General features: G+C 38.2%; 3 protein-coding genes and 2 pseudogenes across 3 annotated transcripts; 2 read left to right on the forward strand and 3 right to left on the reverse strand.

Moving 5' to 3' along the window:
- Positions 1 to 10,324: 10,324 nt before the first annotated feature.
- On the reverse strand, positions 10,325 to 12,728 carry LOC130463133 (plant UBX domain-containing protein 4-like). The gene is made up of 3 exons (XM_056832181.1): positions 12,650 to 12,728; positions 12,559 to 12,563; positions 10,325 to 10,699 (listed from the first exon to the last, which is right to left on the reverse strand). The coding sequence occupies exons 1-3, from the start codon at positions 12,726 to 12,728 to the stop codon at positions 10,325 to 10,327; spliced, it is 459 nt and encodes a 152-aa protein (XP_056688159.1).
- Positions 12,729 to 17,320: 4,592 nt separating this feature from the next.
- LOC110787050 (7-deoxyloganetic acid glucosyltransferase-like) lies at positions 17,321 to 45,019 on the forward strand (annotated as a pseudogene).
- A 341-nt stretch (positions 45,020 to 45,360) lies between these two features.
- LOC130463134 (probable polygalacturonase At3g15720) lies at positions 45,361 to 48,123 on the reverse strand (annotated as a pseudogene).
- Positions 48,124 to 48,978: 855 nt separating this feature from the next.
- LOC130463135 (uncharacterized) lies at positions 48,979 to 50,625 on the forward strand. Its single transcript, XM_056832182.1, has one exon. It carries the CDS (start codon positions 48,979 to 48,981, stop codon positions 50,623 to 50,625), a length of 1,647 nt encoding a protein of 548 aa, XP_056688160.1.
- Positions 50,626 to 53,298: 2,673 nt separating this feature from the next.
- Positions 53,299 to 54,926, reverse strand: LOC130463136 (uncharacterized). Its single transcript, XM_056832183.1, has 2 exons — positions 54,121 to 54,926; positions 53,299 to 53,460 (listed from the first exon to the last, which is right to left on the reverse strand). The coding sequence occupies exons 1-2, from the start codon at positions 54,424 to 54,426 to the stop codon at positions 53,299 to 53,301; spliced, it is 468 nt and encodes a 155-aa protein (XP_056688161.1). The 5' UTR covers positions 54,427 to 54,926.
- Positions 54,927 to 72,089: the final 17,163 nt, after the last annotated feature.

A 72,089-nucleotide genomic window follows, 5' to 3' on the forward strand; every position in this document is an offset into this window, starting at 1 on the left:
GGATAAATCGCATGTGTTGCAACCGGAGACAATAGAATTAGACCAAAGTCTAACATTTGAGGAAAGACCTGTCAAAATCCTTGATATCAAAGTGCGTAGTACGCGTACTAAAGATGTGAAAATTGTCAAAGTGTTTTGGTCTAATCAAGAATCTGAGGAAGCCACTTGGGAAGCGGAGGATGAAATGAGAAAGAAATATCCCGAGCTTTTTCCCGAGGTTAGTTGAGTTACGGGGTCGTAACTCGTGTCTTTTAAGGGGGGTAGAGTGCGGTAGAATTTCGCGCTTTTTACCTTGTTTTCCCCTATTTTATGCTCAATTTAGTGCTTTCTATTGAATTTTCACTTATTATTGTCCTGTTTAATCATGTAAAGAGTACAACAACTTAAAATTTTTGTAAATGAACGTATTGAAAGTCTCAGAAAGTCTCAAGTTTGAGTTGAATTTTGATTCCCGAACCCAAGTTTCGGGACGAAACTTCTTTTAAGGAGGGTAGACTGTAATACCTCGTATTTTTATAATATTTATAAGTATATTTCATTATATTTATAAGGAAAAATTGACAAAAATAATCCCACCTTTCACTCATCTTCTCAAAATAATCCCAACTTTGGATTATTTTAGAATAATCCAAACTTTAGGGGTTACCTTCTCAAAATAATCCAAATTATCAATTTGCATATGTACAATAGACCCAAAATGGATTAGTAATGACAAGAAAAAAAGACTTTGGATTATTTTGAGAAGGTAACCTCTAAAGTTTGGATTATTCTAAAATAATCCAAACTTGGGATTATTTTTAGAAGATGTGTGAAAGTTGGGATTATTTATGTCAATTTTTCCTATTTATAAAGCATTTTACGATTTATTAACATATAAATAATATTTAAATGCATTTTATTTAATGTATTTTAATTAATTTGAATATTTATTATTTTAATTAATTACGAAACGAATTTAATTCTTGAGTCGGGAAATTAAATGAGTTGCAAATGATTTTTAAAGCTTCGGGTTTTAAATAAAAAGTCCAATTCGTTTTATTAAACGAGCCCAATCAAAAGAGTTTAATTTAAATCCTAAGCTAGCCCAAATCATTTATTTCCTAAGCCCAACTCAAATCTCCTAAGCCTAGCCCATCAAGGGATTAGGGAGCTTATAAATAGGACTCCCCCATATTTAAATGAGCCCCTAAAATTCATAAACCCTATTTTTGCTTTGCTTTCCCAACACTCCTCTTTCCCTCTCCTCTTTCTGCTCGACTCGTCCGCACGCACGCAACCCGGTGCTCGCGCTGCTGTGCTCTCGTGCTGCTCGGCCTCACGCCCAGCGCTGCACTCCCTCGCCCTCTTGCTCGTGCCCTCGCGCACAGCGCCCACACCTCCCTCGCTCTCTCGCTCGTGCCCTCGCGCACAGCGCTGCACTCCCTCTCGCCCTCGCTCGCCTTCCCTCGCGCACCAGCGCCCAGACCCTCTCTCTCTCTCTCTCTCTCTCGCGCAACAGCGCCCAGCCCTCGCTCGCCCCTCGCGCACAGCGCCCAGCCGCGGCCTTCGCCCCTGCTGCTGCTCTTCGTGCCGCGCTGCACACGCACACACGAGTGGTGTGTCGTGTGTTGTGTTGCTTCGTTGTTGTTCGTTTTCCAATCTCTTTTCGCCCAATCACATTAATTCGTGGTTGTTCCGTGCTATAGGCCGGATTGGTATAATTCTCTTCTTCCTTACCTATTCTATTTAAATTCCGTATTTTAAATTATTATATTATTATTGTTTTGAGTAATTAAAATGTTGGGAACCGGTTATGAATACCGTGGTTTGAGGATTTGCGTGTTGTGATTCATTAGGTTTGTTTTAATTATTAAAGGATGAATTTTCAGATTTGTTTATTGAATAAAGCATTGATTTTTATGATGATAAACTAGTGTTATTGGGATTTTCAAGTTAGGGTTTTAACCTAGACCTAATGAGTCATTTGATTAGCATAATTAAGTGATGATTTTAATTATGATAATCAATTATATTTTCAGATTTGAATAAAGGTTTAAAGTGTCGATTTTTTATTCATTTTAACGGCGGAAAAAGTATGTTTTTGTACTAGGGATTGATTTTGCAAATTGAGACGATTTTATTATTGAAAAACGATTGAATTATAAAGTTTAAAGGAGGTTTTAAATTTTATAAAGTTGCTGGAAATTTAATGAACATGGAAATAATTTAAGTTTCATTATTTCGATGATAGGAGGTGATTTCTAGTTGAGTGCTCGTTATTGCATAGTGGCCCCTACGCTTAGGTATTCAAGGTACGTACAAGTCTAGGGCGACCACACCTTTTGTCAATGACATTACATGATTGTTGATGATGTGAATTACATTATGTGGAATCATGTTTATTTTGGTGAACGAGCATGTGATTTGTGATGTTGGATTTATTATGAGTATGGATTTCATTGTCAATCATGTTGTTCAATATTTATGCATGTATGGTTTATTTCACATGCAAGGGATGGATTATTTATTTGTATGCTATTGTACGGGATATCTAGCATACTTTGAGCCAAGTATTCGTACTTCGTTGTACTATTTATTTTACCACATGTGAAGGGTTAGCTCACGTAAGCCACCACACATGTAGGGTTTAGTTGGGAATATTATGTATGAAATGAATTAGGATTTGTCGTGCAAGGGCACAACCCTCATGTTAATGTGCATGATGTGGAGTCTCACCTTGGGGAGGAGGAACATGGTAGTAATATCACAAGTGTCTTGCCTTGTTGATCACAAGTCCTAAAGCATTTAAAATAAGATTGTTTTGGTTGTTGTTTGTTAATTGTATGTGTGCATGTTGGTGAGTCTTGAGTTCGCCTTTAATAAAATATTAATAAACGTAAAGTGCAACCAGAACAAGCTTCAAAACTCTTGGAACGTATATACCTTGAGTATGAACAATGGGGGGAGTCTTGCCGGAAAGCTCGCACTCCTACTAATGATACAAGACGTTGTTTCATTTATATTATGCGCAGAAATTCCGTCGGTATGGCCCGACACTCGGTATGGCCCGATTTTATTATTATATATTTGGTGTATGGTTGGCTCCCATCACCTTTTCCCTTTGTGGATTATTCTTTTGGCCCGTTCGAAGCTTATTCTAATTAAATTGTGAGTCAAGAGTCGAGTCAAGAGTCGAGTCTTGTATTTATGATTGGTTGTTAATTATTAGATGGCTTTTGCATGATAATTAGTACTTAGTGAGTGATGCATGTTTTAGTTTCATTCACTCTATTCTTGTAAGTACTCAGCTTTTGCTGACTACGTGCTTTGTGTATTTTGGTCATGGCCTTTGCCTTAATGACCCTATGATGATCTATCATTTGCACTTGCATTGATGGGGAGTAGAATAAAATAGCAGGTTGGTAGATCGGAATCATGTGGCTTGGGATGATCGAGAGATTTGCATGTTTTCGTATTTGAACTATTTAATAATACTTTAATTATGTTTGAAATGTTTGAGCTATTTATGTTTTGGGTTTTGGGCCATTATGGTTCCAAATTGTAGGAGGCCTCAATATTTCATTAATTATATTTTTAAAAGTTAGTTGACATTTAATTCCGCTGCGAAATTCTAGTACTAGCCTTAACCGTTATCACGGTGGCGGTAATACTTTAGTAATTCCTTTATTTTAAGTTGGAAAATGGTTTTATAAAAGCAAGGAATTATTAGGGTGTTACACTGGCAAAGGAACTTGCAAATAGTTCTTATGCAGGAAGAAAAGGAGTATGTCCTGGAAGAGGCGATGCCCGAAGCCGCAGGCGACGGGGTCACTCAGGCAGCCCTCAATCGTTGGATTGATGCCAACAAGGATATAAAAGTTCTAATGCTTGCAACCATGAGTGCAGATCTATAGAAAATGTTCATCAACTCAGATGCCTTCATGATAATCAGTGAGTTAAAGAACATGTTCCAAGATCTGGCTCGAGTCGAAAGATTCAAGACTCATAGGCAAATTCTTGAGACTAAGCTTAAGAAAGGCGAGCCCGTAAGTCCACATGTTCTCAAAATGATTGGACTCATTGAGAATATGGGTCTGCTGGATCAGCAATTCTCTCAAGAAATGGTTGTAGACACCATCCTCCATTCTATTCATAGCGGGTACGATCAGTTCAAACTGAACTACAGTATGAATTGTCTGGACAAAACGCTCACTGAGCTTCACGGTATGCTGAAGACCGCTGAAAAGACGCTCAAAAGTGATAAGCAAGATGTGCTTATGGTGCGTGGGAGCAAGTTCAAGAAATATGAGAAGAAGAGGAATGCTAAGAAAGGTGGCAAAGAGGCCAGCTCGACTAAGCAAACTGGCGGCACCAAGTCTGAAAAGAAGAAGGTGAGCCAACCCACTTCTGAATCTGAATTCTTCTACTGCAAGAAGAAGGGGCAATGGAAGAGAGATTGCTTGAAGCTTAAGGAAGATCAGAAGAACGGAACAGTCGTTCCATCTTCAGTTATTTTCGTTATAGACTGTATACTTGCTAATTCAACTTCTTGGGTATTAGATACAGGTTTTGGCTCACACTTATGTTCCAATTCGCAGGGACTAAGAAGAAGTAGAAGGTTAAGCAAGGGAGAAGTTGACCTACGAGTGGGAAATGGAGTACGGATTGCTGCATTAGCTGTAGGAACTTATTATTTGTCGTTGACCTCTAGACTAGTTTTGGAACTGGAAGAATGTTTCCATGTTCCAAGTCTTACTAAAAACATCATTTCTGTTTCTTGCTTAGATACTAATGGATTTTCCTTTTTAATAAAAGACAATATTTGCTCGTTTTATTTTAAAGAGATGTTTTATGGATCTGCTAGATTAGTCAATGGACTTTATTTATTAGATCACGACAAACAAGTTTATAACATAAATACCAAAAAGGCCAAAAAGAATGATTCAGATCTCACCTATCTGTGACATTGTCGATTAGGCCATATAAACATAAAGCGCATAGAAAGACTTCAAAAGGAAGGAATTCTAGAACCATTTGACTTAGAGGATTATGGTAAGTGCGAATCATGTTTACTTGGCAAAATGACAAAGCAACCTTTCTCTAGAGTTGGAGAAAGAGCAACTGAACTATTGGGTTTAATCCATACAGATGTATGTGGACAATTGAGTTCAAATGCTAGAGGTGGTTTCAGCTACTTCATCACTTTCACTGATGACTTCAGTAGATATGGTTGTGTCTACCTAATAAAGCATAAGTCTGAATCCTTTGACAAATTCAAGGAATTTCAGAGTGAAGTAGAGAATCAATTAGGCAAGAAGATTAAGGCACTGCGGTCTGATAGAGGCGGTGAATATCTGAGCTATGAATTTGATGACCATCTGAAAGAATGTGGAATTCTATCAGAATGGACTCCTCCTGGAACACCTCAATGGAATGGTGTGTCGGAACGGAGGAATAGAACCTTGATAAACATGGTTAGATCAATGATGGGTCAGGGAGAACTTCCAATAGAATTTTGGGGACATGCACTAAACACAGTTGTACTTACTATAAATAGAGCTCCATCTAAAGCTGTCGAAAAGACTCCATATGAGTTATGGTTTGGAAAGCCTCCAAATGTGTCTTTTCTTAAGATTTGGGGTTGTGAAGTATACGTCAAACGATTAATTTCAGACAAACTTCAACCAAAATCTGACAAATGTATCCTTGTGGGATATCCAAAGGAAACAAAGGGATATTACTTCTACAATACATCTGAGAACAAGGTGTTTGTTGCTCGAGATGGTATCTTTTTGGAAAGAGATCACACTTCCAAAATGACAAGTGGGAGAAAAGTAGACCTCGAAGAAATTTGAATCGAACAACAAACTCTAGAGAATGCTCAAGATGACATTCAGGATGAAACTCAGAGATCTTTAGAATTATCTAGTGAGAATCAAGGACCATCTAGAGATGTAACCCCGCGTAGATCGCAGAGATATAGATCTCAACCGGAAAGGTACTTAGGTATTTTGACGAACGAGAGCTATGAAGTTCTATTAGTTGAAAGTGATGAACCTGCGACTTACAAACAAGCTATGACGAGCCCTAGCTCTAAACAATGGCAAAAAGCCATGCATTCTGAATTAGACTCCATGTTTAAAAACCAAGTTTGGGATTTGGTCGATTTGCCAGATGGCTACCAAGCCATAGGAAGCAAATGGGTTTTCAAACTGAAAAAAGACAAGGATAGGAAACTAGAAGTTCTCAAAGCTAGATTGGTTGCAAAAGGTTACAGGAAAGTCCACGGTGTGGATTACGATGAAACCTTTTCACCAGTTGCAATCCTAAAGTCTATTCGGATAATGTCAGCAATCGCTGCATATTAGGATTACGAAATATGGCAGATGGATGTCAAAACCGCTTTCTTAAACAGCGTTTTAACAGAAACTATGTTTATGACACAGCCTGAGGGTTTTGAGGATCCAAAGAATGCTAAAAAGGTTTGCGAGCTTAAGAAATAAATGTACGGATTGAAGCAAGCATCAAGGAGCAGGAATATACGTTTTGATGAAGCAGTCAATGACTTTGGTTTCATCAAGAACGCAGACGAGTCTTGTGTATACAAGAAGTTCAGTGGGAGCAAAATTGCTTTTCTAGTATTATATGTCAACGACATATTACTTATCGGAAATGACATTCCTATGTTGAACTCTATTAAGATTTGGGTTGGGAAATGTTTTTCGATGAAGGATCTAGGAGAAGCACAATACATACTGGGCATCAAGATTTACAGAGATAGATCTAAAATGATGATTGGACTCAGTCAAAGCACTTATATCAATAAGGTGCTTGAAAGGTTCATTATGGCAGATTCCAAGCGAGGCTACCTCCCCATGTCTCATGGAATGACTCTAAGCAAGACTCAGTGCCCAAAAACACTAGATGAGCGTAGACGAATGAGTGGGATTCCATATGCATCATTGATTGGTCCAATAATGTATGCTATGATATGTACACGCCCGGATGTTGCGTACGCATTCAGTGCTACGAGCAGATACCAGTCAGACCCAGGAGAGGCACATTGGACTGCTGCCAAGAATATTCTGAAGTACCTGAAAAGGCACAAAGATGATTTCCTGGTCTATAGTGGAGATGATGAATTAATTGTTAAAGGCTATACGGAAGCAAGTTTCCAAACCGACAAAGATGATTTTAGATCACAGTCTGGGTTTGTCTTCTGCCTCAAAGGAGGAGCAGTAAGCTGGAAAAGTGCTAAGCAAAGCACCATTGCGGATTCTACAACTGAAGCGGAGTACATTGCTGTGCATGAAGCAGCAAAGGAAGCTATTTGGCTAAGGAAGTTCATAGGTGAACTTGGTGTAGTCCCCTCCATTAAAGGACCAATAGCTCTATATTGTGATAATAACGCAGCTATTGCACAGGCAAAGGAGCCTAGACACCATTAGAGAGTCAAGCATGTACTTCGTAGATTTCACCTTCTACGAGAGTTCGTTGAAAGAAAAGAAGTCGAGATAAGCATGATTAGAACTGATGACAACATCTCAGATCCATTAACTAAACCTCTGCCACACTGCAGCTATGGGAATCAAGCATGTTGGAGAATGGCTTTGATGTCCTTATTTAATGTTTTAAAGTTTTAGAGTTTAATACTTTGTAAAACGTTATTGGTTAACCATTCATATAAATGAATAGAATTCATTTTTCCATTTAATTTGTGGTTTATTAAATGATGAGTCCCTTCAATTTGACGATATATTCAAGATAGACTGTCAGGACCAGTCCTGTGACTAAGAAATGTCTATCAAGTGAACTTGAATGTCAAAAGTTGAAAATGGACGAGTGGAATGCAAGATGACTAGTAGTTATGTTTCTTAAACTATGTGGACATAGCAATGTCGCAATCATTTGCATAGATACTTACTTTGGGAAGACTAGTATCGGACAGACCTATGAAACTTTACTGTAAGAGATGAAAATCTGTCATAAGTAAATTTCATTAAAATTATTAGACACTAATCCTCAATACCTGAGTGATTTGAGATTACTTGTTTGAGAACTGGTTACTTTGACGTTGTCAACCGTCGCACCGTAAAAGAAGGCTATAACGGCAACGCTCGGGTAATCACCTATCAAACGAAGTCTAATCTCAAGATCGCAAGATTGGGATTGCCCTCCCATAAATCGGGATGAGATGCTGAAAGTTGTACAAGGCCACTCGGAGAGCTAGAAACTGTAAAATGCATGGTCGTGCTCAGATGAATCATAGGCTATGATTATCTGTTTATTTGATCAGTTGAACTCTGAAACCGAGAAATACTTCTAGACATAATAAGGATGATAACTCTTACCTTATGTTCATGAGCAAGCATCAAGCGACAAAGGAATTAGGCAATGCACACTTGTCCCTAAGGACAAGTGGGAGACTGAAGGAAATAATTCCCTTGGTCCAAGTATGCATTCAATGCTAAGTCTAATAAATGCGGTTCAGTATTAATTAATTACACAAGTTAATAATTCAGTGAGATCCAGTGAACTGTATGCCTAGCTAGAGGCCGCTTCAGTTCAAGTGGAATTAATAATATTAATCCACAACTTATTCTTGTATGAACCCGTAGGGTCACACAAATAGTACGTGAACGGATCAAGTATTTAAGTGAATTAAATACTCCATTTATGGATATTCGGAATCGACGGATCTCGGTTACAGTGGGAGCTGAAATCGTCAAAAGGCAAATTATGAATACTCCGGAAACGATGATATTGCCGGAAGCGGAAATATGGATCGTATCGGAACTATAAATATTATCCAAGTCGTAGATGTTGCCGGAAACGGAAACATGGTACGTATAGGAAAATATTATCGAAAATGGAAATATTGTCCGAATCGAAAATATTGCCGGAAACGGAAATATTGTCGGAATCGGAAATATTATTGAAATCGGAAACTATTTCCGGAATCGGAAATATTAAATATTTGTTCGAAATGGAAATTAATTCCGGAATAGGAAATATTAACGAATCGGAAATGAATTCCGGAATCGGAAAATTAATCGGAAGCGCGTCGTATGAAATAAACATCGGACGAGCTTGCTAGACGCAAGGCCCAGCACGAAGCCAGGCCTGCGCCTAGCAAGCCCATGCGCGCAAGGCATCACAGCAGCTCGCCAAGGCACGCAGGCCGAGCCAAGCAGCACGCAAGGCCAGGCCCATCGACCAAGACAAGGCTGGCGCGCCCAAGCAATGTGCCGCAGCGCTGTTGGGCCGAGGCTTCTCCGCGCGCGCTTGCTCCCAGCTCCTCTCGTGGGCTGCGCGTGCGTGTGTGCGTTGTGTTCGTGCATACGTCGAATCCTTAAGAAATTAGGATTAGATTAAAGATTAATTTCCTAAAGCTACTAGAGTTAGTTGTTAAATTAAACATTAATTTATAGTTTTAATTAATGTCTAATTCTAATAGGATTAGATTAATTGAAACCTAGTAGGCTTCTAGTTCCAATAATCCAACCCTATAAATAGGTGATGGAATTCACAATTTATTATAATGCAATTCAAGTATTCATATAGTTTCAAGGTTAAAACTAATGTTAATAATTTGCCACAAATTATATTCGAATAACTTAAAAACCTTAGGTTGAATTCTAATTAATTAAATCTAAGGCGGATCCGAACGTGTTGTGGACTATCTACGGAGGGACTACACTTGGAGTCCTAAACTTGTTCTTGTTCGGTTCGGGAGCAGCTAGGGAGGGCACGCTACAAATGTATGCATCCTAAATTATGCTAATTGTTATGTGGCAATTAATTTGGATTCCTGGCTTTATGGTTTTTCCTCATGAAATATATATGGTTTATATGTATCATAACCTAACAATAACAACATTCGAGATCATTGCACCAAATCTTATACTTGATCTGGTTAATTTTCAAAAACCAAAGTTACTTTATTCTAAAGGTTTCAGCAGGAAATAAACGGCAAAGGAATGAAAAAACTCAAGCATAAAATCTTGACTCTGTAATTTTTTGCATATATACTCTATATAACGGTTGGACAACTATATAAAAACATAAATATTATTGTAGAAAGAAACATCAAGAAAAAATTAACAGAAATAAAAACAAATTGACAAATACCAGCTCTAGACTGTCACATTATAACCATATACGGTTCATCGGTTCCCACATAAACGACTCAATTCATCTCTTGTATATGGATGATTCGGCAGTTCACCAAAAGTGCATAAAAGTAGCACAAAAAAGTCAGGTAAGGTTTACATTTCGGATGCCATATGTTCATTTCGAAACATTTTATCCCAACCAGAATATGCAAACGGCTACTTTAATTAGCTTAAAGTTTCTGCATTGCAACTGAGTTAGCAAGGCCAGCTTGCTCTATTGTTTGGTTCAGATCATTGAGCGGTTTGGGAGGAAACCCGACAGTCTGAAGCTGGTAAGTTCTACTTCCTCCTGGTCGTGAGGCATCAATGAAGGTCCCAATATCATTAATTGCGTGATTGTAGTTAAAATGAGCCACCATACGAGTCCCATCTACTAACCTGAGCTGAATTGGAGTTAATGGTTGGCTCTGATCCACAACCAGCCCAGTACAAGGAGGCGGGGCAGAATTCAGAGGAGCAGGAACAGTATGCTCAGATACTGCAGAACTGTTTCCTCCAAGGGTTCTTCCAACACCTTGAAATGAAACAACGCGCTTCACGGGTTCCTGAAGTTAGTAGACAACCAAATATCAGAAAAGTGAAAGATAATATGCATGATGCTAGAAAAGATAGTATGAACATGATGTATCATCATCAGTTACAAAAAATGTGTTTTATACACCTGGTCATTGACATGATCACTCCCTGCATGTTGTGTGTGTATTCTTCTGTGTGTGTGTTCAACTGCAGTTTTATACCCCTGGGTCTTTGACATATTCCTGGCTCTGCTATGCTTTTGCTCATTTATAATAGACATTCAGTGAGTGATATAGAACAAACTAGAACTGAATGTTGTATTTAATTTCCTTCGTAGTTCAGGTTTCCGACTTATTATGTACTTAATACATTTTGTATTTTTCTTTGAAGTTCGTCCAACGTGATAACGTGCAAAAGCAAAATGAAGGCCAAGACACTTGATCTTCATTTGAGCTACTACCATCGATCATCTACATATAGTATATATGTAGTACATCCTAGCTAGTTAGTTTTTTCTAAGTTTTAGTTTTTCTTGGGTTTGATTTATGATGTTGTTTTGGACTATCTGGTTAGGATTTCGGTTAGTGATATAGATGCATGTATGTTTGGATTCTGGTTAGTAACATACGTGTACGTACTATGAATTATAACTACTTAAGTTTTTGTAAGTCAATTTTATTGTTAATTGAAGACCAAGAATTCACAATTAAGGTTATTTATTGATCGATGTTGTGTTACGTTGCACTATAATTTTAAATTCATAATTGTACATGATGAATAATGTTTTATTATATATATATATATAGGAAAATATAGGTGGAAAAAAAAGGTTAATTATACAAATAAATCTGGACGTTTTTTGGGGTCGTATTATAGTGCTCATTTAGAATTAAATTTCCCGCCAAAATAAATTTCTGGATGCCTGTAGGTGTCGAGGACATTAAATAGGAAAATGTTAAAGCAGGAAAAAATCTTGTGGAAATCAGACCTGTGGACGCTTATAATCGTCTAGGCTGAAGGAATCATGGGCGCATGCCAGCGTCGAGGACATTGATTAGGAAAAGGGTGGGGTAAAGCGGGAAAATCTTGTGGACGGCTAAAAGCGTCGAGGCTCTCGACGCTGTCGACGCTGAAGGATGGATGTGGACGTCAAAAAGCGTCTCCATTCTCGACACCAAAAAGCGTCGAGAAAATTCTCGACTTTAATTTTCTCGATGCTTCTGTAAAGAGTCGAGGGCTAATTTGTCGACGCTTTTAAGCGTTGAAAAACGGTCCAAAAAGCGTCTCTAAAAGGCGGGATTTGTAGTAGTGTATCCTATTTGGGCATACTAGTCACTTTCCATAACCTGCAAAACAGTAAAGGAATAAAGACCCGATGGTTCCAACAACCTACAAATTATTCAACCTTATTAGTTCTAATCGAGTTGTTTTAACCTTAAAGGAATAAAGACCTAATCAAGAGTTTAATGACTAAAAGCTCCCACTAAAACCAATAATTTATATTCTTTACAAATTTTAAACATAAAATTGTATTTCCTGGTCCAACCGGAAACTTACAAATTTAACTAAAATTTAAAGCTCCCATAAAAATAATTTTAAATCCCTTTGTATTATTTTCAGTTGATTAAAATTAATTAATTAATTATAATTTTACCAAGGTTTTAATTTTATTAAAATAATTAGTATAAAATAATTTACGGTTTTTTCATGAAATGCCCATGAGGTTTGCAAAAACGCACCAAATACCCTCTCGTGTTTCGATTCACACAATATACCCTTGTTTATCCGTACTGTTCATGAGATGCACCTAACAGTTAACGGCGTTAGCCTGCCGTTAGTAGAGTTTTACTATTTTTCCCTTAATTGTGTTATGGCGCCATTTACTTACCTTCCCTTTGACAGAAACTCAAAAAAAATAAAAATTCTCATATTCTTCTCTTTCTCTCTCCTCTCCCATGTTCTTCTTCAAGCCTCAATACTAGAAACCCAGTAATTCTGGGTAGATCCTCCTGCTCTCTGATCGCCGGCGGCGTCCGATCTGCGCTCTGTGGTCGCCATCGGAGGCCGATCTCTGGTCGCCGGCAGTGATCCGGTGTTACGCACTCAGATTCGCTCTCTCAGTGTTCCTTCTCATCACTCCCTCCATTTCAATCTACTGTGATGAGGACGATTGCTATTATCTGCTTGGATAATTAATTTCTCTCCTTTTGTTTTTTGTTGTTGTTAATTCTGTACAATTTGTAGTTAGTGAGAATTATTTTCTGATTTTTGGTAAATTTTTTTTAGGGTTTCTGAAAGTGCGAACACTTCGGAAATTACGAAATCTTACTATAAGCTATCCTTGAAATAGTAAGTGTTAATTCGTTTGAATTTCTTAACTCACTTAATTTTTTTTATAAATTTGTGAATTAAATTTTTGATTAATTTGATTTGACTTGGATGACTTAAATGTATTTTGCAGCCATCCTGACAAGAATCCGGACCCTGAATCAAAGAAATTGTTTGTAAAGGTTGCAAATGCAAACGGTAACTGTGTTGGTTGATTTTAATCTGTACTTGATTTAACTTAATGTGCTGGAAATTTAAAGGTAACATTTTGTTTCGAATTCGCAAGTCTAGTGATTGGTGTTATTAATTTGTTTCATAGCTAAGATTGTGATTTTACTTGGTTTAAAATGCCAATTTGGTACCGTTTTCCACCTTTTGGGCGGAGGAATTTGGAAAATGATGGAATGTAATTTGAATAACCGCAGCCAACCATCTCCGATCAGGCCTGAAAAAGCATCCCCCAATGTGAAATTTGAATTTGAGGAACAAATTGCGATTAACCAATCCCCTCAAATTGTTTCTGATCCATCCTTACACGGCTATGCAGTACACAAACTCTTCCCTTCATAGGTGGAAAGGTGGGCTCTTTTGTCAACATCAAGCTCTTCCTTGGCAGCCTCAAGCTCTTCCTGTGACATCAAGCTTCTCGAACAGTTGCATTAAGTTCAGTTACTACAAAACCATTAGATTAGTTTTTCCGTATAAGATAATGACGTAAATTAATGAGTCTAGTTTGCTTGCACTTGGGAAGAGAGTTCGTTCCTTAATGGTGGCTGCTGGATTTAGATGTAATAATGCGGTGACTAATGCACTGATCGATATGTATACCAACAATATAATTCAATTCAATCAATTTCTTATTGGATTTGTTGTTTGAGCATTTCAATTTTCTTTGATTATTACTTCTATATTTGTTTTAGGTTGATTAATTAGGTGAACGATTTGTGGAAATCAAATTATGCAGTTTAAAAGCAGTTTGAGTATTTGGTGCAACATAGTTTCAAAATAGTTGTATATTGTGCAATAAGTTTATAAATAGGGGTATTCTGTGAATTATAAACATGACTTAACGGAGGACTAACAGAAGGTCGGTTTAGGGGTATTTGGTGCAAACTTGGGAAAACATAGGGGTATATTATGTGATTCAAAAGACGCGAGGGTATTTGGTGCGTTTTTGCAAACCTCAGGGGTATTTCATGAAAAAACCGAATAATTTATAATAATTAAATTAATCAAAATTAAATTCCGAGAAAAATTAAAATTACAAAATTTAATTCAAATTTACGCTCAACCGAAAATTAAACGAAAGACCCAACGTGCCATGGCAAGGCCGTAGGCCGAAGCCCACGCCTCTCCCAAGCAAGCGACACAGCAGCACCATGGGCCCGCGTGCACAAGTGCAGCGCCCATAGCCTGCTTGTTGCTGGTCGAGAGCACAACCATCGCAGGGGCTGGCGCGAGCAGTGCTCGCTTGCGCTTGCTTTGCCAGCCATGCCTCTTCGCCCTTCGCCTCATCGCTCACTGCACGCGATGTGCACAGCGCTGGCCGAGGCCTTGCGTGCACGTTCGTTCTTGCTCGTCGTCGCACGCCTCTACTATTGCAACACCCCTTAAGGGTAACACTTAGATTCCATTGCTTCGTGTGTGCAAGTTTGTGAAAGATTTATAAAAATCAAAACTTATATTCAAATTTAACGCCAAATTAATAATTCATATTAATTTCACTAAATTTAGGCGAAAAAATCGAAAATTTATTATCAAATTAATTTCCGATTACATTTATTTTAGGGATTCAAATCTAGGTCATAAAATTTTAAAACTTATCAATTTTAACAAATTTTATGGTGGTTTTTAATCACAGGATCTTAATTAAATTGCCAACTAATTATGAAAATCAAAACAAAATCTAAATTATTCGAATTTCAACAAATTAATTACAATTACAAATTAGGTTGTATAATTAACAAGATTAGGCTTTAAAATTGTTAAACATAAACAGTAGGTCAATCATAGATTCAAGATTTACATACAAGATTCGCAAATATTTAATTTAACATCATAAAAATTACAAATTTTGCGTTCGAAAAACTAAAACCTCCAAAAAGTCATAGTTAGGCTTCGAATTTGGGAAATCTGGGTTCGGCGACAAATCTTTCATTTTTGTCAAAATTTTAAAACGTCGTGTACATGGGAAATTCACTATAAAATTATAAAATTCCGACCAGTATTGACAAAACTGCCGAAAAATCCTCCGAACATGTAATCAAATAATCGAACGAATTTGCAATTAATTACATACACGAAATTAATCACCCCTTTAATTCATTGAAAATTTATAAAATTTAATCCATGTTAACTATAATTGATTATGGAATTAATTAGAGGCTCGTGATACCACTGTTAGGTTATGAATAAAATAAACAATATAATTCATGCGGAAAAACCATAAAGCAAGGAATCCAAATTAATTGCCACATAGTCAATTAGCATAATTAGGATACATACAATGTGATGCGTGCCTTCCCTAGCTACTCAGGAACCGAAAAAGAACAAGTCTTTAGAGCCCCAAACGCTGCCCCTCCGTAGAAAGTCCACAACAGGTTCGGATCCGCCTTAGGTTTAATCAACTAGGATTTTACTTAAGGTTTTATGTATTCGGGTTAGACTATATTATGTTCTCCCTTGAACACAATGATAGTAAAGAATATAATTTTCAATGTCTAAAAAATTATGAGGGCCTAGCCTCATATTTATAGGGTAGGAAGTAAAGAATTTGAGTCTTACTAGGAAAAGAATTACCAACCCTACTAGGATTGAAATTCTTATCAAATTAGAATTGTAACATTAATTAAACTCTTAATTAAATCAATTACAGTAGGACTTGGAATACTTAATCCAAGGTTACTTGGGAATTAAGCAATCGGACTTTTCTTGGAGCCCAAGACGAAGCAATCCAACGCAGCCACAATGGGCCACGTTGGTGCGCGTGCCTGCCTAGGCCCATCCGCAGCCGCAGCTGGCCAAAGGCCCAGCGCGCTGCAGCCTTGCCTTGGCGGGCTTGCATTGCTGTTGCTGCCTTGCTTGCTTGGCGTGGCCCACTGTGTGCTGATGCCTTGCTTGCTTGGCGCGGCCCACTGTGTCGCTGGCCCATCGGCTGGGCGCTGGCGCTGGGCTTCGTGCTCAATGTTATGCGCTCGGCCTTTGCTTGTCGAACGATGGGCCGGCTCGCTTGCCGGCTTGTGTCTCGTCGAGCTTCTGATTCGTTTTCCGATTCCGGAATCCATTTCCGTTTCGAACAAATATTTACGTTTCTGTTAATACTTCCGATTTCGAAAATAATTTCCTTTTCCGACAATATTTCCGATTCCGGCAATATTTCTATTTCCGATACGAACCATGTTTCTGTTTCCGGCAACATCTACGACTTGGATAATATTTATATTTCCGTCATGAACCATATTTCCGTTTCCGGAAATATCATCATTTCCGGAGTATTCTTTATTTTTCCTTTTGACGATTTCAGCCCCCACTGGAACCGAGATCCGTCGTATCCGAATGTTCATAAATGGAGTACTTAATGAATAATATATGCACTTAAATACTTAATCCGTTCACGTACTATTTGTGTGATCTTACGAGTTCAGTCAAGAGTAAGTTGTGGATTAATATTATTAATTCCACTTGAACTGAAGCGGCCTCTAGCTAGGCTTTCAGTTCACTTGATCTCACTGAATTATTAACTTGTTACTTAATACTGAACCGCATTTATTAGACTTAGCATTAAATGCATACTTGTACCAAGGGCATTATTTCCTTCACAGCCCCACCCCGCTTCGAAGTTATCTCTAGCTGAATAATGTATATGGTGGGGGTAGGTATTAAATGATCGGGTAATGATGTAGATGGTAGGGGAGTTTTAAGTGGGTATGATTATCGAAGTAAAGAGCGGATGAGAATAAATCTATGTTTGACATAGGTTATGAAAGGAGAAGAACGTAAATTTATCTGTGTACCCTTATTTTTTTTCAATTTGAGCTTAAAATTGAAGTTCAAACCGAGCTCGAACCCGAACTCGACCCTGATATACAAATAGTTAAATGAGTAGTACTTTGTTATGTTCAGTTCGGATCAGTTCGTGGCCACCCCTAAGTCTTGCAACTCGTTCTTCAACTCGAGAAACTCAAAACTCGTATACGGAGTTTTCCTTTTTTTTTGAAAAAATTATAATTATTTTATAATGTTTTAGCTTTTTAATTATAATATTTATTAAGAAACAAAATCTCTTGCGAGGGTTCGAAGAGGATACCTCCTCCTTCTACGCCATGGCAAACACACGCAAGCAATCTAAGAAACACAACAATGGTGGAAGCAAGTCCAAGAATAAGACAACGACAGTCCCACAGAAGGTCCGACCTAATCCCAAGCTTGATACTGGTGCAACAATGGCAGATTCAGATGATGTCTCCGAGCACTCGGCAAACCCAGAAAATCAATTGGACGATTCCAATCAGATTTTGACCCCAAAAGCAAGCCTGAGAGATTTACAGCAACAATCATAGATCAGAGGTGACTTTAATGCGTGACTGAGTGGATTACACAGTGGTAAGGATGTTCGTACCCATTTTCGATCACATTCAAATATTGGCGGGAATAACAATACTCTGTTAGATTCTTTGAATAACTGTGATAATGTGATAAACACAATGATGTGAATAATGATGACAATGTTGATAATACTGACTCTAATAATCAACCCCCAATTGTTCAAATCGATTTTGATAACATTAAAGATGAAATTGCTTATTGGGAGTCAGCTGTGGTATGTTATGTGATTGGTGCTAACCCACCCCAGAATGTGATGGAGGGATATGTGAGAAGAATCTGGGGAAAATATAGAGTAGATAAAGTATCACAGGTGGGGAAGGGAATCTACTTGGTTCGTTTTACAACAATGGAGAATTGCTCCATAGTTTTGCAAGGAGGGTCAACTAGTGGTGAAACCTTGGTCTGCTGATGTTAATTTTTGATTCTAAACCACTAGTGGTGAAACCTTGGTCTGCTGATGTTAATTTACGTTAATTGAAAAAAAAAATAAGGGTACACATATAAATTTACGTTCTTCTCCTTTCATAACCTATGTCAAACATAAATTTGTTCTCATCCGCTCTTTACTTCGATAATCATACCCACTTAAAACTCCCCTATCATCTACATCATTACCCGATCATTTAATACCTACCCCCAGCATATACATTATTCAGCTAGAGATAACTTCGAAGCTGGGTGGGGCTATGAAGGAAATAATGCCCTTGGTCCAATATTCATTTAATGCTAAGTGTAATAAATGCGGTTCAGTATTAATTAAAAATTTAATAATTCAGTGAGATCAAGTGAACTGAATGCCTAGCTAGAGGCCGCTTCAGTTCAAGTGGAATTAATAATATTAATCCACAACTTACTCCTGACTGAACCCGTAGGGTCACACAAATGGTACGTGAACGGATCAAGTATTTAAGTGAATATATTATTCATTAAGTACTCTATTTATGAACATTCGGATACGACGGATTTCGGTTCCAGTGGGAGCTGAAATCATCAAAAGGCAAAATAAAAAATACTCCGGAAATGATGATATTGCCGGAAACGGAAATATGGTTCATAACGGAAATATAAATATTATCCAAGTCGTAGATGTTGCCGGAAACGGAAACATGGTTCGTATCAGAAAATATTATCAGAAATAGAAATATTGCCGGAATCGAAAATAATGTCGGAAACGGAAATATTACCGGAATCAAAAATATTGTCGGAAAAGGAAATTATTTCTGGAATCGGAAATATTAACGGAAGCGTAAATATTTGTTCGAAACGGAAAAGGATTCCGGAATCGGAAAACGAATCGGAAAATCGACGAGCGACAAGCCGGCAAGCGAGCCGGCCCATCGCTCGACAAGCAAAGACCGAGCGCATAACACTGAGCACGAAGCCCGGCACCAGCGCCCAGCCGATGGGCCAGCGACACAGTGGGACGCGCCAAGCAAGCAAGGCATCAGCACACAGTGGGCCGCGCCAAGCAAGCAAGGCAGCAACATCACCGTGGGCCGCGCCGAGCAAGCAAGGCAACAAGAGCAATGCAAGCCCGCCAAGGAAAGGCTGCAGCGCGCTGGGCCTAAGCAGGCACACGCACCAACGTGGTGAAGGAAATAATTCCCTTGGTCCAAGTATGCATTCAATGCTAAAGTGTAATAAATGCGGTTCAGTATTAATTAATTATACAAGATAATAATTCAGTGAGATCAAGTGAGTTGTATGCCTAGCTAGAGGCCGCTTCAGTTCAAGTGGAATTAATAATAATAATCCGCAGCTTACTCTTGACTGAACCCGTAGGGTCACACAAATAGTACGTGAACGGATCATGTATTTAAGTGAATTAAATACACTATTTATGAACATTTAGAAACGACGGATCTCGGTTCCAGTGGGAGCTGAAATCGTCAAAAGGAAAAATATAGAGTGCTCCAGAAATGATGATATTACCGGAAACGGAAATATGGATCATGACGGAAATATAAATATTATCCAAGTCGTAGATGTTGCCGGAAACGGAAACATGGTACGTATCGGAAAATATTATCGGAAATAGAAATATTGCCGAAATCGGAAATATTGCCTGAAACGGAAATATTACCGGAATCGGAAATATTGTCAGAATCGGAAATATTAAATATTTGTTCGAATAGGAAATAAATTCCGGAATCGGAAATATTAAATATTTGTTCGAATCAGAAATGAATTCCGGAATCGGAAAACGAATCGGAAGCGCGATGTACGAATGATCGACGGACGAGCTTGCAAGACGCAAGGCCCAGCCGAAAGCCAGGCCCAGCGCCCAGCAAGCCCGCCCGCGCAGAGCAGGTCGAGCAAGGCAGGCCGAGCAGCAGCAGCGCCCAAGTGGGCCGCGTGCATGCTGCCAGCGCCCTTGGGCCAGCGAGCAAGCAGCAGCGCGCTTGGGCCTGCGTGCTGCGGGCTGCGCATGGCTGCGGGCTGTGCGAGCTACACGGCCATTACCTTGGCCGATAGGATTACTTCGTTGTCAAGTAATCGCGTTTTCCTAATTCTACTAAAATTGGATATTTTAGTTAAATCTGAAATACTTAGGTATTTGATTAAACGTAAAATTGTAATGATTTAATTTAACTAGAGTCCTAATATGTGGTTCATGATCACAATTTATAATGCAATTCAATAAGTATTCACATACATTAAGTTCAAGAGAGAATTTAATAATTTTCCTAAAATTAATAATAAGCTTTCCGATTGCACATAAAACCTTAGATAATATTCTAGTTCATTGAATCTGAGGTGGATCCGAACGTGTTGTGGACTATCTACGTAGGGGCGACATTTGGAGTCCTAAACTTGTTCTTGTTCGGTTCGGGAGCAGCTAGGGAAGGCACGCATCACATTGTATGTATCCTAATTATGCTAATTGACTATGTGGCAATTAACTTGGATTCCTTGCTTTATGGTTTTTCCGCATGAATTATATTGTTTATATTATTTATAACCTAACAGTCGTATCACGAGCCTCTAATTAATTCCATAATAAATTATAGTTAACATGGATTAAAATTTATAAATTTGCAATGAATTAAAGGGGTGATTAATTTCGTGTATGCAATTAATTGCAAATTCGTGCGATTATTTGATTATATGTTCGCAGGATTTTTCGGCAGTTTTGTCAATACTGGTCGGAATCTTATAATTTTATAGTGAATTTTGCATGTAAACGACGTTTTAAAATTTTGACAAAAATGAAAGATTTGTCGCCGAACCTAGATTTCCCAAATTCGAAGCCTAACTATGACTTTTTGGAGGTTTTAGTTTTTCGAACGCAAAATTTGTAATTTTTATGATGTTAAATTAAATATTTGCGAATCTTGTATGTAAATCTTGAATATATGATTGACCTACTGTATATGTTTAACAATTTTAAAGCCTAATCTTGTTAATTATACAACCTAGTTTGTAATTGTAATTAATTTGTTGAAATTCGAATAATTTAGATTTTGTTTTGATTTTCATAATTAGTTGGCAATTTAATTAGGATCTTATGATTAAAAACCACCATAAAATTTGTTAAAATTGAAAAGTTTTAAAATTTTATGACCTAGATTTGAATCCCTAAAATAATGTAATCAGAAATTAAATTGAATAATAAATTATCGACTTTTGCCCAAATTTAATGAAATTAATATGATTTATTAATTTGTCGATTAAATTAAAGTATAAAAATTATTAATTTTTATAAAACCGATCACCAATCTTGCACGCACGAAGCAATGGAAGCTAAGTATTACCCTTAAGGGGTGTTGCATAGTGCGGGCATGCGATGACGAGCAAGGGAGCTCGTCGCCCATGCGGTACGAGGCAATGAGCAAGCAAGGCATGCGCGACAGGCAATGGCCTGTGCCGTGTGGATGGTCGAGCAAAATTAGGCAGGAATGCATCGTAGCGCAAGGCACGAGGCAAGGCAGCAGCATACGAGCAAGGGAGCTCGCATGCCGCTGCGCATGCCACTACCCAGCGCGCAGCCATCAAGCAGCGAGCAGCAGGCACAACTTGAAGTTGTGCGTTGCGATGGTGCATCACTCGGCCACATCAACGCGGGCCTTAGGCGCTGCTTCATGCACGCGGCCCATAGCGCTGCGGATTTGATGCTTGGGCGAGGCTTGGGCTTCGGCCTAAGGCCTTGCCTTGGTATGTTTGGGCCGTTTTGTTTATGTTTCTGTTGAAAACGATTTTAATTAAATTTAATCTCGTAATTTAATTTTTCCCGGAATTTAATTTTGATTAATTTAATTATTAAATTATTTTGTAATAATTATTTTACTAAAATTAAAGCCTTGATAAAATTTAAATTAATTAATTTTAATCAACTGAAAATAAAATAAAGGGATTTAAATATTATTTTATATGAGCTATAAATTTTAATTTAATTTGAAAGATTCCGGTTGGACTAGGAAATACAATTTTATGTTTAAAATTTGTAAAGCATGTAAATTCTTGGTTTTGGTGGGAGCTTTTAGTCATAAACTCTTGATTACGTCTACATTCCTTTAAAGTTAAAACAACTCGATTAGAACTAATAAGGTTGAATAATTTGTAGATTATTGGAACCCTTGATTAGTTGTTGCAAATGTTTATGTGATGCATGATTTTTTCTACTAACTTGCTATGTGGGCCATTCATTGATAAATGAATGGGTGAATGGTAAATTGTAAATGTACTGTTTTGCAGGTGATGGAAAGTGACTAGTATGGCCAAAATAGGACAGAAAATATGGTCTGCGTACCATTAATTTGAATGTAAAATTGGTCTAATGCACCAAAGTTTTTATTTTAAATATGGTCTGCGTACCATCAAATAGTTGTAATTAGTTTTAATTATAGCATATCCTATTTGAAGAAAATGGCACCTCCCATGGTGAAATTCAAGACGGAGTTTCCAATCCATTTTCAAAGACGGAGTTTGAAGTTGAAGCTTCAAGATGAAGTCGGGCCATACTAGATCACATTGATATCTTATGCATGCTTTAAGTTATTTCTTGCTTTAAATATGTCTTAATTATGCATGAGATTATGGCTTGATTATGTTGCATGATTAAGGATTTTAGTTCACTTAAAATCTAACCAACATAGAAAGAGCCTTAAGTTCCAAACTTTAAAAATTGAGTTAAAAGGTGCCATTCCAAAATAACACTTACTTGGATAACCTTTACATCAATCTAAGTAATATTTTTCCGCCATAGCGAGGTGTTACTTGTTGATCCTAAAGGGGTAATGTACACAAATAATTGTGAGTACATCTTAGTTTTGGTGAAACTCAACGATATGAGTAAGGAGTCCTTTTATGTCGTGGCAAATTAGATAGTTTACCAAATAAGTTCTTAGACGTACCTATCAACCAAGAGTGGTTTCTAGACTATTAGCAAAGGATTTACTTACCTAAAATATTTTAGAATTGAGTCTAAATATATAATGTGCTAACAAAGTATAAAAGTCAACACTAGAGAAGTCAACACTAGAGAAGTCAATTCTTAAGACTATAAGAAAGGGTACAAAAAAGTTAGGAAAACAAGAAACAAATGAAAGGAATTTAATATTATGTTTCTACGTATAAGTTTATGTTTAAAGAGAAGTGACCTAGCAATCAAACTTCCTTGGTATCATATACCGCTTGAGGTTCTTACTTCGGTAATAACTCAAACAATGGAAGCTAGGATACACTAATGACCTACAAGTGGGAAATGTAGCATGGAAATGCTACATTAGTTGTAGGGTCATCTATTTTGTTATAGGTCCTCTCAAGGCTGGAACTTAATGGCTATTTTGTTCCATAATTCAGCATACCCTAAATTCCTGTTTTCAAACACAGAAAGACTCACATTCAAGAAAGACAAAAACAATGTTTGTTTATTTATTTGAATGAAATGTAAATTTACAGGTTGAGTCAATATGCTTGATTAAAACAAACAACTCTTTAACAAAAAGAACTTACTAGGTTCAAATCAATCCCTTGATTTGAGTTCCAATAATCTTTGGCATTGTTGCTTAGACCATGTTAACAAGTTAACATTCAAAATCTATACTTTGATGGACTTTTGAAAGTAGATTGATTTCTAGATTAATTCAAGACAAGCTAGTCTTACTTGTTGAAAGTAACAAAAGATATGAACTATTGTTATAACGCTTGATAATAGAGTTCAAAGCTAAAGAAATATTTTATGACTTTATTATTTCACCTAGATTTTAGTGAATATTGGTTTATTTATTCAATATGATATAAGTTTGAATCTGTTTGACTAGTTCAAAGATTCAAAAATAAAAAATCCACTTGGCAAGAAATCATAAAGATCTAGGTTAGATCATGTTGATGATTACTTAAGTCAAGAACGATCATCAATGATTGTGTGTTGTAATTTCACGATCGAGCTCCATAAGATATGATATATCTAAATTGGAATGATCGAATTCAATTAGTAATTGATTCCATCAATGATGAATCATAAAGATTTTCCTATAATTTCTAAACAAGATGCTCAACTACCACCAAACTAAACCAAATTCGTCAAAGCTGTTGAAAAGTAATTTAAAAATATCTTTTCAATAACATATATATCTAAAGAGTTGCTAAACCCAGTGGGAGCTTAATGTTTGCTATTGGACAAACTAAGGCCTAAGTATAGATAATATATGTTTCATTGTGATTTATTCAAATGAGACACAAGGGTATTGTTTCTACCACGAATTTTTGAGAATATAATGTTTGTTTGCTCGAAATGGTGTCCTTTTGGAGATTCGTTTCCAAAATGACAAGTGGGAGAAAATAGACCTCGAAAGCTCTTCGAGGCGAACAACAAACATAAATGGATATTCCGGAGGCTCTTAGAAGTTCTTCAGAAAATCCGAACATTTATTCTTTAAGGACTTTAGAAGTGGCTTTAAAGAATAGACATCTCTTAGAAGACTTTACAAATGCTTCAAGGAGGACAGAATATTCAAAGGACTTTCAAGTGTCTATTGATATTCTATTGTTTGATGTTCTATACCCAAGTAGGCATAGAGTTCAGATCACTGAAATTATGAGATTCTTCTATTAGATAGTGAAGAAACCTACAACTTGCAGTCAAACTATTATTATGTAGATTAATGAGTTTGTGACTGGTAAGAAAGATATGACGAAACCCATATTCCCTAAAATGGTTAGAGGCCATATATAGACTCAATGTTTTAAATGGTTAAAGGCTATAAAACATAATCAATGTTTTGATGACAAAATTGACATTTTGTTGATTTGCAAGAATAGTTACACACCTATTGATTACAAGTTTGTTTTAAGGATAAAAACCATCAAACATGAAATTGTGTATTCACACAAAGCTAGATTAGTTGCTAAAGGTTACAAGAAAATTCACGACGTGGATTGTGTTGAAACCTCATGCATAATCGTAATGCTCAAGTCTAATCAAGCAATGATTGCATATTAGTACATATGGCAATTGGATGACAAAACATCTTCCTCAATTAAATGTTGGAAGAAACTATGTACATGACATGTCATAGGATTTATGGATCAAAATAAATACTTGAAAAGAAAGCTAGCTTATGAAATCTAAGTACAAATTTAAGCAAGCAATTGGGAATCTGAACTGTATTTTAGTGAAACTAATAAGTACTTTAGTTTCATAAAATGTACATAATTCTTATAGATATATAAGAAGTTTAGTGGGAGTACATAAAAATTTATTGGTCTTATGTGTATCACACGCATATCTCTCTATTGTGAAATAACATTCAAATGCTAATGACTTAGATTTGGAATTATTCATCAACGATGGACCAAGGCGAAACTTAGTACATACTGGGTATTAAGATCCATACTCAAAAGATCTTAGAATATTGTTTTGGATTAAGTAATGGAATTTACTAAATCAAACATGAAAGACTCCATTGGAGATATTCGACCCATTTGAATAAATCTAAGTAATGAATGTTTGAACTATGTATAAGCATTTACTTAGTTAAACATCAAAGAATCTAATGAGATTTTTCACCTATATTATATGTCAAAGAATTTAGCTGGATTCAGTATCTACTGAAATTGGATAGCTAAAGTTACATGAATAGAATTCAATTGAGAATAATTCTGCAAAAGAATTTATCATGTATGATATAATATGAGGATCGCCAAAAATGTATCGTATGGCTTTAGTCATGACGAATATATACCAATCTCTATTGATCTAAGTGAAGATCAATTAGATTGAGATCAAGAAAAACTTATGGTACTTGAAAAGGTACATAAGATTAGTTCTTGATTCAAGGAAATGAAGAAATGCTAAATAATTGATACTACACGCATAAACACTAGCAAAGGATTAAGCAAGCTCCCTTTGGAGTTAACCATAGGCAAGGACGAGCTATAGAGCATCGTGTTTTAAAATGGCAACATGGATTAAAGACCATGAGTTGTTGCGTGGGAAATTAAATATTAATTTCTATGTTCTAAGATATAGTTGGAAAGTCTTCTGCATATCTATGAACTGCTTGGATAAGTAAATCCAAACAAAGCCTCACTAGCAACCTATACAGTTGAAGTAAAAGTAATTATTACCTGAGAAGCAATGAAACAAAAGTGTTTATGTTAAAGAGTTCTTCACTGAACTTGGGTGGATCACATGTCTGCTGACTTGATGGTTCTTCATTGCAGAATGCGTAGAACCACTATTGTAGCAAGAAAGACTAGATCACAAAATAAACATACTCAAAAGATCTTATCATCTATCTCGAAGAACATTCGATGAAAAGGATATTAAGATTGACAAGCCATGATAACTAAACCTATGCAACAAGTGAGAAACAACACTCGCATTGTTGCACTGGAAATCAAGCATAGCTTTGAATTCCATTAATTGTTTTAAAGATGGGTTAGAGGCCCATGGTTGTAGAACATTGGGGTTGAACATTTATCATATATGAAATGTATTTTCATATATCCATTTAATCTTGGTTTAGTATTAAATGATGAGTCCTTTCAATTTGACAATATATTCAAGATAGACTGTCAGGACCAGTCCTGTGACTAAGAAATGTCTTCAAGTGAACTTGAATGTCAAAAGTTGAAAAATGGTCTCTGGTCGGATGTTTTCTATAAAGATGGACGCATAGAAAACGCTAGACGACTAGAATGCAAGATGACTAGTAGTTCTGTTTCTTGAACTATGTGGACATGGCAATGTCGCGATCATTTGCATAGATACTTACTTTAGAAGATTAGTATCGGACAAACCTATGAAACTTTACTGTAAGAGATGATAATCTGTCATAAGTAAATTTCATTACATTATTAGACACTAATCCTCAATACCTGAGTGATTTGAGATTACTTGTTTGAGAACTGGTTACTTTGACGTTGTCAAGCGTCGCACCGTAAAAGGAGACTATAACGGCAACGCTCAGGTAATCACCTATCAAACTAAGTCTAACCTCAAGATCACAAGATTGGGATTGTCCTCCCATAAATCGGGATGAGATGCTGAAAGATGTACAAGGCCACTCGGAGAGATAGAAACCGAAAAATGCGTGGCCGTGCTCAGATGAATCATAGGCTATGATTATCTTTTTATTTGATCAGTTGAACTCTGAAACCGAGAAATACCTATGGACATAATAAGGATGACTAATCTTACCTTATGTTCTTGAGCAAGCATCAAGCAACAAAGGAATTAGGCAATGCACACTTGTCCCTAAGGAGAAGTGGGAGACTAAAGGAAATAATGCCCTTAGTCCAAGTATGCATTCAATGCTAAAGTCTAATAAATGCGGTTCAGTATTAATTAATTATAAAAGTTAATAATTCAGTGAGATTAAGTGAGTTGTATGCCTAGCTAGAGGCCGCTTCAGTTCAAGTGGAATTAATATTATTAATCCGCATCTTACTCTTGACTGAACCCGTAGGGTGTAGACACCTACTTTTGTCCCCATTCCCGAAAGGGAAAGGTTCGATGATGAAAACATAAATCTCCACTTGACAACGCATCTCCTATAAAATAACGAATCTCAATTCCCCTTTTCATTTCACCCGAAATCTGCTATTATAGAAACCTGCTAAAAATAGTAACTGCCGTAAAGGGTAGCTTCTAAAAGTGGCAAGTCATAAAAGATAGAAACCTGTCAGAATTAGGTGTTGCACTCCAACATAAATCCTAAATGAGATAGAAAACTGCGAGAATCCTATTCCTAATATGACTTGGAAATAAGAGTTACGTATTAATTAAAATCCTAACGAGCCTAGAGTTCGTAACGGGCCCAGACGCATTCCGTCATGAAATTGATACGCACTAAAAGACTCGATTAAGTCTCAAACACTACAGATTTCAGGAATCCGAATCTGACTAAGAAAAAAGCCCAAACATCAATTTCAACGCCCAGCCCTGGGCGCTGAAATTGCATGGGTCCTATTTTCAACGCCCAGAGCTGGGCGCCGAAATCTTCGGCGCCCAGGCCTGGGCGCTGAAAATACCTGGGTACGTGTTTTTTCCTAATTCTTCGTGGATTAGAACTCTGCAATTCTATCTTTCCACGAACTCTTCTCTATAAATACAGCCCCAAATTCGACGTGAAAAGGACAACACACAATTATATTCTGAGTATTGACTCCAACCCTTAGCCTAAGCCTCACGCTGCGAAATTGTTCACGCGTTCTGTCGCAATCGATCCATAAATCGAACAGAACGTATCCTGTCCCATAATTGAGATTCGTTAAATAAAAAGGAGAAATAGCAAAGTCAAAGTGGTTAGTTTTCTGAGAACCGTGACGCACCTCTCAAGGGTGCGTCGTAATGTGTCCCTTTTCGATGATTTAATCGCTTTCCTCGCCCTTTTTATGAACTGTTAAACTAACTAAATCTGATTGTTCTATCACGCCTAACAAATATAATAATTTTGGGAAATTGGATTATCATGCTAGGTCCCTTAATACTATTTAAATCAGATAATCACGATCGATCTAGTATTATATGTTGCATATTGCTAAAATCAACTCAGATTAGTTTAATAGTTAACGCATGTCCCTTCAATTATTTATGCTGAGCTAGTAAGGATATCCTTCCTCTGGAGTTATCGACGAGCGAAGTACTCCTGTCGGTAGTTACAGTCCCCCGAACCCTCAATCTCTACCTTGCGGGTGTATGTTGAGAGATCCCCACACCAGGGATCACAAGGAAACCTACGGCCGTCGTGGTCAAACATAATTGCACTCCCCTTATGTCACGATAACCGGGTTTTGTCAGTTTTTCTCATTGTCGTTAAAAACTGAATGGCGACTCCTATATTACTAGTCAATTGGGTGTATACTCACAGGAAATCCAATTACACTTGATTGAATAAAAGAATCGTCACACCCACGAGGGACGAGGTCACGCATTAGCCTCGTGCTTTTTCGACCCCCTCACAGTGGCGACTCCACTGGGGACAGTGAAGGAAATACTCGTGCTTGTAGGTAATCAAAATAGCCGAAGGGTGAAACGATCCTACCCCGCGTTTATTTCCCCATCAAGTTGAGACGACCTGAAAATCAGCATATTAATGTGAACGGGCAGAACTGCATAACGAATCTCGGCTCCCTCGGGAGTTGGGACTAAGGATACCTTTTTTCGCCAATAGGGGGGTGCATACGCCGCGCATGTTGCCCACTCGGTACTTGTGCAGGTAGTACACCTATCCCGAACCCAATCGCTCGCTCATTGGGTCCCTCTCGCCTGCATGCCCCCTTGGCTTGCACTTGCGGGTTGGCCTCTTTAGCGAAATTCATCTGTTGAAGACACTACCTCGACCGGGGCATGTGTTGGATCTACGATAGAAGCGGTACCAAGCCAGGCGCAAATACTACCCATAGAAGCCTATCATAAACTACGTGACATATTTAATTTTCAAATCCATGTTTGTAATGTAGTTATGTGTAACGAACTATGTGACTATGTTATGATTGTGCGTACGAATAATGCTAGACAAATAATGCTAGAAAACCAACGACCTTAAAAATTGCCCAAACATTCATGAACCAATTGGCCAAAGAGTTATACCAAAATACGTGTTCCGCAAGCCCGAACGATCGCCACAAATATAAGCGACGCTCGGGATGGCTGTAACGAATCCCACAAACGCTGCACAACGCGTAAAGGACGTTATAAGGCAAGCACGCAAAATTAAAGTCGCAAAAACAAAAGTATACGCAAACAGAAAACGAGAACCAGCCAGGGACGCATTTTGAACGCCCCTGGCTGGGCGCCAAAATTTCTCACGCCCACTGCTGGGCGCTGAAGTTGTTGCCTGGCCTTTTGGTCAGGCACAGCAGCCTCGGTGCCCGCGAATGAAAAAATATACGTAGCAAAAAAAAACTTTTCGAAAAAAATTTGCTGCGAGGGCGTATGAAAAGGCACTCGATTCTAAAAGCGACTTGTAAAAAAAATATAAAATAACTCTTTGTGTCGTTGTTAGGCCTCCTATGACGACAATGCCCGGCACCAAAACCGAGCATGCTAATTAAACGACCTTGAATGTCACATGGACAAAGTATTCAAAAAATAATGTTCAAATGGAGTCTTCAAGGAAAAATAATGTTCAATAAAACCGAGTCTAGACTAGGTTATGCCGAAGTACAATCTAAATCCTAAGTCTTAGTTGTCTTATCCATAGAATCGGTCCTAATACTTGGTGTCGTTCTGCAAGCTAAAAGGTTAAACCATATTGAGTCTCCCTTCCTAACATTTAAATGAATGAGCACCCATATGTAATTGTCATCCCTTGCTAGGTATCCACGGCCTCAATGCTCTCTCTCACCAATAAAAAGAATATATTATAGTATTTGCAAATTGGAAACAGTCACATTCTGAAAATCATTCCCCCATAGTCGCACAACCCCCAAAGTGAACCTAAGGTGTCAATACCATTGGCAAGAAAAATTAATGGCCTCAAGGCTTATGATCACATTGGGTCACGACTATCATAGTCCTCTCGAGTCACTCGCTCCTTGAAATACTACTAAGTACGGACTAAAAGATTTTCCATGAATGCAACATCACCAACCATGAAAATACCCAAATCGGCATGCCATAAGGCTACCATTGGGGTAAAAGCAATACACACTTAGAGAGAAGCCGCACTAATGATTCTAGTCTTGCAAAAATAAAAATCTCGCCCAATTAACTACCTTGCCAACATTAAGCAAAATGGCGCATGACAAATGAACACCCAAGGGTTAAAATCTAAAGTGTCAACCAACGAAAGTTATGGTCTAATTAGCCTAAGTCTGAGAGTCGCTTGGTCAAGTATTATAGGCTTACGCCATGTCATTATTTTGAGTCTAGGCCACCTCCTTGTATTCATACACGTGTTATAATCAGAAAGATTAATGAAAGTTTGAGTCTAAATCATAACTTACAATTAAATCCCAGAAACCGGAATCTGAAAAGAAGCAAAAAATTATTTTCGATGTAATTCTTTCGTTAAAATTCAATAAGGTAAAAACAACATTTTGAATCTACGCTACTTGCACATTTTAAGAAACAACTAGATACGCTTGCAAAGACAATTTAAAGGTCCACCCTAGGCCTACTAAAGCTAAAGGTCCACCCTAGGCCTACTAAAGTTAAAGGTCCACTATAGGCCTACCAAACGAAGCTCACTCAGTCTCGCCTCGTGACTCAAAGACCACAACCATCTACCTTTTAGCCCAAACAAAAAATTGATTGAAGGATTTATGTTGGGGAGAAATCCCAAGCAAAAAGGAAAAAAGAGGAAAGGGAGAGCGAAAAGAGCAAGCCATGAAATACTTAAAAAGAGAGAGAAAAAGGGAGAGCGAAAAGAACGAGCCATGGAATACTTATCCCGTACCTCCCAAAGTGCAACATTTACCCAAGTAAACGAAGGAAAAGAATCGAGTCAACCAATCCAAATCATAAGATTCTACGATATCTACCCTTTCCAATCCTTATGCTCTTAGACGCCTTCGCTCTGGGGTCCCTGTTCAGCTCATTTAACCCATCCATGTTCTCATTGCCATAACCCAAGAAACCATTACCTCGACTCTTGTTCTTGAACTTGTTGTCAACCGCAAACCACACACGGCCATTGACATGTGCGTCATACCCGTTATTTCCAAAGCCCAAACCCATTATTACACCACCGTTAGCATAATGACCATATAACTTGCTTGAATGCATCCTGTTGATATTCCCTTGAGCCGTCCCCATGCTACGCATTGGCCTTGGTTGATGCAAACTCATCACATTAGCTTGAGGCTGCAAATTGTGAGTCCTAGCAGATATAATCCTCATGCTCGACTAATACCTATACAAATTATCCTATCTCATTCAACCCATCTTTCAAACCGTCTTGAGTCACGAGTAAAAAAAAGAAGACAAATGAAAAGTACAAAACAATAATGAATAATAAAAAAGCAAACTTTGCAAAGCGCGTTTAAAAATTCGTCTAAAAAGGAAAAGAAGCATTTAGCGCACCAAAAAGATCCTCCCATAAGTCATTTTCAGCGCCCATAGCTGGGCGCCGAAACCTTTAGCGCCCCAGGCTGGGCGCTGAATCTCTCTGCTTGCTAAAATTTGTCCAGAAGTGCTCGTCATTTTATCCGCACATGCACGGAAAAATAACGAACACTTGGAGGGGTACAACACGTATTCAGATATACGTACCACCAAAGAAATACATGTACTCAATAAAAAAAAATATAAAAAATTTTTTTGGCTTACGGCAAAGCAGCAGATTAAAATAATAACAAACTTCATTTATTCTACCGTTTCAAATAATATGTTTTCACCTCAGAACATACTTATCGAATTCGGCATTCTAAGAAACCATTTTCTAGGCTAAGAACTACGCAAGACCTGATTCCAAATTAAATCTATTTAAGGCGGATACGTAGGCAATCCATGATTCGGTCCAACCAATTTGCAAAAATATTAAAGCCTATAGAAAAACAAGAATAAGAAATAGAGTCCCTTATTGAAATTTGATTACTTGCAATCCAAGTTGAATGAAAAATTTAAGTCAAAGGAAGAATCCAAGTCATCAAGATGCCAAAATTAATAAGCACACATCGAAAAATAATAAGGGCACGTACCCTTGCCAGAAGGAGCACTCACACTCCTAGGCACTTAGCCAAGACTCAAAAAGATCGCTTTGCCTCAATTGAATGGGGGCTAGCACAAGCGTTCATGGCCTCTAAAGTACTCGACTTGACCCTCCCTAAAGCGAACTAACTCACTTAAAGACCTTCTTTCACCACTAGACATAGTCGTTCGCTTAAAGACCTTCTTTCACCCCTAGACACAGTCATAGTCGCCGACAAGTAGTAAAAGCAGTAAGCTTGCAATAAAGAGGATTGTTCTACGGCATCACCCCATCGTTCCTTCGAACTCAGGGCACCCGTTTATGGTAATTCAAATGCTTGCTAATCCCCTTTGAAAAAAATCAGACATTGTCAATAGGACTTGGCACCTAACCAAGGCTCACCCTACTCAGGAATATGACACGGGCATCTAAAATCGAAATCTAAAAACATCATTAATGGGAAGACATAATAGCAATTGGGGACTAAAAATTGAAATGAAAGATCTAGGGAAAGAACTAAATATACCTTGACCTTTTGTACAGACATACACCAAGTAAATCTAAGTCAATTTGAAAACGGTTTATATTCCCGCAATTCTGGAAAAGATAGCCCTAAAAGCCTAAAGCATATGCCAAACGGACACAAGTATATCTTGACGCCTGCACCCTGGCTTCCAGCAAATCCTTAGACAGCATTCCAAAAATCGTAACAGTATTTTTGATTCACTCATGTAATCCTGTACGAACCCTTCTATAAGTCAACCTACTTAGGACACCTCGGATTGTACACAGTGGGATTCAGATTTTAAATAACTTTCAAATAATTTTCAAAGACTTTTTCGAACATAATAAAGTGTCGTTGGTTTAAGCTAAGTATGCGTTTATCTCAATGTTACAAGTAAGTCAAAAGATTTCCAAACATGATTATGGGTAAAGAAAGGCACCTAGCTTTTGGTCAAGGCACACTTCAACATGTGACTACCTTGACCATGGCAATGTCGCACAATACGACATCTACAAGAGAAGTAGCAAATCATTACCCGAACGTGCCTCGCACTAAAACGGGTCTGGTTCAAACTATTCATGATCCATGTCACCATGAATGCACAAAAACGTTGGAGGCTTGAGAAAAACACTCTAAAAATGCTCGAAATGACGATTTCATCGCAAATTCTCGACGCTAATGCTATACATATGTCATAGGGGCTCAATCCTAAGCTTTAATCGTGTAAAACAAACCTTAGAATGGCTACAACCCCTCCCAGATTCTAAGCACTACTTAGAATATATAAAGTCACCCCACTAACAAAGGTAACTGAAAATCGCGAGTCACCAAAACTCCGATCAAACCACTGCACATAACGCTCGCCCTACAAGCGCCCGTTACACAGTCTACCTCGTTCCAAAAGCAAAAGCAAAAGAAAAAAAATCAAGGATAAGAACCGTCAAAATATACCCAGAAATCATTTTCAACGCCCAGAGCTGGGCGCCGATATCTTTAACGCCCCAGCCTGGGCGCTGAATCTTTCTGCTAGTCAAGTTTTGCCCAGATAAAAGAAAAAAGGGAAGAAACACCTATGAATCCTCGCATCGAACGAAGTAATAAGCCGTGCAAACCCACGCAGAAGATGCTACACTTGTTCGAACACCTGAACGAGGCATGATGAAGTACTCCAATGCAAAAATAATAATGATATCCCAACGCCTGGAGGAATGTTCTAAGACACGCCGTTAGGCCACACAAGCCTACGTCGCACCATAAGTTCAACCGTCCCACGGCACAAGTCTAAAAAAGGAGTAAGGCATATTGCACTAATGCGGGCACGACCAAGAGCATGTGTAAAAGAGGCAAAAAAACTACTTATCGCCCAAATTCAAAATGCATGCCACACGACTTCTACATTAAGGATTAAAGGTAGCAAAACATTACCTACCACGGAAGGGATAGCTCGCACCTACACGAGCGGAACCCCAAGGCATCTTTCTCAAAAGAACCTACAAAATCGTACGTTAAAAGGAAGCATCCCAACATGCATACTTGGGGGCTCCAAGCTACAAAACAACCATAATAAAAAAGGGGTCTCGAAGCAAATGTTTGAACAATCGAAAGGGCACGATGTTTGAGCCCACTTCATGAATGGGCCTGAACCCTATCAAGCTTCTAAGCAAACTATTCACAATCATTCATTTCTCAAAAAAAAATGATTCAAGCAAACTGATTAATGGACCGCACACAACGGCCATTCTATGAACACTCGTTCGCACATACATATCATCATTCATGAACGCATTCAAAAAAAAATATACAAGAGCGATCAAAGTCTTACGCCTCAAGGTATGTTCCTCGGGCCATATAGACTCGCCCAACTGTTGCAATAACTGTACGCCTTAAAGAGCAACAGTTCCTTAAAATAATCGCCCCAAAGCGACAAGCACCATAGTCCACCAATAGGCTACGGCTTCTCAAGAAAATTATCACGTTCTAAAAATAAAGAAAAAACAAAGAGAAGCGAATACATAGAACTTCCAAGTGAAATAAACGAATGAACAAGAGGCCGACTGTGTCATCAAAAGACTAGCCCAAACAACACTTTCAACGCCCCACCTGGGCGTGAATTATTTCAACGCCCAGGCCTGGGCGCCGAAAATGAACCCAGGCTAAAAAAAAAAGGCCCTAACTTCTATTGGGGCCTGCCGGATCCATTCGACTCGAAAATTACCGATTTCCTTACTGAAAGTCGCACCTCACGACTTTGTCAAGAATAGCACACCACTACAAAGATCGCTCGCACTTACGAGCACGATCCCAAAACACGATCAAGGACATTACAAAATGCGTATCCCCAAGGAACCTCTTTGACAAGAAATGACCGTCAAGCACGAATGCTTGGGGGCTCGAAAGAAAACATATATTTCAAAAAAAAGTATGCAAAGTTAAAACAATATTCCCAGACTACGTTGTACAAAGTTCCGTGTTTGGATGTCTCAAAAAAATAAAACCGGTTTACGATATCAAGACAAAGGTCGCCATTGACACTTATACATAGTGCCCTAATCAAGGACCCAGGTAATGGCAAAATTGAGCCACAAAAGACTAGCTCAAAACCATGAAAGAAGATGACCACAAGACAATGGTCCGTCTAAGCACGTTGTCAACCCACATTCAGGTTGCAACTAAATCCGAGCATCCCTCGAAAGAATTCGCTCCTGCAAGAATGAATGAAAAGAAATTCTCAAGAGAAATCACAAGAAAAAAATGAAATAGGGACTTGTCCACCTCAATCAGCCAAGACCGCGGCACGAGAATCCCAAATCAAAAAGACAAATTCAGGTTCGCTCACCTCCAGCGAGCGGGGCGTCCACCCTTAGCGGACAGGGCTCGCCCACCTTCAGCGGGCGGGGTCTGCGTCACTAGCCGCGCAGGTCCTCAGTTTTCGAAAAATAAAGTCTTCAAATTCAAAATAGGCTCTCCATGTTCAGCCGGCGGGGTCTACGTCACAAACCACGTAGGTCCTTATTTTCAAAAAGCGCAAACAAATTTCAAAATAGATTCGTCCACTTCTATCGGACGGGGTGTCCACCCTTAGCGGACAGGTTCGCCATCTTTAGCCGGCGGGGTCTACGTCACAAGCCGCGTAGGTCCTTATTTTCAAATTTCAAAAACAGATTCGTCCACTTCTATCGGACGGGGTGTCCACCCTTAGCGGACAGGTTCGCCATCTTTAGCCGGCGGGGTCTACGTCACAAGCCGCGTAGGTCCTTATTTTCAAAAAAAGCAAACAAACTTCAAAACAGATTCGTCCACTTCTATCGGACGGGGTGTCCACCCTTAGCGGACAGGCTCGCCATCTTTAGCCGGCGGGGTCTGCGCCACTAACCGCACAGGTCCTTAGTCGCTGCAGCGATAACTTTTTCTGGTTTTCCCTTTTCCAAAAATTAAAAGGATTGGTTTTCCGTTTTTTTCCAAAAAAGAGCGATGGCTGGATTTTCCTTCGTTTTACGTCCCATAAAAACAAGGGGGTTTTCTAGTTTGGCTAGCCCTGAAAATGAGAATCTTTAAAAACATTTTTACCTCGTGATTGGGCTTGGCCAGGCCCAATTACACTTTATAGCTTTGATTTCGAAAACATCTGTAGCTATTCCCAATGACAAAGTGAGGGAGTTTCTACGCCTCTTTAGATACTTCCAATGACAAAGTGAGGGAGTTTCTATACTATCCGTAGACAAATCCCAATGACACGTGAGGGATTTGTCGACATTTCAAGTGATGACCCTTAAGTCAAATGTTATCACTCGAGGGCTCGTGAGACCCTCGCAAAACAGGTCACATACACCATGGCTTGTGTGACGCACTCCGTCTAATACTTTGACAATCGTCTTACTCCAAGACTCAGTAAAAGTGGGGGCTAACTGTAGACACCTACTTTTGTCCCCATTCCCGAAAGGGAAAGATTCGATGATGAAAACATAAATCTCCACTTGACAACGCATCTCCTATAAAATAACGAATCTCAATTCCCCTTTTCATTTCACCCGAAACCTGCTATTTATAGAAACCTGCTAAAAATAGTAACTGCCGTAAAGGGTAGCTTTTAAAAGTGGCAAGTCATAAAAGATAGAAACCTGTCAGAATTAGGTGCTGCACTCCAACATAAATCCTAAATGAGATAGAAATCTGCGAGAATCCTATTCCTAATATGACTCGGGAATAAGAGTTACGTATTAATTAAAATCCTAACGAGCCTAGAGTTTGTAACGGGCCCAGACGCATTCCGTCATGAAATTGATACGCACTAAAAGACTCGATTAAGTCTCAAACACTACGGATTTCAGGAATCCGAATCTGACTAAGAAAACAGCCCAAACATCAATTTCAACGCCCAGCCCTGGGCACTGAAATTGCATGGGTCCTATTTTCAACGCCCAGAGCTGGGCGCCGAAATCTTCGGCGCCCAGGCCTGGGCGCTGAAAATACCTGGGTACGTGTTTTTTCCTAATTCTTTGTGGATTAGAACTCTGCAATTCTATCTTTCCACGAACTCTTCTCTATAAATACAGCCCCAAATTCGACGTGAAAAGGACAACACACAATTATATTCTGAGTATTGACTCCAACCCTTAGCCTAAGGCTCATGCTGCGAAATTGTTCACGCGTTCTGCCGCAATCGATCCATAAATCGAACAGAACGTATCCTGTCCCATAATTGAGATTCGTTAAATAAAAAGGAGAAATAGCAAAGTCAAAGTGGTTAGTTTTCTGAGAACCGTGACGCACCTCTCAAGGGTGCGTCGAAATGTGTCCTTTTTCGATGATTTAATCGCTTTCCTCGCCCTTTTTATGAACTGTTAAACTAACTAAATCTGATTGTTCTATCACGCCTAACAAATATAATATTTTTGGGAAATTGGATTATCATGCTAGGTCCCTTAATACTATTTAAATCAGATAATCACGATCGATCTAGTATTATATGTTGCATATTGCTAAAATAAACTCAGATTAGTTTAATAGTTATCGCATGTCCCTTCAATTATTTATGCTGGGCTAGTAAGGATATCCTGCCTCTGGAGTTATCGACGAGCGAAGTACTCCTCTCGGTAGTTACAGTCCCCCGAACCCTCAATCTCTACCTTGCGGGTGTATGTTGAGAGATCCCCACACCAGGGATCACAAGGGAACCTACGGCCGTCGTGGTCAAACATAATTGCACTCCCTTTATGTCACGATAACCGGGTTTTGTCAGTTTTTCTCATTGTCGTTAAAAACTAAATGACGACTCCTATATTACTAGTCAATTGGGTGTATACTCACAGGAAATCCAATTACACTTGATTGAATAAAAGAATCGTCACACCCACGAGGGACGAGGTCACGCATTAGCCTCGTGCTTTTTCGACCCCCTCACATAGGGTCACACAAATAGTACGTGAACGGATCAAGTATTTAAGTGAATTAAATACTCTATTTATGAACATTCAGAAACGACGGATCTCGGTTCCAGTGGGTGTTGAAATCGTCAAAATGAAAAATATAGAATGCTCCAGAAATGATGATATTACTGGAAACGGAAATATGGATCATGACGGAAATATAAATATTAACCAAGTCGTAGATGTTGCCGGAAACGGAAACATCCTACGTTTCGGAAAATATTATCGGAAATAGAAATATTGCCGAAATCGAAAATATTGCCGGAAACAGAAATATTACCGGAATCGGAAATATTCTCGGAATCGGAAATAAATTCCGGAATCGGAAATATTAAATATTTGTTCGAATCGGAAATAAATTCCGGAATCGAAAATATTAAATATTTGTTCGAATCGGAAAACGAATCAGAAGCGCGACGTACGAACGATCGACGGACGAGCTTGCAAAACGCAAGGCTCAACACAAAGCCAGGCCCATCGCCTAGAAAGCCCGTGCGCGCAGAGCAGGCCTAGCAAGGCAGGCCGAGCAGCAGCAGCTCCCAAGTGGGCCGCGTGCATGCTGCCAGCGCCCTTGGGCCAGCGAGTAAGCAGCAGCGCCCTTGGGCCAGCGAGTAAGCAGCAGCGCCCTTGGGCCTGCGTGCTGCGGGCTGCGCATGGTGGCGGCCAGTGCAAGCTACACGGCCATTACCTTGGCCGGTTAGGATTACTTCGTTGTCAAGTAATCGCGTTTTCCTAATTCTACTTAAATTGGATATTTTAGTTAAATCTGAAATAATTAGGTATTTGATTAAACGTAAAATTCTAATGATATAAATTAACTAGAATCCTAATGGATTTAGTTATTCGAATCCTAGTAGAATTCTAACTCCGTTATTTCTACCCTATAAATATGTGGTTCATGATCAGAATTTATAATGCAATTCAATAAGTATTCACATACATTAAGTTCAAGAAAGAATTTAATAATTTGCCTAAAATTAATAATAAGCTTTCCGAGTGCACATAAAACCTTAGATAATATTCTAGTTAATTGAATCTCAGGTGGATCCGAACATGCTGTGGACTATCTACGGAGGGGCGACATTTGGAGTCCTAAACTTGTTCTAGTTCGGTTCGGGAGAAGCTAGGGAAGGCACACATCACATTGTATGTATCCTAATTATGCTAATTGATTTTGTGGCAATTAATTTGGATTCCTGCATTTATTGTTTTTCCGCATGAATTATATTGTTTATATTATTCATAACCTAACACGTGTCCCATTGTGGGTGCGTTGGATTGCTTCGTCTTGGGCTCCAAGAAAAGTCTGATTTCTTAATTCCCAAGTAACCTTGGATTAAGTATTCCTAGTCCTACTGGAATTGAATTAATTAAGAGTTTAATTAATGTTACAATTCTAATTGGATAAAAATTTCAATCCTAGTAGGGTTGGTAATTCTTTTCCGAGTAAGACTCAAATTCCTTATCACATTGAAAATCATATTCTTTACTCTCATTGTGTTCAAGGGAGAACATAATATAGCCTAACCCGAATACATAAAACCTTAAGTAAAATCCTAGTTGGTTAAACCTAAGGTGGATCTGAACGTGTTGTGGACTTTCTAGGGGGGGGGGGGGCTACGTTTGGGGCTCTAAAGACTTGTTCTTGTTCGGTTCGGGAGCAGCTAGGGAAGGCACGCATCACATTTTATGTAACCTAAATTATGCTAATTGACTATGTGACAATTAATTTGGATTTTGGCTTTATGGTTTTTCCGCATGAATTATATTATTGTATTATTCATAACCCAACAGTTGTATCACGAGCCTCTAATTAATTCCATAATCAATTATAGTTAACATGGATTAAATTTTATAAATTTTCAATGAATTAAAGGGGTGATTAATTTCGTGAATGTAATTGATTGCAAATTCGTGCGATTAATATGTTCGCAGGATTTTTCGGCACTTTTGTCAATAATGGTCGAAATATTATGTTTTTCTAGTGAATTTCGCATGTAAACGACGTTTTAAAATTCTGAAAAAAAATCAAAGATTTGATTTCGAACCGAGATTTCCCAAATTCGAAGCCCAACTATGACTTTTCGGAGGTTTTAGTTTTTCGAATGCAAAATTTGTAATTTTTATGATGTTAAATTAAATACGGAGTATTTGCGAATCTTGCATGTAAATCTTGAATCTATGATTGACCTACTGTATATGTTTAACAATTTTAAGATCTAATTTTGTTAATTATACAACCTAATTTGTAATTATAATTAATTGGTTAAATTTTAAATAATTTAGATTTTTTTTTCATAATTAATTGATAATTTAATTAGGATCCTATGATTAAAACCACCATATTTGTTACAATTGAAATATTTTAAAATTGTATGACCTAGATTTTAATACCTATGCAAATATGTAATAGGAAATTAATTTGAATAATAAATTTTCGATTTTTTTGCCTAAATTTAGTGAAATTAATATGAATTAATTATTAATTTGTCGTTAAATTTGAATATAAAAGTTTGATTTTTATAAATCGTTCACAAACTTGCACGCAGGAAGCAATGGAAGCTAAGTGTTACCCTTAAGGGGTGTTGCAATAGTACGGGCGTGCGATGACAAGCAAGGGAGCTCGTCGCCCACACGATGCTAGGCGACGAGCAAGCACGAACGTGAACGTAAGGCCTCGGCCAGTGTTGTGCACGTCGCGTGCAGTGAGCGATGAGGCGAAGGGCAAAGAGGCATGGCTGGAAAAGCAAGCGCAAGCGAGCACTGCTCGCGTCAGCCCCTGCGATGGTTGTGCTCTCGATCAGCAACAAGCAGGCCACGGCCGCTGCACTTGTGCACGCGGCCCATGGGCGTTGTTGTGTCGCTTGCTTGGGCGAGGTGTGGGCTTCGGCCTACGGCCTTGCCTTGGCACGTTGGGTCGTTCGTTTAATTTTCGGTTGAGCGTCGATTTTAATTAAATTTCGTAATTTTAATTTTTCTCGGAATTTAATTTTGATTAATTTAATTATTATAAATTATTTTATACTAATTTTTTTAATAAAATTAAAACTTGTTAAAATTATAATTAATTAATTTTAATCAACTGAAAATAATATAAAGGGATTTAAAATTATTTTTATGTGAGCTTTAAATTTTAATTAAATTTGTAAGTTTCCGGTTGGACTAGAAAATACAATTTTATGTTTAAAATTTGTAAAGCATGTAAATTCTTGGTTTTAGTTGGAGCTTTTAGTCATTAAACTCTTGATTAGGTCTTTATTCCTTTAAGGTTAAAACAACTCGGTTAGAACTAATAAGGTTGAAGAATTTGTAGATTGTTGAAACCTTTGATTAGTAGTGCCTCGCTTACGGGCCTCACTTACGGTTTGAGACTGTGCCCGACGGGCTAGGACCCGATGAGAATAATCCCCCTGGGATAGTTGAATTGACCAACTCCCTATAGACTCAGGCTCAAGCTGATGGTAGCCGGCTCAGGGAGGTGCTGGCTTTCGGCTCGACGGAACCTTGTTTGAAAAAACCGGTGACATGTATTATAGCAGAAGCGTTTTATGCGTGTATGGTGGATGTAGCTAAAGAGTTGAAGGTGCAGCTTGTTTATTTTGAGATAATTAGTCCTTGTTGTCGACTTTCTTTTATACTCCTAACATGATTCAAGCTGCTCACCTTCCTTTCCAAGCTGTAGGTTTGTTCCACCTCATTTTCACTCTTTGACTCTGCTTGGTTTGACGTAAAACGTTTTCAGCGAAAAATGATTTTATATGGAAAACCTTTTTATAGGAAAAACGCAATTTTAAACTTAATTTTGCTTTGTTTGGTTCCATACAAGAAATTTAATAGAAGAAAGAAAAATGGGAGAAGATGAGTGAAGCTTGATGGTAAAAAGGAAGACGGAGGTAAGGAGGAAAGGAGTAAATTAAGATAGAAAAGTGATTTCTCTATCTTTCAAATGGAAAATGTTTTTCCACCTTTTGAGAGAGTTAGGGAAAATTGTTTTTCATCCCGTGCCAAACCAAAGATAGTAACATGATTGAAAAGGGGAAAATCGTTTTTCATGAAAACATTTTACACCCTACCAAACGGAGCCTTGCGCTTTGTTTGGCTTGCCGGAAAACGTTCTCAGTAAAAATGATTTTCCATGAATTTTTTTTTCAAATAAAAACACAATTTAAAACTAGATTTCTTTTCTTTAGTTACTTGCAAGAAAAGTGACAGAGAAAAAGAGAGTAGATGCATGAAGGTTATTGTCAAAATGTTTTCCATCCATTTTCCATTAATGCAAAATAATTTTCTAGGAACAAATTTCACAACAAAAGAACTAATTTCAGATAAAACTAGCTATCTAAATATAAATTCAAGGTTAATCAATGCGATAGTGTTAATAATGTTTCATTTTTACAAAGGCCAAGTATATCATAGTATATATGATTCAAATTTAGACGGTCGGGTTGCTTTTTTATCTTCTCTTGTTCAACATGAGACAACTAAGAATCTAAGATGTGTTTCGGTACTAGACTTCCTTCGTCTCTAATTGATTGCCCCATATTTTAAATGTGCTTTATTAAGAGTTGGGTTAGTGGAATTGAGAAAAGACAAAAAGACAGGACCAAATGCATTTTACGTGAGAGTTAAGTTATGGTCGGATGATCATTTTTAATAATTGAACTATTTTTTGAGGACAGATTAAAATGACAAATGGCGTAAATAAAAAGGGACATAGGATAATAATTGGTATAATGGTAGGTATTGTATCTCATAGCTTGGATGTTGTATGTACAATCAATTTGGCCTACTAGGGCAAGGGTTGGTTCCCTTACCCCTATTCTGTTGGGAGTTTATTGCTTGTTAATTTAGTCAGATTGACCTGTGTGAGATTCCGGCTTTTTAAAGGGCACTCTTCTTACTTAGAAAAGAATTGCGTACAAATTTACAATATGTTATATGGGGATCTGAAAGTAGACTTTCACAAAGTCAAATTTCTTCTTATGTTAGAAATCTTTATCAACAGTCTCAGCTCGGTCTTTAAACCATTTTTCAATTCATATGTATGTAGAAGAAGATGAGTTAGATGCAGCAATAACAAGTGTACCAGGAATGGAAACTTACTTAAGACGGCGCGATCTTTCAAGCTTCTGTCGGGCTTATGACCCGAAAAACCCTATCATACAACTCGTACTCAACCAAGTACAGAATTTCCCAAAATCTCAAAGGCACATACTCAACACCTTTGATGAACTTGAAGTGATTACTTCCATAACTTACTAGCTTTATGTCCAAATATGTACAACATTTGACCTCTCCATTTAAACCTCAAGTGTAGGTTAAAACAACAACCAACCAAGTCGATTTCGAATAGTCTATGGCAAGAAGATAGACAATGCTTGGAATGGCTCGATCCACAACCTCAAAAATCGGTCATTTTTGTGAGAATTGGTAGCCTTGCTTCCATGACAAAGGACCAACTCATGGAGATTTGGTATGGTTTGTTAAATAGCAAGACTAGGTTTTTATGGGTTTGAAGGCCCGGTTCGATAACCGACGACTACGACAAAGAGGCGGTTGTGCTGGTTGAGGTTGTAGAGGGAACAAAGGAAAGAGGTTGTGTGTTGAGTTGGGCACCACAAGAAGAGGTGTTAGGGCTAGACCTGGTTATCGGGCGGGTCGGGTCAGGGTCGGGGCGGGTCAAAAGAGGGTCGGGTATTGAAAGGGTCTTTTTTAGCGGGTCGATAATGGGCGGGTCAAAAGCGGGTCGCGGGTCAATAGCGGGTCATTAGTGGGCGGGTCAATAAACGAGCAATGAAAAATGAAAAACAAAAGAGCCATGTGCAAGTACAAGTGAATACGAAGCTATACACGTAACTTTTTGTATCATTACTATTTTAATTTTCAAAATAATTGTAGTATAAGTTTGACCCTATAATGACCCTGTCCAATAAAGGCCCTGTCCAATAAGAGCCCTGACTAATAAAAGCCCTATTAATTTGACCCTAACCCTATATCCATTGGATTACCCTGTCCAATAACCAGGTCTAGTTAGGGCATGAAGCAATAGGCGGGTTTTTGACACATTGTAGTTGGAACTCGACGTTAGAGAGTATTGTTGGTGGTGTTCCTATGTTTTGTTGGCCATTCTTTGTGGATCAACAAGTGAATAGTAGGGTTGTTAGCGAGGTTTGGAAGATTGGAGTGGACATGAATAAGGATAAATTTAATAGAGTTGTGGTGGAGGAGATGATCAAAGATCTATTGGGAACTCGAAGAGACGAGTTCATAACAAGGGCGGATCATATGGCTAAGTTAGCCGCACAAGCTGTGGATGTAGGTGGATCTTCTTATAACAATTTGAATCGTTTGATCGACGACATTGTGTACATGAGATTTCCTACCCAGCATTATGCCTACTAAGGCTCTGTTCTCTTCACATGGTCCGATATATCTTTTGTTGTGAGTGATTTTTTTTGCTTGTTTTGGTGTGTTATGGTCTAATAAGTAATACGAATAAGGTGAAGAAAACAGAGCCTAAACTAAGTAGCAGAAACTGATTAAGTTCATGAATGTAGAACTTCCATTGATTTTGCTTATTTTAAATTTAAACAAGGGATCCTAATACAGAATCGAAGAGATCAAAGGCACATTTCAGCCTAATCTCAAAAAATTGCAACTAAAATTTGATGATTATGTTTATTAATTACCAGCTAATTTTAGCCTGAATTACAAATAATGAGCTATTCTAATCTCAAAATTTATTATTGAGTTAGGCAAGGCACTTTAGGTGCAACAAGAGATTGTGTTCCTTGAGCATTAATGCAAACGGCATACGTATCATCTAAGCCAGTTAAAGAAATTATATTGATTGACTCCATGATTATGCCGGTGCAAGCCACCGTGCTGCTGCAATTTAAACTAATCGCCGCCGTCGTTGTTGACGTTCCATGGAAGCCTCTATAGCTCAACCCCGTTATCTTCACACCCGATTGCTTTACAAACAAAACATAAAATAGTTAAATGTTGCGTCCTGCACGTAAATTTTATTCCATCCGTTCTCTTTTAGTTGCAACGTTTCTATTTGGGGTCATGCTTTTTACGTAACCTTTCTATTTTTTGCAACTTTATCAAACTACCCTCATCCATATTCAATCACCTACCTTATATCTTAAAATGGGGCACTATTTATCCATTTGTTTTGCAAAAATTTGGATGAATAGAAAAGGTTGCAACTAAAACAGAACAGAGGAACTATAAAAGACTCACTATTTGAGATTGTGATGTGAATTTAATTACCTCACTTCCACAATTTTTAGCACCATCACAGTAATATTGGTCAATAATAATCGGGTTTCCAGCATCTATCAGAGGGATATCTTCAAATATTATGTTTCTTGCATAACCCGATCCGCCCTGTGTAAAAAGTAAAAAAATCATCTTCTGCATTAGTCTTAAGAAATCAGTGTGTGTAAAGATTTCTTGTTCAAATTATACACAATATGATATTTATTAACCTACCATGTCTTGATTCTACACCGTTTAAAGTTCCTTTAAAAGTGCAATTTTTTACATAAATTTCTTCTACCTTAGCAAATTCACCATCTTTTCCCAAGCTTCCGACGCTGTACAAAAAGACATGGCATTGCATGTTTATAATTCAGTGTAAACAAGGAAAATCTTATAATAGACACTCTAATGAGTTCTTATTCAACATTATATATACTCCATATATATGATAATATAAATGTAATTACTAAGATTTACGAACCTTATACCATGGCCAGGTCCACAAGTTATCCCGGTTATGTTAACCCATGATGTATGTGATCCTATTGCTATACAATCATCACCTAATTAATCATGTAATGTTAATAAATTCAATAATATTAGTACAATTGAAGTTATTATTATGAGTACGTTCGTACGTATTACGTAGTATGAAATGAGAGATCATAATATTAATTGATCAAGATAAAGTTACCTGTTTGGATAATGAAATCACTTATATGAACATGATTCGAAGAAATAATATCGATTCCATCAGTGTTGTGGCTGGTTTCAGGAGCCATTATTTGAAGATTAGAGATAATTGCATTGTTACAACCACTAATCGATATATGACTTCTGGGACTGTCTACATGTGTTAATCCCTGTAATCGAAGACCATTACAATTTATCCAGCTACCATAAAGCCTGAAATTTTGTTACCATATTTAATCAGAAATTTGAAAATAAAAAACGATATCAACCAATCCTATAAACAAAATGCACGCGCACATGTTACACGTATATGTACAAAAGGTTCAATTTTAATTACCTTGGGAAGGTCACACAAATTCCCTGTAATATAATGATGGTCATCATTAGTAAATGTATGGGATTAATTAGTGAAATATATTTAACTGAAATACTTATAGTACAAAAACATACCGTAGCAACATTGTCACTAGTTGTTGGGTCATTATTTTGCCACCAAATTGAGCCTTTGCCATTGATCTCTCCTGATCCATCTACAATGAGGTTGTCAATGCTTGAAAAAACTATCCAACAATTAGCTTCACAATTTTTCCATGTATTGCGGTTGTCTGGTGCCACCAATTTTCCTTGGATTTGTCATTATGGGTGTCAATTAGTTTAGCTAGCATGATATATTCTTTATTAAAACATACTCCATTAAGAAATTACCATACTATACGTTCAAACCATGTATTAATTACAACATATGAGTATAGAATAGTAATTACCTCGACGTGAATGCTGCTTGAAAATGCATATAAAACAAATATTCACGTCAAATATATTTCTTGTATTCGTTGCATTAACAAATCTTTGACCTTTATTTTATTACAAAAACACTACGTATTACTTTATAACGTACGTTGACATATTGCAATAATAAAACTACGTTACCACGGGAAACTAAAACTATAGAAATGAAATATGCTCAAATCTTTTAGCTATATGATGAATTTAGATTTCCATAATAATTGTCCATCAAAACTAATGGAGAAATTGTATAAAACTGAGGAAATCGATTGAATTTGTATTATTTTTTTCATTGTTAATTACAAATTGAAGCTTTAACTTGTTGCATTTCTATTCATAATTAACAACCAAATTTCCATTATATATTTCGACGTTAATTTGGTTCGTGAACATATATGATGCAAAAATTAGAATTGAATTAAAGGTTTAAATAGAAATTTATAGGAGTGTCTTCTTGTAAGCCATCTCCAATGGCTTCATAATTCATCACGTTAAATTGTGACAATGAAGTAAGAAGACTACCATTCTGTGTGCGGATGCCAAAAATAACCTGGGAGACATTTAGAAGAACGTACACAACAACTAAGACTGAAAACTCCTGCATAGAAAAAAAAACAACCATAGAGCACGCGTAAATATTAGAAGATGATCTACGCGTTAGATAATTTCTCAACTATTAAAAACTATAAGAAAAAAATTAGACGTAAATTGCATATTAATTAGAATCTTACCATTTGAGCTGATCGAGAACCCAACATGTCTAAGTAATAACAATTATTTATAGCGTACTTGTAATGATCAAGTGACAACCTACTAACACTGTACGTCTATACATGAACTAATAACATTGTTTTTATAGTAAAAATATTAGTTTAGGTCCAATGACAAACTTAATTAGTCACCATAAAATGACATAATTAATTATACATTGATAATATTAGTAAATTCTAAAACTAACGGATCAAAACAAAAGGAAACGATACATTAATTATCTTAAGTGCTATCAAAAGCTTGTCGAAACAGAATTAATTAATTTAAAAAAATGTGTTCAGTATACTACTCCCTCCATTTCTAAATGTTGTATCCATTTGGAATCTTGGGGGGTTTTTAAGAAAAATAGAATCTTGGTTTGTATGGGTATAAGTGTAATGATTGGGTGTAAGAGAAATGATTGTGTGTAAGAATGTGTAAGAGATTCTTTTTTAAAGATTAAAGTAAGGAGAGAGAAAATATTAAAGAATTATGTGAAAGGGGATATTTTCATTTAATTAATCAAAAATCAGAAAAAATCTGATTGAAGTGGGGACCAAAGTACATGAGGTGGATTTATTTCATCCAATGAGATTACAGCAACAGAAAAAAACGGAGGGAAGACTTCCCAAATTGGGAAAGTCCACTTCCCTTTTTACACTTCCCTCCAAAAACAGAAATTTACCAAAAAGTTTTCCCTCCAAACTTTTTCCCTCCAAACTTTATACATTTACCACCCTTTATAAATAGGGGACAATTTCTACCCAAAAACTCTCATAAATTCCAACTGTTTTAATATCAGTTACAACAACAAAAAACCAAAGGCAATAAATGCACTACAATTAATCAGCAAGGGGACATTAATGGCTTCAGATCAAGAGGAGGACGAGTTCCTCGGTTTTTCCGATGATGAAGGAGACGGCACGAACTCTGATTCAGATTATGATGATGATGAAGCAACCCAAAATGCTGTAAGTGAAGTAAATGCTCATCAAATAGGGGACTTTGAGCAAAATCAACAATTGCCAGATCTGAATGAAGTGGGACAAGAATATGCACAAGAATGTGAAGTGGGACCACAGCATACATCAGGTATATCAGATAACCACTCAGTTCCATTTTTGTTTGATTTGAACATGCCAACACAACAAGAGTTCCCACCATCTCCAATTCATCAAACAGAAACAGAGCAAAATCATCATAAGCCTAGAACCCCAAGGATTAACAACGAATTAAGGTTGGAAATCTTGTTGTTCCTTCTCTTAAGAAAAGAAAAGCATTCAGATGAACTCATTCATGGGACAAATAGGCAGGCTGTTATAAAGTTTGGTTACACAAGGAAGACAATTAGACTAATATGGCAGAGAGCATTGGCACATAAGGCAGCCATGGATTCGTATTTCTATGATAGCAAATATCACAACTGTGGGAGGAAGAGAATTCAAGTAACATATGAGTCTATAGCCTCCATAGCCATGGGGGATAGAACAACCATTATTGATCTAGCAAGGATGCTCAATTTGAGTCCCACAACAGTTTGGAGAATGGTGAAAAGAAAACAGATAAAACCACATTCAAGTCCATTGAATCCAGGCATTTCAGAAGAATGCAAGATGGCAAGGATGAAGTGGGTACTTGGTCTCTTAATGGACTACTCAATACCAAATGATCCCACATATTACAGCATGTATGATTTCATTCACATCGATGAGAAATGGTTCTATCTTACACAAAAAAGTCAAAGAGTTTATTTAGCAAACAATGAACCATTTCCACACAGGAAGGGAAAATCAAGAACTAAGATTCCAAAGTTCATGTTTATGGCAGCAGTAGCAAGGCCAAGGTGGGGACAAGATGGGCAGTGTGAGTGGGATGGGAAACTTGGTATATTTCCATTCACAGATGCAGTGGCAGCAAAGAGAACATCCAAAAATAGAGTCAAGGGGACAATTGAGACTAAACCAATCAAGTCAGTTAATCAGATTGCAACCAGGGCCATGCTAATCAACTACCTAATCCCATCAATTAAAGAGAAATGGCCACCACATGAGGGGGAAAGGGTGATATACATCATTCAAGACAATGCAAAGGCACACATTTTGCAAAATGATCAAGAATGGCAGCAACATTACAAGCAAGATGGCTTCACATTGATATTGACTCAGCAGCCAGCAAACAGTCCAGATTGTAACATATTAGACTTGGGGTTCTTTAGGTCAATTCAATCACTAATGCACAAAAAGATGCCTAAAACAGTTGAAGATTTAAGTGGTGCTGTGACTGAGGCATATAATGAACTGCATGCAAAGACTCTATCTAATGTGTGGATGTCACTTCAATATGTTGGAAATGAAATTTTGAAACACAAGGGGGACAATGACTACCAACTCCCACACAACAAGAAAAAGATTTTAGAAGATGAGGGGAATCTGCCAGAACAAGTTAAGGCCCCAAGGTGGGCTGTGAATGAATGCAAACAACTTGTTGATGAATGGAGAGCAAATCAGTGAAGTATAGAGCAAGAACGAGAGATTACTTTTTGTGTTTTGGGAACATGTTTTAAAAGTTACAAGAGCAAACAAAATGTCACTTTTGTAAGCTTGAATGAAAGCATCACATGTATTTAAAACATTTTGGAAGCAACATATCAACTGGAAGAATGAATGAATCAATTTGTTGTTGTTAATCTTTAGTTTTTGTTCATCATACTCACATATTTGTAGTTATTCATGTACATTGCATATTAACATATGATTTCAGGATTATTCAAAATCATAAGGGAACATGTACATTGCATATTAACATATGATTTCAGGATAAGTCAAAATCATAAGGCAACAATGCACAAGGCAATATGAACAAGACAGCATCAACAAGGCAACAATAACTAGGCAGCAATGCACAAGGCAATATGAACAAGACAGCATCAACAAGGCAACAATAACTAGGTTATGTCAATCATAGTTTAGTTTTTGTTCATCATATTCACAATCATGTTTCTTATTTGTAGTTGTAATTGAAACACAAAACACCAATTTAATGAGTCAGCCATTCCTTAAACCATTAAGGGGACAACTTTATGTTTTCAAGGCAACACATGAATTCATTTTCAAGCCAAGGCAAAGCATGGGGACATGTTGTTCTCAGTTTGTATGTGTTCATCATCATTGAATCCTAAACTTTAATATCCTCCTCCCAAATGGAGTGAATGACTAACACAAACAGAAATGGGAAAGGAAAGTCACTCCATTTGACAGAGGATACTAAAAGTGTAGGAAACTCAGGACATGCAAAATCACAACTCTAAACACATCAGCTTCAAAATGGAAAGAATGAATATCACATCATTTTCAGATGGAATTTATTCCCATTTTGAAACCGATGCGTCAAAAGATGGAATATTCGAGTTACTAAATCATTTCATCATTGAACAACTCAAAAAAACAAGGCCATGAGCAAGGCAGCAAAGGCAAGGTATTTACTTACAACATACTTAGAAAGTCATATGCAAAATCACTTCTCTAAACACATCGGCATCTAAGTGGAAAGAATGCATATCACATCATTTTCAGATGGAAAATCTTACCACCTAGATACCGATGCGTCAACAAAAGTAAAATTCGATATGCTTAAACCAATTCATCATTGAACAAAGCATGAAGAAGAAGGCATCAAGTACATAGAAGCAAGTACACACAACCATCTCAGAATGTCCCCAAGCATCCCTCACACAAACCCCATCCACCAACACTTAGCTCCTGAGAAGCATTATTCATGCTAATGGCGCATGAGTGTTAATGGAATATAGGGTTTGAGTGTCAGCAAATGAAGACTCATCATAGATGACTCAAAACAAATAACAAGGCAGCAATGGACAAGGCACAACAATCTCAGATAGGTTGATTTACAGCATATATGTAGTATGTTTCCAAATTTTAACAATGACCAAACTCACACATGGGACATTAGCAAACATTAGGGTTCCAATCTCAGAGTTGTTGAATAGCATCATTGATCTATTGTATCAATATTTTCTCAACTTTAACATCCTTTTGCCGAACGGAATGATTGATATTCACTACTGATCATGTGAAATGACAATCACTCCATTCGACAAAAGGAGTTAAAGGACAAGTATTGAAACATAAATCTCAGGATATCAACCTTTAACATCATTGATTATCATTAACACCACAATCAAACATGTTGTTTAAGTGTCATGGTGGTCCTTCCAAAGGGAATTGACAAATTGTGAACTATCGCATTGGATATTTAAAAATAAGTCAATCCCCTTTGAAGGACCACCTAACTAACAAAAGTAAAACATGCATGACATCAAAATTCATCTCAGATGTCCCCAAGCATCATTGAAACAAATTCAACCTACACACACTTAGCGCCTGAGAAGCATCATCACTGATACTAATGGCAGCACGAGTGAGTGTAGGTAACTTGAATTGTTTCTCAGCATATGAAAGACTCATCATCGATGTAACTTGAATTGTTTCTCAGCATATGAAAGACTCAGCATATGAAAGACTCATCATCATGTTAAATTTGGTCTCAGATGTCCCCAAGCTTCATTGAACCACACCATGTTCACAAACCATTAGCACACAAAAGCCTCATACAGCCTACGGCTGGATGCTAATGGCGCACTGTGGTTTATGAAACATGGATAGTTTCTCAGCACTGAAAGGCTCATCATAGACCTCATTCAAACCCTAACATCACAGACCAAGCATTCAGGAAAGACAAACAATAAGAGGGGACTTTAATGAAACTGTTTTTTTCCAATCACATGTTAAAATTTTATTCATAAACCCATCCCATATGCTTTCACCCCTCTCAAGGCAACACTAATCAACCAGCAAACATATGACAGTTTCAACAGGCAACATTATTAAATCAGCAAGCACACAAGGCAACATTCATCAATCAACAAGGCAACATTCATCAATCAACAAGGCAACATTCATCAATCAACAAGGCAACATGTTTCAAGCAACAAGGCAATAATAGAGGACATGAATACACTCCAAACCCTATCACATCATCAACAAAACAACAACACCCCTTGCCAACAACAGATCACAGTTGTTGGCTACTCCACCTTATGTCTCCACAGCTAACCAGCAATCCAAATATAATTAAAAGAGGGTTTATAGAAGACACACTTATCTCTAAGCATCATCAACGCCCTTAGGTGGCTTTTTTTTTATTTCATCTTCCTTCACGTTTGGGGACGAAACCGAACATTGCCCATCAGAAACCTCTGGACCAGCAGTTGTGTTCTCACACTCACCCACATAGTATAGGTCGAATGAATCAGAGTGATTGGGTTCCTTGCAATCAAGAGGGGACATAAAATATGTTTAATATATTTCACATCAACTTAACAAGATCAAAGAACAACATCATCAAAGTAATCATGGAATTGAACATCCAAATCAACCAAAACAGACCAACATTCATGGTATTCAACATGCAATTTAAATAAACTCATAAAAATCGAGAAAAATCAAGGGATCTCTAACATGCAATTCATGAACTTCATCATTTAACCAAAAAAATCAAGGGATCTCTGACATGCAATTCGAAAATTTATCATTTAACAAAATAAATCAAGGGATCTCTTACATGCAATTAGAAAACTTCATCATTTAACAAAAATTATCAACGAATCTCTGACATGCAATTCGAAAACTTCATCATTTAACACAAAAATCAAACATTTATGGGACATGCATGATCACAAAAAATGAACCAATGTTAAATCTAAAACAATTCACAAAAATCATCAACAAATGAAAAAAAATCATTAAAATTCACAAAAAATCTCAAAAAATCAGAACATGCAGAGTAACCCTAATTTTATTAGAAAACCTACGTTTCAACCAAAAATCACAGATTTTCTCCAAGAAACACAAAAAATCCCAAAAACAGAGTAAACCCTAATTAACTCGAAAAATCAGGAAAAAAAACCCAAAAATAAGGAAATATACCTCATCAGATTCGTCTCCTCCAAAGAATCTCAGATCTGCTGGTGTGGGGACTCGATCGTCGTATTTGGACTCCACCTCTTCACCAGGCTCCACTTCCATTTTCTCAAACCAAGCTTTGAGATAATTTTGGGTACTCGTGTTCTCCTTCTGGGCCAACCTCAAATTATTCAGATACTCGCCAGAATACGAGTGCTCGTTGTTGGGACAAATGCATTTCGAGCCCCAATCACAGTTTGAGTCAGGAATTCGTTGCCCAGAAGTACCAACCGAATAAGTCGGAAGATATTTGGAGGAAGAGGATCCCATTAAGAAATTAATAAAACCCTAATAAAACTCCGATTTTATCCCCAAAAAAATTTCACCAGAGAATCGATTACCAACCGGGATTTGGGACGACAAAGGGGACAAAACTAGAGGGGATCTCACCGGAATGTCGTTCCGGTTAAAGTTTGAGAACAATTTTGAGCGAAAACCCCAAAGATCTGAGAGATCTCACCAAAAAAAACGAAGAACAGGGGCGGAGAAGGTTAGGGTTTTTAGAGAAACAGGGAGATTTCTTGAGGAGAGAGAGGGAGACAGGAGGAGAGAGGGATCCGAAGAGAATGAGGAGAGAGAGGGTGAGAGGGACGGGTTATAAGGAGAGAGAGGTGAGAGTGACGTTAGGGTTTTATTAATTTAATAAGGGAGGTGGGTGGGTTAAATGAATAAAATATTATGGGTGGGGAAAATTAGGTGGGAATATGGGTAGATTCTTTAGGTTTTTTGGTTATTAGATTGAAATATAAGGGTATTTTAGGAAAAAAAGTATGTCCAAAAATGGAAAGATTCTAAGTGGATACAATATTATGAAACGACTAAAAAGGAAACGGATACAACAAAAAGAAACGGAGGGAGTAACAAAAAGGATAAAAAAAGTACAGGACATTTTCATGACTTGTGAAACGGATACAAAATCATAGTAACTAGATTTTGGATCGATTTTGGGCTTTAACGTACAAAATTGAGTATAGTCCAACGTACATTCTTCATTCGATTCATCACCCCCTAATTGCACAAGACAATATGGCCCAACACGACAGTTGGGCCCGATGTGAGAGTGCCCATTGTTAGCCTGGCTTGACATGATAAACACATCGATAGATCACGTTGCCACACCAACTTTTTTTTGTTTTTTTTAATGTAAAATCAATTCATAAATAAAGTAATACGACACCTACAACAAAATTTAACAAATACATAACAAAATAATAAATTGAATCAAAAGAGGTATTCCTTCATAAAAAATTACCACCGTTGGGAAGATCTTGCACTGTGGGACATCTCTCGCACATATCACTGGAACATACATCCTTTTCGGAGAGACGGTCTAACGATTTGTTGTAGCTGCAAGTACGATTTTCATCCGATTCATCTAAGTCAATTTGATAATTGTTACGATCTCGTATAATTCTTCATCAATTAACCAAATTAACGATGATACTCCACCAAAACTATACTCAACTAATCCCAACATAGGCGGAATTTACTACGCTCAAACGATGTAGTTTTATTGAATCTCAAGACAAAAACATAAATAATTAAATCAAAAGGGCCAAAAAAGCCAAATTTCCAAAGAAATTTGGCTATTTCCAGCCAAAAAAACCCTGTTGGATTTGTAAACCCTCACGGACACCATTTTTACTATATGCTGGAGTAGTTTAGAACTCGTGCATGAAATCCGCTAATAAATTCATTTATTATTATTTAAATAGTAATAAAAGTTTACCGAATACTACAACAACAACAACAACAACAACAACAACAACAACAACAAAGCCTTAGTCCCAAAATGATTTGGGGTCGGCTAACATGAATCGTCATAGGAGATTGTCAATGTGACCAATCAAACAATTTTACAAAAGTTTACTGAAAAAAAATTAAATAAACTTTGAATTTTATTTTAATTCTTCATGTATATATTTGATGCAATATTTACATGGATTATTATTCTTTAAGTTGACTAAAAATAGAGTGATGCAATATTTTAATTATTGGTTGTTTTCCTAACTTTACTAGTTAGTGTCCTGGGCGATACCCTGGAGTATTGCGTATAGTATGATTTATTTATTTATTTTATTTCAAATTTACTTTTAAATTTCTTTGTATATGCAATTTGAGAATAATATGAATTTCATTATATATGCAGTTTAAGAATAAAATCGGTTAACCAACAATTGTTGAACTAAAATTTTGAGTAATTTTTTATTTGTATAAAACTTTATTTTTTTGTAATACTATACTTGCAACTTATAAAAAACTTACAATTGTATATTGAGTTACTAAGTCGAAATACATATATTTTAGAGGAAAGAAAACACATTTGATTGGCTAAAAAAAAGCGAAATATTATTTTTTTTCCTATTATTTTCTCTGTTAATGTCATGGTTTTATGTTTGATCTAAATAAATTTCTAGAAAAGATACTCGATCAAATACACAAAATTAATTAGTAAAATAATAGAAATTAAGAAAATAAATTGTTATCATAAATTGTTACTTAAATACACAAATTTGGACATTAAATTTTTATACGTCTTTTCTCCCTTTTAGTTGTTTTAGGGTCACAAATTGTATTGTTGGAATGATGGATAAAACTTAACATTAACATATAAGAGGTCATGGGTTCAAGGATGGGTACCAACATTTTTTAGTGAGGACAAAATAAACAATCATGTGTGCGTATGACGTGGCGCTACGATGCCATGTCACTTGCCAAGTCATCGTGACACGTGCAGAGATGTCATGGATTGCCTTGGAGATTTAACAATATATATATAAATAGATATATATGAGCCTTTTTCTACTTTTATTTCGATTATTTTCACATAATGAATGATATAACTAGTGTGTGGCCTGGGCGTTCCTCCAGGTTTTACTTTTAGTGGGATTTACTTTTTGTAAATATGTGCGTATATAAGTGGTGCCATTATCGGATTTCCACGCAAGATCAGTGGCCGATCAACAAACTTCTTTCCCATCTCCGAAAATCAAAACAAATTCGAGTTCGATCTCTTTTTCATGATTAGTTGATTATTATACCTTTGTCAACGTTTTCCTCTTCTGGACTCATAATTACACTCCATCACCCTAATTTTTTTTAAGCTTAAGATTAGAAGAGAATAATTGTACATTTCTAAGTTAAGTAATTAATTCCCTTTTATTTAATTTTTTCCCTTTTTTTTCTTTAACTCATTATTATTCATTTATAAAGAATATGTTTTTATTATTTATGTAGAAAGATTTATCATCACTGTGGCTAGCTAAGATGGTAAGAAGTGTAACTTTTAGTTTAAGAGATCTAGTGTTCGATCCTTGTTACTACATATTTTTTGGTTGTCAATGACATACCATGATACTTATTAGTGGTGACGTGGCGTAATAAGGAGGGCTCTACGTGGCACATATACGTTCTTATAAACGCCTTTTAATATATTAGTATAGATATTTTGTAAATTATTTGATCCTCTATGAAATGCATATCAAATTAATTTAGGATATGTTTGAACCTTTTGAATATATTCTTTCCATATTAGATATTTAATAAAAAAAAATAATACTAAAGACTCACCGGGAGATGTCACGTGTCATTCTTGGTGTGTCTTATAATGTATAGTTCTCCATCTTTCCTCTTTTAAAGGGTCTTACTCCATACCTTTACATACAATAAAAAAAATAGAAATATTGTTTGTTTATATAAGGCTCGGACCTCTTGACATCAAGTTTCAAACAATGAAGACTTATCCACCAAACTATATGTTATATATTTGATTTTTTTTTCTTTCAAACAAAATATAAAAAATGACAAATGAGTAAATAAAGTGAAATATATAATAGAAGCATTTAATCACGTTTTTTTTAATGTAATGGCATAAATATGTTTTTCATGTAATGACCCGTAGCATCACCCGAGATCAAAAACTAGTTTTGTTATTTAAAAAAAACGATGCTACATGTATATTATTAAAGAGGAGTGATGATGAATGTGAGAGCTCCAAAACCCCAATCCTCATCCCTCATGCGTTGTTATTTAAGGAAATTCGGGCAAATAAGAAAACAAAAAATAACAAATCAGCCAAATAGAAAATAATAAGGAAGCAATTTTAAAATTCACTTTCAAATTTCGTCAAAAATATTAGGTACAAAATGAAAAAAATATTGTTATTAATTTGATCAAGTAAACTTTTTTATCATGTGCGTAGTACTCTTTTATAATTGATCCAAAACAAACTACACATCTCTTTTATGGTTAATGACATAGGCTACACATTATTCGGCCTTTTATTGTTAATGTATTATACGGAGTATATGATAATTATCAGAAGACAATATTATTTTTTGTATTATTATTGTTTTGTTTATGCTCATGCATGTGTAAGAGATGAATATAAAGTATATACTTGTACAAAAAGTCAACTTGAGAATTCGTCTGAAGTGGTTGGTCAATAAGCATTCCAAAGAAAATGGTGCAAAAGTCCAACGTAGATGAAATTTGGTGTTCATGGATAAATATATATGACTGAAATCCTAATCTATATTAATTTTTTTTTAGGCCTTTCTTAGCTTTAAAACTAAATATTTAATTTTCAACTTTTGCAGGGTGATAAGGTGCAAGTGACTTTGTTTGACAATGTTATTGATAAATATAGAGACATCATGAGAGAAGGAGAAGTGTATTTTATTGCCAATTTGGAGATAACGCCAGCTGATACGAGCTATAAATATATTCCGGATAAATGTAGATTGAAATCTGGTGAGAAAGCTGAGATATTAGAGGTACTTGATGATGTAGAAGATGTATATGTTAGGTTATGATACATATGACAAAACATATATCACGCGGAAAACCTTAATGCCAGGAAACATATTATTTACACATAATCATTTAACATAATTTAGGTGCATACACTTTGTAGCGTGCCCTCCCTAGCTGCGCCCGAACCGAACAAGAACAAGTCTTTAGGACTCCAAGTGTCGTCCCTCCGTAGATAGTCCACAACACGTCCGGATCCGCCTTAAGATTGACCAACTAGAATCGCCCTTAAGGTACTATAATTTTCGGCAATTATGGGCAAGAATGTGACTGATTTTTCTGCTCAAAAATCACTGTTTTATTGTAAGAATACTTGTTGAAAAACTTTTATATAAATTTATGACCCTAGGCATATATTTGTAGAACCTTGGAAAGGATTTCGAATCATGTTAGAATACTAATTAATTAATTAATTAGAATCCTTTTAGAACTCTAAGTAATTAATTTAATCTTTTAGGATTAGGATTTAATCAATGCACGAATTCCGATAGCTTTAGGATTCGTATAGCACGCACGCACTAGCGCCCGAGCACCGCACGCCCATGCGCAAGCCTCTTGGCCCACGCACAGCGCTAAGGCCCACTGTCGCAACCCATCGATGAGCCTATCGCGCGCACCAAGCCTTGGCTGGGCCTTGGCCTTGCGCTTGGCCTGGTCGAGGCCTTGGCGTGTTGTTGGATGCGTGTGGCTTGCTGGGAGTTGGCTTGGCTTCGTGCTGGGCCTTCGTCTAGCAAGCCTCGTCCGATGCTAATTCGTACGATACGCTTTCCGATTAAATTCCCGATTCGGAATTCATTTCCGATACGAACAATATTTAACATTTCCGATTCCGGAATTAATTTCCGTTTCGAACAAATATTTAATATTTCTGTTTCCGGAATTATTTTCCGATTTCGATAATATTTCCGATTCTGACAATATTTCCGTTTCCGACAATATTTCCGTTTCCGAAGTATTCATTTTTTGCCTTTGACGATCTCAGCTGCCACTGAAACCAAGATCTGTCGACTCCGAATATCCATAGATGGAGTATTTAATGCCATTAAATACTTGATCCGTTTACGTACTATTTGTGTGACCCTACGGGTTCAGTCAAGAGTAAGCTGTGGATTAATATCATTAATTCCACTTGAACTGAAGCGACCTCTAGCTAGGAATTCAGCTCACTTGATCTCACTGAATTATTAATTTGTTAATTAATACTAAACCGCATTTATTAGACTTAACATTAAATGCATACTTGGACCAAGGGCATTATTTCCTTCAGTCTCCCACTTGTCCTTAGGGACAAGTGTGCATTTCCTAATTCCTTTGTCGCTTGATGCTTGCTCTTGAACATAAGGTAAGAGTTTTCATCCTTATTATGTCCAGAAGTGTTTCTCGGTTTCAGAGTTCAACTGATCAAATAAACAGATAATCATAGCCTATGATTCATCTGAGCACGGCCATGCATTTTACAGTTTCTAGCTCTCCGAGTGGCCTTGTACAACTTTCAGCATCTCATCCCGATTTATGGGGGGACAATCCCAATCTTGCGATCTTGAGATTATACTTCGTTTGATAGGTGATTACCTAAGCGTTGCCTTTATAGCCTCCTTTTACGGTGCGACGGTTGACAACGTCAAAGTAAGCAGTTCTCAAACAAGTAATCTCAAATCACTCAGGTATTGAGGATTTAGTGTCTAATAATTTTAATGAAATTTACTTATGACAGATTTTCATCTCTTACAGTAAAGTTTCATAGGTCTGTCCGATACTAGTCTTCACAAAGTAAGTATCTATGCAAATGATTATGACATTTCCATGTCCACATAGTTCAAGAAACAGAACTACTCCTCATCTTGCATTCTAGTCCTCTAACGTTTTCTATGCGTCCATCTTTATAGAAAACTCCGACCAGGGACCATTTTCAACTTTTGACATTCAAGTTCACTTGATAGACATTTCTTAGTCACAGGACTGGTCCTGACAATCTATCTTGAATATTTCTTCAAATTGAAGGGACTCATCATTTAATAAACCACAAATTAAATGGAAAAATGAATTCTATTCATTTATTGTGAATGATTAACCAATAATGTTTTACAAAGTATTAAACTCTAAAACTTTAAAACATTAAATAAGGACATCAAAACCATTCTCCAATATGCTTGATTCCCATAGCTGCAGTGTGCGAGTTGTGCTTCGCCTGCGGCAGAGGTTTAGTCAATGGATCTGAGATGTTGTCATCAGTTCCAATCTTGCTTATCTCGACTTCTTTTCTTTCAATGAACTCTCGTAGAAGGTGAAATCTACGAAGTACATGCTTGACTCTTTGGTGGTGTCTGGGCTCCTTTACCTATGAAAAGCTCCGTTATTATCACAATATAGGGCTATTTGTCCTTTAATGGAAGGGACTACACCAAATTCACCTATGTACTTCCTTAGCCATATAGCTTCCTTTGCTGCTTCATGTGCAGCAATGTACTCGGCTTCAGTTGTAGAATCCGCAATGGTGCTTTGCTTAGCACTTTTCCAGCTTACTGCACCTCCGTTGAGGCAGAAGACAAACCCAGACTGTGATCTGAAATCATCTTTGTCGGTTCGGAAACTTGCGTCCGTATAGCCTTTAACAATTAATTCATCATCTCCACCATAGACCAGGAAGTCATCTTTGTGCCTTTTCAGGTACTTCAGAATATTCTTGGCAGCAGTCCAATGTGCCTCTCCTGGGTCTGACTGGTATCTGCTCGTAGCACTGAGTGCATACGCAACATCCGGGCGTGTACATATCATAGCATACATTATTGAACCAATCAATGATGCATATGGAATCCCACTCATTCGTCTACGCTCGTCAAGTGTTTTTGGGCACTGAGTCTTGCTTAGAGTCATTCCATGAGACATGGGTAGGTAGCCTCGCTTGGAGTCTGCCATCTTGAACCTTTCAAGCACCTTATTGATATAAGTGCTTTGACTAAGTCCAATCATCCTTTTAGATCTATCTCTGTAAATCTTGATTCCCAGTATGTACTGTGCTTCTCTTAGATACTTCATCGAAAAACATTTCCCAAGCCAAATCTTGACAGAGTTCAACATAGGAATGTCATTTCCGATAAATAATATGTCGTCGACATATAGTACTAGAAAAGCAATTTTGCTCCCACTGACCTTCTTGTATACACAAGATTCGTCTGCGTTTTTTATGAAACCAAAGTCACTGACTGCTTCATCAAAACATAAATCCAACATTAATCCTAAATGAGATAGAAATTGCGAGAGAATCCTATTCCTAATATGATTCGAAAGTAAGAGTCACGTATTAATTAAAATCCTAACGAGCCTAGAGTTCGTAACGGGCCCAGACGCATCCCGTCACAAGGTTTATACGCACTAAAGGACTCAATTAAATCTCAAATACTCCGGATTCTAGGAATCCGAATCAGACTAAGAAAAACAGCCCAGACCTTATTTTCAACGCCTGGCTTGGGCGCTGAAAATCCCTGGTACGTGTTTTTTCCTAATTCCTCGTGGATTAGAATTCTGCAATTCTATCTTTCCACGAACTCTTTCCTATAAATAGACCCTTAAGTTCGACATGAAAGGAGAACACACAACACACAATTATATTTTGAGTATTGACTCTAAACCCCTAAGCCTAAGCCTCACGCTGCAAAACCGATCACGCGTTCTGTCGCAATCGATCCATAAATCGAACAGAACGTATCCCGACCCATAATTTGAGATTCGTTAAATAAAAGGAGAAATAGCAAAGTCAAAGTGGTTAGTTTTCTGAGAACCGTGACGCACCTCTCAAGGGTGCGTCATAATGTGTCCCTTTTCCATGGTTTAATTGCTTTCCTCGCCCTTTTATGAACTGTTAAACTAACTAAAATCTGATTGTTCGATCACGCTTAATAAATATGATACTTTTGGGAAATTGGATTATCATGCTAGGTCCCTTAAAACAATCTAAATCAGATAATCGCGTTCGATCTAGTACTATATGTTGCATATTGATAAAATCAACTCAGATTAGTTTAATAGTTAACGCATGTCCCTTCAATTATTTATGCTGAGCTAGTAAGGATATCCTGCCTCTGGAGTTATCGAAGAGCGAGTACTCCTCTCGGTAGTTACAGTCCCCCGAACCCTCAATCTCTACCCTGCGGGTGTACGTTGAGCGATCCCCACCACCAGGGATCACAAGGGAACCTACCGCCGTCATGGTCAAACATAATTGCACTCCCTTTATGTCACGATAACCGGGTTTTGTCAGTTTTTCTCATTGTCGTTAAAAACTGAATGGCGACTCCTGTATTACTAGTCAATTGGGTGTAAACTCACAGGAAATCCAATTACACTTGATTTGACAAAAAGAAGCGTCACACCCACGAGGGACAAGGTCACGCATTAGCCTCGTGCTTTTTCGACCCCCTCACAGTGGCGACTCCACTGGGGATAGTGAAGGAAATACTCGTGCTTGTAGGTAATCAAAATAGCCGAAGGGTGAAACGATCCTACCCCGCGTTTATTTCCCAATCAAGTTGGGACGACCTGAAAATCAGCATATTAATGTGAACGGACAGAACCACATAACGAATCTTGGCTTCCTTGGTGTTTCATCTTGGGAGTTGGGACTAAGGATACCCATCGCCAACCGGGGGGTGCATACGCTTCGAATGTTGTCCACTCGGCACTTTCGCTAGTAGTACACCCGTCCCAAACCCAATCGCTCGCCCATTAGGTCCCTCTCGCCTGCATGCCCCCTTGGCTTGCACTTGCGGGTTGGCCTCTTGAGCGAAATTCGTCTGCTGAAGAAACTACCTCGACCGGGGCATGTGTTGGATCTACGATAGAAGCGGTACCAAGCCAGGCGCAAATAACTACCCATAGAAGCCTATCATAGACTACATGACATATTATTATTGCCTCATGATGGAATGTTAGTTATGTGTAGCGAAATATATGATTGTGTGTGACAAACTGTCCTAGAAAAACCAACGACCTTAAAAAATTGGCCAAACATTCATAAACCCATTTGCCAAAGAGTTATACCGAAACACGTGTTCCGCAAACCCGAACGATCGCCACAAAAATAAGCGACGCTCGGGATGGCCTGTAACGAATCCCACAAACGCTGCACAATGCGTGAAGGATGTTATTAGGCAAGCACGCAAAATCAAAGTCGTGTAAACAAAAGTAGATGCAAACAGAAAACGAGAACCAGCCAGGGACGCATTTTCAACGCCCCTGGCTTGGCGCCAGAATTTCTCACGCCCTACGCTGGGCGCTGAAGTTGCTGCTTGGGCTTCTGGTCAGGCGCAGCAGCCTCGGTGCCCGCGCAAAAGGAAAATACGTAGCACAAAAAAACGTTCGTAAAAAGAATTGCTACGGGGGCGTTAGAAAAGCACTCGATTTCAAAAGCGACTTGTAAAAAATTAATAACTCTTTGCGTTGTTGTTAGGCCTCCTACGACGACAATGCTCGGCACTAAAAACCAAACATGCTAATAATTATGAATGTCACACGGGCAAGTGTTTCGAAAATCCAAAGAATGACCAAAAGAAAAAAACTAAAAAGTGTACCAACAAAAGAAAGAGTGAAAAACCAATAGAGAAGTCGAAGTCTAGACTAAGTAACACTTGAAACTTTGGGACCTAAACTTTAGCTTATCTTATGCATAGGACTGGTCCTGCCACTTGGTGCCGATCAGGAAATCAACGGTTAGTGCGCCTCGAAGATACATCGCCAGCACCAGGTTTAGTGACTCCAAGCTCCGTCCGTCATCCCTCATTTCAAGGATCTCCGCTTCCCCAACCTCGATTCGCACCCTCAAACATGTCCATCGAAGAATTGCAAGAGCAGATGGCTCAAATGACCCAACTCATGGGCCAACTGAAAATGGAAAACGAAGCCTTAGCGGCTGCACAAGCCAAAAATGACCTCGATAACGAGAAGAGGATTGAAAAAATGGTCCTACAGCAAACCATGGGGGAGCAAGTACTTCTCCCTTGATCCTGAACCTTTTCCTGGCAAACTACCAGAAAAGTTTAGTTCATCTGACTTACCAAAGTTTAAAGCCACGGACAATCCCCGTGATCATCTATTGAGCTTTGTGAATGCCATGAACTTGAAAGGCGTGGACAAGTCCATGTATTTACCTGCCTTTCCTTTGTCCTTGGAACCTGTGCCGCTCAAATGGTACTATCACCAGGATCCTAAGCTCTTCCCCACTTGGGAAGACTTTGTCAATGTCTTCATCAAGCAATACTCGTCGAACATGGATTTTCAAGTCGCCATGCGCGAGCTGGAAGTTCTCTTCCAAAAGAAAAATGAGGGTTTCACAACCTACTTTTCTAGATGGAGGGATCAGGCGGCCCAGCTAATCAATAGGCCTCCCGAAACAGAATTGGTCCAAAAATTCATTGACAACCTGGACCCGGCCTACAGACAGCACCTTAGGTACCTGGGACTTGACACTTTCAAAAGAGTTTATGATGTGGGAATAAAGATCGAGGATGATCTCGCAAAAACAATACAAAGTAAACCCGCATATAAAAGCAATACCTACAACAGGGGCAACACATCCCAAGCCCAAGAAGTCCATGCCGTAGAGGAGACTCCCGCCCGAAGAAGCCCTGGAAGATGGGTCCGAGACCGAAAGTTTGCCCCACTCGGGTCGACTTTGGTACAAGCCTTTGAAAGGCTAACCAATCAAGGAAAGTTGAGACCTATAGGCCCTACCCGTGACCCTCCTGTCAAGAACAAATATTGGGTCGAAGGTACTTACTGCAAATTCCATCAAGGAAATGGGCATGACACCGAAAACTGCTGGAATCTAAAACATACGATACAGGACATGATAGAGGATGAAGTGATACCTCTCCCTAACGTTGGCAAACCCAACAACAACAAGAGCCCACTCGGCTCTTGTCACATCTCTCTCGACCAACCAGAAAATGAGAACTTCGACCCTACGAGGTACATTACACCCCGAGGTGCACCACCCGTTGTGGTCCCTATGGATCGAATCGAGAGAGAAGTATGTGGTGTGTGGAATGATGATGCTAGAGATATTTACCTATCTCAAGTGTCGGGCCAGGACCTCTTTACTGAAACTTGGCCCGGGTATGCTCTCATTGACACCACCCCTCAGGAGCCCGAGGTCGACAACCTCACCCGATCCGGAAGGATATACCAAACGGATATTCACCCATCTCCTATGGGCGATATCCCAGTTAGGCAAACTCCTGAGAATGGACGCACACCACCGTCGCAGAAGTCATTGAAAATCCTCTCTTGAAACAACTAAAAAGAACCAAAGCCGAAACTACCATCTGGGATCTCATGTGTACTTCAAAGGAACATCGCGAAAAGCTTATTCGCTCGCTCGACCTCATCTCAGTACCTACAGATATCACACCTGACTCACTGGTTAGCCATGTCACGAGAGATGCCGGAGAAAAGGTTATAGTTTTCATTGACAAAGACTTTCCCAAAGAGGGGGGTGCTCACAACAAAGCCCTTTATCTAGTGGTTGGATGCAAAGGACAAAACACCCCCCGGCTCGTAGATAACGGTTCGGCGGTCAATGTTTGCCCATTGCGAACCGCCCATTGCTTGGGGCTAGGAAATGATGACTTCCAAACCTCCACGCAAGGGGTACGAGCTTATGATAACTCTCGAAGGCCTGTGTTGGGAAAAATCAACCTCACCATACAAACCGGGCCTGTGGCACGCACCACAGAGTTTCAAATAATTGACATCAAGCCCACTTTCAACCTCCTCTTGGGGCGACCTTGGCTCCATGACTTAGGAGGTGTGGCTTCTACCTTGCACCAAATGGTTAAACTTAACCATAACGGGGTAATACTAGAAATCCGCGCCCCTCCTCTCGACGTCAGTTGTACTATGGTTGGAACGGCCGAAACTGCAGACGACCTTTATGGGTTTCAAATGGAAGAAACAATCCAGTTCATCGAAGATTATGATCCAACATTCCTAGACCTGCATGCATCCCGAGTCATCCCTAGAATGCTGTTAGCTGAAGGTTATTTCCCTGGAACCCCATTGGGCATAAGAAAGAAGGAATGCACATTCCATCCTTTACCCAACAAATCTAATCCCTTTGGCTTAGGCTATGAACCAACGGAGGAAGATATTACTGATCGCCTGTCTAGGCTACGCCTTAACAAGGCCAAACAAACCACCCTCCTTTCCCCATATCAAAGAACCCTTAACGGGATGTTCGTTCGGGAAGGAGAAGGACACCCATGCTGTGATTTCCCTGAACCCTTCGTTCAGGATGGCTTGCTAAAACTAGGATTTGAAATCTTCCATGACTGCCACACCTTGGATGAGGCACCCCACCTCACCAAGACTAAAACTACTGAAATATTGGACGACCAGGCTATATGGACATTGTTTAACGAATCGAGGCCTATGAAGGACGGGACTGTGACGACTACCCTAGCTTTACAAGATGAAGGTTTCGATCCAACCCGGTTAATCGCTCCTGCATCGACACTAGAAGAGATCGAGAACGGATGGGTGAAGACATATCAGTGGGTCAATGCAAAAGGAATAGAATTCAAGATGAGTACCGGTGAAGGACCAAAGTTTTACGAGACTAAACCCAAGGCTTGAGCCACATAGAGCACCGTAGTAAAAAGCGCCTAGTAGTTCTTTAGATTGGTAGAAAAATAATAAAGACTTTAGATGGTCCTAAGACCCCTTAGAATATAGGTCAAGTTTGTTTCAGTGTGTTTTCCTTACTTTCCAAATTAATAAAGGCGTAATATTTCTCCTAAAATTTTATTCTAACACTAAGTAAACACCAAATGTACTTGCAAAACACAAAAATAAAGAGGCGGCCCACTCTAAGGCACAACAAACGAGGCCCATTCGGTCTTGAAATAGTGCTATGGGAACCAGTTCCGGCCCGAAACCCACAAAATAAACCGCACCATCCAATTCATATCCCCAAAAACCTAAAAAGTCAACCAGTGTTATCACAAGAGTCAATCCATGCAACCCAAAAAATCAAAGGAAATCAAAATCCAAAACAATGCAAATGTTACCAACAAACAGATTCATAAAACATAATTCCATCATACCCTTCACTAACAACGCGCACCTCAATCCACCCAAAAAGCCTACACAAAGATTTTCATATCTTCCACACCCTAACTCCATTTTTAAAACCGTTTCGAGTCACGGATAGAAAAAATTAATCCGGACAAAAATGCATCTCACGCTAACAGTCAAAAAAGCCTCCGAATTAGCCTCAAAATGGATTTTAAATACGAGCAAAATCAAAGCACTAAAAAAAGAGAAGAGAAAAAAGAAGGAAATGCAAGAACACGTGAAGCAAAGCGTCAAAATTGACCGCCCAAGTCATTTTCAGCGCCCAGGGCTGGGCGCCGAAATCTTTGACGCCCCAGCCTGGGCGTTGAAACTCTCTGCCTGCCTAAATTTTTTTTAGAAGTGCTCGTCATTTTATCCGCACATAACGGAAAAATAACGAACACTTGGGGGGTACAGCATGTATCCAAATAGGCTCACCAAAAAATATAGCCATACAAAAAGTAGTCAAATTTCATTTTTTACGCGACTTACGGCAAACAAAAAACGGCAGACGAAAATAATGATAATACTTCACTCATTTGACCGATTAAGTAATATGCTACCACCTCAGGGCATATCTATTAAAATCTGCCATCCTAGAACTTATTCTAGCCAGAACTACGCGCGACCTGATTCTGACAAGATACGTAGGCAATCCTTACCATGGATTCGGTCCAATCAAAAATCAAACATACATAAATTGTGCAAAAAGTGTTAGACATGTAAAAATATAAAAAGAAGGAGAAACAAAAAATGAAAATGAAAAAAATAAAATACACCTTTATTGAAAAATAATAAGAAGGAAAACAAAGTGCTAAGGAATGAAAAAATAAACACAACTGAAATAAACAAAGGGCACCTACACCCTAGCAAGAACTACACTACTCTAGTTCTTCCGGATCATCAAATAAAGTCTTGTAGAGGGCAATGTTCGCATGATCCACCCCCACATTCTTATGCGCTGCCCCAATATCAATCTCCATAAGAATCGGCTCCTGGACACTAACTTCCAAAGATGCCAAGGCTTCAGAAACATTCTCAGTTATAGCCCACTCAGCCTCAAGGGCACAGACAATGGTGGGAGAAGGATTATTATCATCAACTAGACTAGCCACTGTTTCTACAGGCGGCTGAGCCTTCCTAACCCATACATTGTTCCGGCGACGATCTCCGCGAGAGCTTGCATTTCTTTTAACAACAGCAGGCCCCTTCACGTTAGGCATCTTTTTAGGCCTGAAACTGGAACGGGGAGGAACTTCCTTTCGCTTTCGATCAGGACGAGCTTTCACAGTCTTAATACTATAGGTACGAGGTTTGGAAGAATTATGACCCTCATACTTAACACGAATACGAGGTATCAAAAGCTCAGCCGGCTCCCCATTTCGAGCCTCGGTCCTCACAGCCTTATCATCGGAGCTCATTCACAACTTGTAGTTTTCAGAAAGACCCACAAAGACATTTGTAGATACGGCCCAACGCGGGAGACCATCACAATACTTAGCCCACGCTAGAACCCGTGCTTGTGAAAAGGCCGCTACCTTAGGTGGTACCGTATCAGAAAAGGGGATAGTCTGCCTTAAACCATATTGACGCATGACTCGGTAAGGGAAAATATAAATGGGACGAGATAGCCCCAACAGAGAAACATAAACCGATACATCAGAACCCCCCGTCATAGTAGTCAAACCCCCACCATGGTACCACCCACTTAATAGAACAAATGCCATAATTAAAAAAGGAGGTCCATTCGGCCTCGTCCTGGCCTTGGTGCAAGTATTTTCGGTTACCCAAGGCTATAGGGAGATAATGTTTAGGATCGGCAGGAGCTTCCAAGAGTCTAAGCCGTTCCACGAGCCAAATCTGCAAAAAACGGGCACGATCAAAAAATAATAATAAAAGAAAACGGTTCCTGGGGCGCAGTTTCAACGCTCAGGACCAGGAGCCGAAAATTCCAGCGCCCAGCCCTGGGCGCTGAAACTCAGCCCCAAGGCAGGACGAATAAAAAATATGTACGCAAAAAAAAAAAAAACGTGTATACGTGCGCAAGAAAATATCGATTACCTGCAGTAATAGGGGGCTTCCCTTAAAATGTTCAGATTTGGCATCCTTCTTCAGCTCATCCGCACTCAGCAAAGTCTCGGCAACAACCAACGGCATAATAGAATAGCAACTTTCCATCTGGCTAATCAAGGGGATCAACCTTATGTCACCGAACTCGCCATTGTTATTCGATAGCAAATAATGATTCAACAAGCAAAATACAAGGGCTCGAATATTCAATTTCTGTTCGGTCATATTCTTAATAGGCCTAAATTGGTGTTTTACAAGTTTTGCCAAATTAACTTCATCACCTACAACAACTTCAGCAAGCATGTTAGCATCTACTCCTAGGAAAGCCCCTATGGTTGTTTTACTCTCTTCAATAGTGGCAGGAGTGGCAGGGGTAGCATTAGTAGGATAACCAAGGATCGCAGCAAATTCATCTAGCAAAGGACATATTTCGTTGCCCCGAAAGACAAAAACATGATGATCAGAATCCCAAAAGCTTAGGGCTGCGTGCAGAAAATTATAGTCAATGTTAATTTGTTGTAAGCCTAAGAGTGCCTCTAAGTGGTATTCTTTCAATAAAGCCTTTTCTGTAGGATTAAAGGCCCGTAGCCAACGCCTAACAGCCCGTTGGAGTGAGAAAGTGGAAATTGACATGACAAAAGCAGGGAGTAATGAAAACACAACAAAGAGAGAAGGAAATTGAGAGTGATGGAAAATAAGGGACGTATCTAGCCCCTATATATAGCTGAACGCATCAAGTGACATCCTGATCCCATTCGGAAACGCGTTAAGAAATCGAAAGTCAAAATTCGCTAGGAAAAGACTTTCAGCGCCCGAAGCTGGGCGCCGAAATATTTAACGCCCAGCCTTGGGCGCCGAAAATGCAGCCCAAGGCCCAGATTTCACAAAACGCGGAACAGGAACAGACTTAAAACCGTGTTGCTAGACACGAGGCCCTATGTACAATTAAGATCAAGCCCAAAAGCACCTTTAAGTTCCCTAATAGCAAAAATGAATGGTAAAACTTGGTCCAAACTTAGACTTGTCTCAAGAAACATATATGTACACTTTTCAAAACAAAAAATATCAAGGTCATTCTCCGAAACACCAAAAAAATGTTGTTAAGTCGTTGGTTTCTCAAATAAAAAATGTCTGTCTATCAAAGGGTTAAATCGGGCCAAGCTGAACCGAATAATATTAAACTTCGGCGCCCAAAGACTGAAGTCGCACCCCATGACTTCGCCAAAGTAGCACATCACTATGAAAGGTCCCTCGCACATACGAGCTCGACCCCAAACATGATTAAAAAACGTTGTGAAGTATGCGAAAAATGACCACCAAAGCCCGAGTGCTTGGGGGCTCGCGAAAAGTATACTCCAACAGAGAGCGCGCGATCAAAATCACATTCCCGGGCTGCGCTATACACAAGTCCCGTGTGTGGATAATCTCAAAAAAGAAAAAAAAAACGGTATTTTTAAAATATCGCTAACAGAAATATACTCAGTGTGGGCCCACTTATAGGACACACCTAATCAGGAAATATTGCGACCCACCAACAGGTTGTAACCACAAAATCCCTTCTACATAGGCAAAATGAAAAGAAAGAAAGAAATTCAAAATGGGCTCGCCCACCTTCAACGGGCGGGGTCTGCGTCACTAGCCGCGCAGGTCCTTAGTTTTCAAAAAATAAAGTCTTCAAATTCAAAATAGGCTCGCCATCTTTAGCCGGCGGGGTCTGCGTCACAAACCGAGTAGGTCCTTATCTTCAAATTTCAAAAACAGATTCGTCCACTTCTATCGGACGGGGTGTCCACCCTTAGCGGACAGGCTCGCCATCTTTAGCCGGCGGGGTCTGCGTCACTAACCGCGCAAGTCCTTAGTCGCTGCAGCGATAACCTTTATCGGTTTTCCCTTTTTCCAAAAGTTAAAGGATCGGTTTTCCCTTTTTCCAAAAATTAAAGGAT

This window comes from Spinacia oleracea, chromosome 6 (genome assembly GCF_020520425.1).
Source record: "Spinacia oleracea cultivar Varoflay chromosome 6, BTI_SOV_V1, whole genome shotgun sequence".
NCBI classification, from domain to species: Eukaryota; Viridiplantae; Streptophyta; class Magnoliopsida; order Caryophyllales; family Amaranthaceae; genus Spinacia; species Spinacia oleracea.

What these genes read in the sequence shown, in the direction of transcription:
- LOC130463136 (XM_056832183.1), bottom strand. Translation starts at nt 54,426, where the DNA reads ATGGGATCCTCTTCCTCCAAATATCTTCCGACTTATTCGGTTGGTACT. An exon ending in GAGGAGACGAATCTGATGAG is followed by an intron (nt 53,461 to 54,120) that starts GTATATTTCCTT and finishes CTTGATTGCAAG; the next exon opens with GAACCCAATCACTCTGATTC.
- LOC130463133 (XM_056832181.1), bottom strand. Translation starts at nt 12,728, where the DNA reads ATGGCGACCACAGAGCGCAGATCGGACGCCGCCGGCGATCAGAGAGCA.
- LOC130463135 (XM_056832182.1), top strand. Translation starts at nt 48,979, where the DNA reads ATGGCTTCAGATCAAGAGGAGGACGAGTTCCTCGGTTTTTCCGATGAT.